The sequence below is a fragment of the Populus nigra genome, chromosome 1 (assembly GCF_951802175.1).
Source record: "Populus nigra chromosome 1, ddPopNigr1.1, whole genome shotgun sequence".
NCBI lineage: Eukaryota > Viridiplantae > Streptophyta > Magnoliopsida > Malpighiales > Salicaceae > Populus > Populus nigra.
In genome coordinates, this window is record NC_084852.1 from 16,482,613 (window position 1) to 16,551,175 (window position 68,563).

The following is a 68,563-nucleotide window of genomic DNA, read 5'->3' on the forward strand; positions in this document are numbered from 1 at the left end:
TCGTTCCTCTTGTTTGATTTTTTCCTAGTTATAAATGGGAATCTTATATTTGATTGGTACAGTTATGAGCATCAGATTCTTTTTAGCTCCAAGACAAACTCCTCTTTATTAGTGAGCTCCATATGTAGCTCGTAAAAACGATTTGTCTGTCCAGTATAAATGCTTGATGCATGGATATAAATGCTCAGTAATTTTACATCTGTGACACACAGTTTTAGGTGAAAACGTCTTTTGTCTGGGCTAGTAATTCTTTATTTCGTCCTCGTGGTTTTTAGTTTTTATATTTGGATTCTAAAACTTCATTTTTCTTACATTTCAGTCCCTAAATATCAAGAGAAAAGTGAGAGAGTTGTCAAAAAAAAGAGGAGAAAAATAGCTCGACTAACCATAAAAAAACATACTTTGGTGCTAATTGATTTGTTTTATAGAATAGAGTTGGATGAGGGTTGTTTAAATATTTAACATGCCGGGAAAGTAGATAAAGCCTACAAAATTTATTTACATTTGATTTAATTTTGAAATTCTAGATTAATTAGATGGTGTTTTGACATTAGAAATAGGGTTATGGAGAAATAGTTTATTTACAATTTTTTGAAGGAAAAAGAATTTCATGTTAGATACTTTTTTATGAAAATAATTTATTCTCATAATATTTCTATATAAATTAAATAAATTGACTGATGTGCCTTAATTTGCTACAAGGTCTAGGAGTTCCTGAGCTTCTTCTAACGTGCCTTTACTATATTCTTTTATTTTATTACACATTCACATCAAAATTATAAATGCAAGTTTTTTAAAATGAAACTTGCTTTTTAAATTATAATAATCTTTTATTTAAAAACTAGATTTCTAAAATAAAGACACATTTAATTCATCAAAACAAAAAAGAAATACATGAATAAGAATAGAGAGTTTAATTTGGTTAAAGAATTATATTTTTTCTTCCTAATTTAAACCATTCAAATTCTTATGAATATTTATTTTAATTGTCTTAAATTATAATTCAAAAGACCATATTGCTAATAAAATAAAAAAAAAACATTTTCTCTAAAAAGAAAAGGAAATATATGAATAAGAAAGAGGAAGATTTGATAAAAAAAAATACATTTTTTCCCTTAAAAGTTTATATCGTTGAATTCATTTTATTTTAATTGTTAAATAATTCAATATTAAAAAATAAAAATAAAAACAACATCACATAACGATAACACGATAACGCGCAGGCAAACCGGCTAGTATCATCTAAATAACTTTTGTTACAGGGGGGAAGATGGACAAATGGCAGTAATATTAACATAAATTTTTTTCTATAAAAGCCCTCGAGCAGAACTACACCACATTCACTTAGCAAAAGGTTCTGGTAATCCCCCCCTCGCCCTGAAAAAAGGAAAAGAAAGAGAGAGTGTTCTAGTGCAGTATTTGGATGGGTGATAAGAACATTGAAAATATTCAAAATGAGGGTGGGAGGAAAAATCTCTCTCCTGCTCAGAATAAAAGTCAGAGGTCGAATAAGCGAAGAAGGTTAGTACGTACATGCTTTGTTTTTTGTTTCAAGCTTCAATCTATTTGCTTGAAATGTAGCGTGCATGTTTTCACTGTGATTTGAAGATTTGGAGAATAGTTTTTTTTTTATGGTTTAAAATTCTAGATGATTTTGGTGATTTAATTAGTTTTTTATGAATAAATTAATTCTAGATGATTATTGTTTAATATTATTACATTTCCTTTTAGTTTTGGTAATATTAAAGGAGCATAAAATTTATTCTATTTTTTTATAGATCTACTAGTAATATTGCTACTATTATTTATAACTTTACGTTTTTTATTTGTATGACTTCTTGTTTTGCCTGAAACCACCATCATTATCCATTGTTAACTGCGAGTTATTACCAGTCACATAATTCATTCATGAAAAAACATGTTGATGCATGAACAAATATTAATTATATGTATCTATTAAACCTTAATCCTTTTTTAATTTATAAAAATCTAGAATTATTTTTATTTTTATTTTTGTAGACTTCTTGTTTTGCCTGAAACCACCATCATCTATTATTATCAGCAAGCGATAAATAGTTACAAGCTATATTCACAAGCAAATATTAATTAATTGTATCTAATAAATCTTGACCTCTTTATTTCAAGAATCTAAAATTATTATTATTTTTTTATTTGTGTATACTTCTTGTTTTGCCTGAAACCATCATCATCCATTGTTAATGGCGAGTTATTACCGGTCACATAATTGATTCATGAAAAAACATGATGCATGAACAAATATTAATTATATATCTACTAAACCTTAATCATTTTTTAATTTATAAAAATCTAGAATTATTTTTATTTTTATTTTTGTAGACTTCTTGTTTTGCCTGAAACCATCATCGTTCATTATTATCGGTGAGCGATAAACGGTTACAGAATGTATCCACGAGGAAATATTAATTAATTGTATCTAATAAACCTTGATCTATTTTTTTCAAGAATCTAAAATTATTATTATTATTATTATTATTTTTATAAATTTATTGTTTTGCTTGAAACTATCATCATCCATTGTTATGAGCAAATGATAATGGGTCACATAATTGATTCACAAAAAAAGATGTTGATCCATAAACAAATATTAATTATATGTATCTACTAAACCTTAATCTTTTTTATAAAAATCTAGAATTTTTATTTTTATTTTTGTGGACTTCTTGTTTTGCCCGAAACTATCATCATCCATTGTTATCGGCGAGTGATAAATAGTCACAAAATCTATCCACAAGCAAATATTAATTATTTGTATCTAATAAGCCTTTATTTTTTTTATAAAAATCTAAAATAATAATAATAATAATAATAATAATAATAATTATTATTATTATTATTATTATTATTATTATTATAAACTTCTTGTACTGTCATCGTCTATTATTATCAACGAGTGATAACCGGTCACAGAACATGTTCATCCACAGATAAATATTAATTATCTATATCTACTAAACCTTAACTAAAAAAAAAATTATAATTATTATTATAATTATCGATAACTTCTTATTATGTCTTTCACCAATATCATCGCACATTATTACTGGTGAACTACAATTTTGGTCATTTACCGGTTAACGTAGTAATTCCTATTAACTTCCTTTAGGAATCAAAGATTCTTACAGCTAATGGAGATTGGCAATTGATTATTTACTACAAATAGCGGCGACAGAAGAATTATCAAATTGTTTTTCGTTTATTTTTTGCCTCAAATTGAACATTTTTGAAACTTCAGGATGTTAATTGACAAAAACCAAAGCTTAGGGGGGTAGTTGGAATGACCCGAAACCTCAAGGCTCAGACAGGATAAATACTTTTTTCCTCGAATCTTTATTGATTCTTAAGAAGTCAAACATTCACCCTTTTTTGCATTATGTTGCATGATTATCATATCCGGTGCGGTCCGCCCAATTATCTTGATGACTTTTAGACTTGTGCCTGACCTGATTAAAGTTTGACTTTAAATAATTTGAAGAATTGACTAAGTTCAACCTAAGTCAACTGATATATCGTTCATTCCATTTGCATGGTGATCCAACAAGTTTACCCGCTATCATGATGATTCCGTCAAAATCTGAATGAGACCCGATAAATGTTTTTAATTTTACAATAATGTTGTTTAAGTTTTTTTAAAAAAGAATTTTCCAATTACTTTTCATTCAAAAGTTAATAAATTTAAGGTAATCCGAGTTAATCCATTTAAATCATTACCATGCCTCGAACTACTCTTATAACTATGTTATGTTGTCGTCGTCATGTCACAATGGTGGTTTTTGGTTTCTAATCTGTCTTCAGGCAAGAGTCTAATCAGCAGGCACTGGAAGCTATACAGAATGAAGCAAGCAGTCTTATGGACGCTTATCAAAATTTTTGCAAGCAGCTTCTTTCAATAATCAGCTGCTTGCACGAACAGAATGCACATCTACAGAAGCAGCAGAATACAGGACGGATTCCTCTTCTTCCGAGCATTCCTCTATTTCCGGGTGTTCCTCCTCATCATCATCAGCTGCAGCAGCCTTCAGGAAGTAGTTTCCCTCGACAACCACAAGTACCTGGAAGTTCTGGATCTCGACAACCACAAGTACCTGGAAGTTCTAGATCTCAACAACATTGCCAGAAACAAAGCATTACACACCTGCCGCGACCAGGAAGCAGTTTCTCGTCCAAAGAGGTCGCGAACGCGCTCGCATTGCCAGAAACAAATGGATGGCTGTTTCCTAACCACAAAGAGCCGCAGGGTACTCAATTGAACAATAGGTGGCAAGAAACTCCCATGCATCCATCGGTAGCCCAGTTCTACAAGTATCTTGCACGACCGAACTTTCCTCCGAATCCATACATATTGTCGCCAGTAAATGGATCGGTATTCAAAATCTCACTCTTTGCTTTTTATGATCATTTGATAGCTTGATAATTTGTTGGTAGTTCTTTTTTTTTTTTCCAATTTGTTTTGAATATATCTTCTTATTGTTTAAAATAATGACCTCATTTTGGTTTTTTTTCCTTTTCTTTTCCATCCTTTATTTTGCGTTATCTACATCATTTAGCTTCCTTTTCTTTTTTGATAATTGATTCTCTACTGTCATAGGCCCTAAATGCTCAATTGCGACTCAAAGCACCGGCCGAATCTTCAGCTTCGGCCTCTCCTCTAGGTCAAAACAATCCCCTAAGTTTGCAGATACCTCATTTTACAGAAATGGGCAGTAGCTCAACAGATGGGACGAGAAAGAAAAGGTCAGTTTTCACTTAAGCTGTAGAGTCTGAATTAAATGTTGAGAAATATAATCAATGGCCAGTTTTAGTCCTTGAAGAAAGATTGTCACTTGGCCATCTAATTCAATCGTGTACTTTTCTGATTCTAGTTTGGAGATGTTGAGAGGTCCTGATGACCAGCTACCTGAAAAATTACGACATTTGGAACCTCATCTGCTTGAACGAATTATTTATGAGATCATGGATACGGATCTTAATGTTTGCTGGGATGATATTGGTAACATAATTAGATGTATAAAAAAACTCGTCTATTCTTCATTGGTAGACTTATTTAAGTCCTTCAGCATTTCTAATTAACCATTCTTTTTACCTTGACATTGTTGTAGCTGGTCTTGAGCATGCCAAAAAAAGTGTCACTCAGATGGTGGTATGGCCTTTAATGCGTCCTGACATATTTAAGGGTTGTCGTGATCTTGGGAGTGGCCTTCTTCTATTTGGTCCACCGGTGAGTACTGAGCTACGTAGTTTCTGATCATAGGCGTAGATGTTACTGATTTACATAGCATATTTAGTGTTTCTGGTGTTTTAGGGAACATGTAAAACTATGATGGCGAAAACTATAGCTGGAGAGATGAAAGCAGCCTTTTTTCATTTATCTGCCAGAACATTAGCTACCAAATGGGTAAGATTTTTTATATTTTCTCATTTACTTCATGGATTTCTAGAATGATTGGCAAATATTTCGTTACACGGCATCCGTTATTAACTTCAGGCAACTTCAAATGTACTTGAGTGCTGCTCTTTCAAATTATTTAGGAAACTGATGTTGGATTTGAGTTGTGCTTCTTTTCAAGCTATTCATTCTTCTGGTTTAATCGGTGGCTGTAGGTTGCCGATTCTGAAAAGGTTGTGAGGACACTTTTTGGAATAGCCCGTTGTATGCAGCCAGCAGTCATTTTCTGTGATGAAATTGATTTAATACTAAATAAGGTAACTCTACTCAAGAATCCATGCCTGGTGCCTGTTATCATCAAGTCCAATGGCATCTTACAACATCAAGTCCAATGGCATCTTACAAATCTGTATCTCTAAATAATACTGCGAAGAAGATGCTTTCTTTTGAATTTTTATATGGTTAATGCAGAGTACAACGTATGCACACCAATACAGCAGGCGTCTCAAGATGCAGTTCCTAACTGAGATGGAAAGCATGGACAACAAGACTGCTCGGATTTTGCTTATAGGTACTCGATAGTTTTCAATGTCCATGCATACAAGGAGGATATAGAACGAAAGTCTTTGACTAACAGTATTTTGTATCAAAAGCCTGGTTAATTCTTACTTTGCAGCAACTCACTCTTCGCATTCAAGATTATCTTGTTTCTATTCTCTTTCTGAACCATACATATGCTTTCATATATATTCCTACTATCAAACATAACTTGGGCTGCACCATCAGAATTGGATTTGATACATCAATACATCATGCAGGTGCAACAAGTAGACCTCATGATCTCGATGAGGTTGCCCTAAAACACCTAACCAGAAGACTGCATATGCCCTTGCCTTCACCAGGTGCAGCTTAAGCTGTCATATAATTTCTGAACCAGCAGTTTTAACGCTGGAAGTATGTGGACTAATTACCTTGTGGTGTTTACTCTATATGTAGAAGCAAGATCATATATCATTAGCAATCTATTGAAGAAGGATGGATTATTTTCCTTATCTGAAAAAGACTTGAACACTATTTGCTGCTTAACTGAAGGTATTTACTCTTCAAGACTATGATATATCCCCTGACATTTGTCTAAAACTATGAATTTATTTATTTTTTCAGGGTATTCAGGTTCTGATATGGCAATCTTAGTGAAAACCGCTGCCATGGGTCCCCTAAGAGATGCTATGAAAGAGGGTTTTAAGGATATAGAAAACTTGGAAGCAGAGAAGCTGAGAGCAGTGACCCTTGAGGTAAGAACCAATTGCGTTTTGTGTGTATGCTAATTACTCACTGGTTAATTTCCTTAAATTCATTTTAATCGCAAGAGGAACCTAAAGGCTGGTTTTGGTCATTTTATTCAGGACTTCTGGACTTCAATGCAAGCAGTAAGGCCTTCAGTTTCACCAAATGAAACTGGTGCACATGCTCATTGGAACCTGCAGTTTGGCAGCATGTCACTGTAGAAATGGGCGAAAAAACATGTATCTGTTTAAATTTTCTTCAACTAAACTGTTTAATTGGATGATAAATCTGTATCGATGACTGGAAACTTTGTCAGCATGGTAGTTAATGATTTGGTGAAGCTTATCTTGATACAAACATGTTTAAAAATCTTGTTTTGTTGATAATGTTCAGTTGAATTTTGAACCTCCTATTTAGAGAAATGTTATTTTGTGCAAAAAACATAGAGGAGAGCTGGTTTATAATGTGCAATCCTCTCATGTGCTACTGTCAAGTAGAATAGCTAAAATGCATGGGCATGCTAGGTCTAAACTATGTTCATGTGAAACTAAATACTTTGGCTTGCCATTGTCTATGAAGCAGCTCTCTAAGGTCATTTCTGATCCAAGTGGCTGTTTATGGAATCCGGTCAGGAAGGTTTTAAAAGTCAGAATGTTGGGTTGGGATGATATGGCGCACTTAATTAGTGATGGAGGCGGAAGTTATTAGGACAACAATAATATATAGAACATAGAAGATTTGATGAAAAAAAAAATTCAGTTATGAAACTTAAATTTATAATTTTATTCTATAAAAATAAGATTAAAAATGTCTACATCTTAATAAAATTTATAAATTTTTTAAATAGTTTAGAAAATCTTATTTTTACTGGGAAACAATTAAACATATGAAAGCATAAAGAAATTAACACAATCTAAAATAAAATAATAAATCTAGAAAAAATAATAAAATTAGCCTAAACATAAACTTCTAGGTCTGATTTTAGAAGATCCAACAGCCGAATAAATGATAAAACGATTCCTCGTAAGAAAAATTTCTGTGAAATTACCTAGAAAAATTTAAATTTGGTTCAAAAATCAAATATTTTCTTATCATCTTTTTAATTTATTATTCTAGTATGATGTAACTAAATATTTTCTCATGTATAGATATATCTCAATAGTTTATAAAACATTATAATCCATGTAATTTATTTATGGCATATTCTCATCTAACTATAACAAATTATCATGCATAATTTATAAAACATTATAATCCATTTAAACTCGGTTGCTTAACAAATTATTTATGAAGATTGCCTGCTGCTAGGTCAAAAAACCATATGGAGGCTATAATTATTATACCCTATATTAAAAATAGATCATTATTTTTTTATTGTGAATTTTTACTATGAAATGTTAATTTTATCTTTTGATGGGCAAATTAATAAAGCACGGTTAGACGGTGTTTAGAGATAGAAGAAAAGTCTTTTTTAAGGGACACATTGATCATTATTAGAATGGGAGGAGTTAGACGATATTTTTACATTTTCTTTGCATAATATGATTACCTAATTACCTTAGAAAGAAAAACAAATAACTTGGTCTACATACTTTTTAGTTTTTGACTTAATTTTTAAATAAGTAGGTTATTTCATTGCCCTCGGAAATTAAAAAAAAAATTCGATATAGGGTTTTTTTTGTCATTTAGATGTGGTGATTTGACAATTATTGAGTGTCATTGAAGGCAGTAAAGTAATTTGAAAAATAAAAAAATTATTAAAAATCAGAAACATGTGAACAATGTTCGTCGCTTTTGGACGACACATACAACGTCGTCCAGCACCCAATGCTGCTTGGTGTCCCCTTCATAACGGTGGTCGAGGTGGCGCATGTGACTTTTTTTTTTTTTTTCTTCTGTCTCCTGCTTGATTTTCAAATTGACCTTAAAAAAATCAAATCTAACCACAAGGTTTGTTGTACTTAAGATTTTTTTCCTATTCTTTTTATTAAGATTTTAAAAATTTATAATAATTTATGAAATTAAGGGTTTTTTTTAATTTCATCTTTGTTCTCTTAATTACAATTGTTTTATTTATAATAATTTATTAAATTAAGAATTTTTTTGAATTCCATCCCTAATGGATATTTTCATATATCAGATTTGGTTTATATTCTTTTGATTATATTTTTTTTATTTTAGATAGTTTTTGCAATTTTTTTTTGTTTTGCAATTTCATCCTTCTTTAATTTTTTTTCCTTTTAAATCTAATATTTTTTTATAATTGTATTTTGTTACCATGAAAGATTTTTTAGATTGATTTTTTTATTATTATATCCTCCAACATTTAATTAACTGAGTGTTTAGTTTTTTAGGTGTTAAGCCCGGGTTTACAAGGTTCACTCAAGTTTAATTAGTTTTTTTTCTTTTTTTAAGATCTATTTTTTTTCTTCAGATTTCATCCTCTAACATTTTTTTTATTCTCTTTCTATGAGATTTATCTTTGTTTTTTAAATAACAAGGGTTGCCTCAGTTTTGTTTTTCTAGCCTTTGTTAAATTTAGCTTCTATAAAAGAAATTTTGCTTTTTAATTAAATTAAATTTATTGATTTCATCCTCTAGCATTTAATTTGACATGTGTAAAGCTATTTAGTTTAGCCAAGATCTATAATTTAATGGGTTACGAGTTTGAGAGATTAACTTAGGTTTACAAAATTCACCCGGGCTTGCTTGGTTTTTTCTTATTTTTTAAGTTTTTTTTTCAATTTCATCCACCAACATTTTATTATTTCTTTATTCATTTTCTATGGGATTTTTTGGTGGTTTTGAAAGCAACATGGGTTAACTCATATTTTTATTTCTACCATTGTTGAATCTAGCTTTTTTAAAAGAAATTTTATTTTTGATTAAATTAATTAATTGAATGAAAGTAGCATGAGATGCTCGATTCATGATGTTTTGTTTTTTGTTTGCTTTTTGGATCATTACTTTGAAAAAACATGTGATCTTTTTTAATTGCTAAATTCTTAAATTTTTCTTATTGCTTCTAGAACATTGATATGATATAAATATTTATTTTTATATTCATAAAAAAATTAACTGACTCGCAGGGTAGCGCATGTAATTTACCAGTAAAAGTTCTATTTGTGGTCACACTCATCCGTATCCATTTTGGTGAAAGATAGTGGCTTGTATTGTGTTCAGGCCGAGACAAGGAATAGAGTCTTGATAGTGAGCTTTAAGTTTTTTTTCTGTGTGTTTGGTTTCATGTTATATTAGAAACATGACCATCATATTCGTTAATATATATCATTAAATTCAAGTTGAATAAACATAATTTAGTACATTACTAGTTTATTGACTCGTATTATATTGTGTGTCGGATTTTTTTTAATCTTAAAAAAGTATAAAAATGTTAGGAAATAAAAAATATAATATATATTGATCATAACATTTTTAAAATGCTTAAATGATGATATATTTTATTTTTAAAAAATATTAAGATGGTGACACATTGAATCGATTTAGTCTAATTATAGTTAACTTATGAAACTCATAATATAAGGTGTGAAATCATGATAAAACCACAAAACTCATACTGAAATAAATTAGAAAACTCAATTATAACAAACCAAATATTAAAAGTCAAAAGCAAAAAAATAAAAATAAATAAAAGACCCAAAAACAATTGCCAACATCGTTTTTATTTAATCATTATTGAAATTAATTAAAAAAACCAAATCATCCCTAAGACTAAGTGATTATAGCAATAAAAACCAATATGAGATTGTAAATAACCCCTAAAGTCAAGATTTATTTTTTTTATTTTACAAGCATAAAATAATTATGTCATGCTTTTAAAATAATTTTTTTAAAAAAAAAAAACTAGACTCAAGTTAAGTGTTTTTTTTTACTTATAAAGGCATTCTAGTAATTTAACCGTGTGAAAAAAATGTAAAAAGATAGTAGTAACCTTAATCAATTCAAAAACATCCAATTCATAATAATTGAAGGTAAGTAAGTGTGAAGTTTTTTAAAGGACAAAATGGTAAATTTACAGTTTCAATCCATAGCAATTGACCCAGGTGAATATTTTAAACATGGATTAATCTTTCAAACTCACAACCTGTGAAATCGTAGACATGGGTTCAACCGATAAGTTCAATTCTTAATCAATTTAATATTGAATGATGAAATCAGAAATAAATTCTTAATTTAAAAAATTTTGCCAAATTAAAAAAAATAGCAATAAAAAAATAAACATCAAATCTGATAGAAAAATAAATGAAGGAGAGTGAGACTGAAAAAATATCAAATTAAAAAACTATATTAAGTAAAAAAAACAACAATCAAAAGAATGGAGACCAAATCTGACAATCTAGAAGATTGAAGGAGGATCAATTGAAAACAAGTCCAATTTTAGAAATTAATTGAAATAAAACAAATAGGAATAACAAAAAGAGGGACTAAATTAAAAGAAAAAAACTTAAAAGGCTGATATGCAAATCTAGAGGGTTAGACATGAATTTATATGAGGAGATATAAAATAAATAATGAAAAGGTTGTTGGCACTGAGTGGAAGGTCTGTCAAGCCTCCCAAGAAGAAAGATGACATCAGGATGAATCGAATAATGCAACAAAACAGAGGTTTCGACCATTAAAGTCAGTCGTACGCACCGTTATAAAGTAGTAGAGCAACTGGGGCATGCAACGCCACACCAATAACTTTTTTGTTTTTATTATTTATCAAAATATCACATTACCCCCAAGACCAAGTAATTATTATAAGAAAACAATTATGAAATTATGAATAAGTCCATGTAGTCAAGTTTTGAAAATTTTGATTTTAAGGGCATTAGACTCATTACATTGTGTTTAAAAAAGTGAAAAAACCTTTAGAGCATTGTTAAGTGGTTTTTTAGGGCAATCAAGTGATTTTGATGTGTAAAAAAATTATGAAAAGACCAAGATACTCATAAATAATTATAGAATGACAAATGAACACCATAAAAAGACTATTTCACCATTGAAAGCTAGTCCTTTGTGAATTTTTTGAACAAAAAAACTGGAAACTCTTATAATTCACAATAATTGACGACTTGTGCACATGGTTGTCCCATAGGGTTTAGATTATGATATAAATGCTAACATCTTAACTCATTATTTTACTTCTTCTCTCACTGGATCTAGATAAATACTAGTATATTGGCCCGCGCTCCGCGGCAGGTCAATATCATTTTTTTAAAATATAAAAATACTAAAATACCCTCCATGATCCTTTTAATTACACACCGTATTCATTTTACTGTCGCAATCAACAATAATCTATATTTAGAGTTACAGTGAAAACTCCACATCATGTAACTTCTTTATAATATTCAAAATTAGTGGTTGGATTTAAAATATGATCCATGATATTCAAATCTTGTTTAGATTGAGATTCATTCCTATGAATTGATTGTTTTTTTTTTTTTTTTATAAAATGAACAATTATTTTTTTATTATTTTTTTTCTTGATAAAGGTCATTCACTTCTGGATTGATCATTATACAAGTAGAATTTGAGTCAAACAATCAACATGGTGTGCTGAACTAAGAAGAAATGCCTCATCATAACCAATTTCTTTTGGAAACCTCCATAAATACAACTTCCTTTTCTTTTTCTGAAATTGACATCACATTACGTAAATGTATTAATTAGCTTGTAACTCACTATACATCCAAGAAAAAGGAAAATTCCACCATCAATTCTAACATAATTTTGGATAAACTATTAATTTTGCTTTTATAGATTTATCAGTGTTCCATTTCTATCTCACAATTTAAAATTTTTCAATGTTATCCCTCTAATTTTTCTAAAACTTTCAATTTTTCTCTCTTTACTAAACAACAAGTGAAAAAATTACTTTTGTTCATCTTTTTATATTGTTTTTCTTATTTTTCTCTCAAATATTCATAAATGTTATATCTCATAAAATCACGTAAAAACCTTAGATAAACCTAAACAATGAGAAAACAAAATTTAAGCTATTTAATGTCTAGGGTATCATTGAAACGTTTTGAAATCTAGAAGTGTAAACCTTGGAAATCTTAAACTATAAGGGTATAGATGGAACATTAATGAATCTCTAGGGGCAAAAATGAAGTTTTCACCCCATAATTTTGACTTTGTGTGGGGAGGGGGTGGCCATTTCGTAGTTTACTCTAAAAAACAGTCCCATTTGGCACTCCTTACACTATAAACACCCTCACTCGAAATATTTCATTTTGCGAGCCACACAATCAACAGCATTTCTCAATTTAAACCCCCAACAAATGGCGGGAAAAGAAGAGCCAGTTCCATTTTCTTCTCCTCTTCTGAAACCGAAAATGGAAGATCCTCCAGACTCTCAGATTTGTTGGAGAAAACAAGTCGACGAGAACCTGAAGAGGCTCCACTCGCTCCAATTCGGCGCTGATTTAGCTCTCGAGAAGCGCGATTTCTCGGCGGCTCATTTGCTCTCTCTTCGCCTTCTCGGCTTCCTCGACTCGCATTCTCTTTCTGATGCCGATGAGGCTCTCACTCGGACTATACGCCGTGATGCCGTCTCCAAGCTCGACTCGGCTCGCCGATCCCTCGCTCTTGAATCTGATCGGTAGTGTATTTAGTTAAATTTAGTCTCCATGTTTTTGCTCTTGATTGATTGCTTGTATGTGATTGTTAGGGTTTCCTGGTTTTAAATTAGCTGTATTTAGATGTGGCATGGTTTATCTTTAAGCTTATTTTGGATATATTGAATACGGATTTAATCATGGTGATTAGTATAGGTAAACATGATTATTTTTTTCCGGAAAATAGAAATGAAGATGGTTATAAACCGAATTTTCTAGGTTTCTAGTTTTTTCTTCTTTTTTATTGTGTTTGAATTGTTCAATTTTCAATTAAGATGAATTGAATGCTGATTTGTACTTGAAAATTGGTAACTGGGAACCTAAAGTGAAGGTATGGATTTAATTGTTGAAGTTTTGATTTAAATTAATTGAAAGCTAATTTAATTATAAAACTAAAATTAGAAACCAAGAAGTGACAGGACTGACGGAGTGCGATAATGCAATTGAATTCTAAAAAAGATACTTTTGAAGAGGAATGTTCACTGTTTATCTCCGGACTCAAGTTTCGGCACAAAACGAGGCAATTGGATTTTAACTATACACATGAACTTCAGTATCTTTGCCAGGAGCTAAAATTCATGTCTTGGATGTTTTTTTTTTAAACATCATAAATATTTTGTGGTTCTATGATTGTAATGACTTGTGATCCTTGCATGGTCAGTCGAGCATTTGAGCAAGCAGGTAGAGGTCTTGGCCAGGTTTTTAGCAGAAAAGGAGATACTGACATTGAGAAGATCAAGCAGTCAAAGTACTTTCGTGCTCTTCTTCAGAAGTATAATATAAAGCTTTCAAATAAATTGGTATGTAATCTAAATCCATAAATTGGCTTTCATGACTTCAATTCCTATCTTTCCAACTGCCAAGAGGCAGTTATAACTTCAAAGAGCTGGACTTGTTATTTTTTTTTTAAAAAAATTTTCCTTCTAGTTTTCTCATTTTTATTCAAATGGTTAACTGGCTTTTTTTTAATCATAATGTCCAAGACTGTGATCCGCAGTCCTCTTCTAATTAAGCTCTTTATATTCTGTTCTAAAATTCAAATAAGGTGTGAAACGGTCAAATTATTGGGTCCTTGACCAAAATTACTATGTTCTTTTCAGGATGACAGAAAGGATAGGCAGGAAAAATTGAGCTGCAGTACATCAAAGGTTATGCCACAAGCAAATTTGGCATCCCTGTATGGAAACAACACCTCAAAAGCGAATAATGGCTTCCATAAGAGTATGTTGAACCCCAAAAGTAATATCTCTGAGGATCACATGATTATAGAAAAGCCCCACTCACATAACAACCATCCTAAAGGATACAGTCTTTCCAGTTTTATAAAACTTCAAGAGGAAGAAAGAGGTTATGGAAATGCTGTGGGGTCAAAACGTTCACATGTGGAAATCAGCAGCCCTAGAAATGACAGCGGAAATTCACCAACAAACAATGAAGAAAATAACACTGATGGTTCTGGCAATGGATTTGTTACTGCAAGAGCTAAACTGGTATCCATTCACTTCTAACTATCCGTCCTCACCTTTTCTTTCATTTCCATACTAATACTTGAACTAGAATTCTTGGATGCATTCATTTTATGCCTGCAACATACACATGATCTAACATCTATATACTGAAACCTATCCAGAACATACCAAGTCAGAATCACTGGCACAATTAGGTGGCTCATCCATTTACCATTACAAGTATTATGCTTTGAATCATAACCCTTATTGCAGTCTTATTACTTTCTGTCTTCTTTCCTGTGTAGCAGTATTTTCTGGTCCAGCATCGTGTATAAATCATTGACTTCAACGTACCACATCTTTAAGCAATCAACATGAGCATAATGGAATTTATATTATTTGTATGAAGAAAAAACGTAATTCTTATCATTTTGCCTTTAATATCTCTTTGTCTCAAACTCCTATATTAAACATGTAGAAAAATTTGTTTGACACCACACGATGGGTTATGAAATCTGAAAAAGAAAAATCAACCTAAAATATAGGTAAGCATCTTTTCTGCCTTAGATTCTGTAAATTAGAATTCTTAATTTAGAGAACTACTTGCTAAAGTAGAAACATCTCAATATGCCAACTAAATTTCATACCTGTCACAAGGTTTGTTTAAAGAGAACTCAAATGTCAGTTAGAGTTGGGAGTACTTGAAAAAAATGATCTTGTGCTGGAAATATATTCGGTCCAGTGCTTTAAAAGTTTAGCATCGTTTTCCTTTCTTATCATGAAGTGTGGGCCAATTGTAATCACCGTCTCTGCTCTTGTATAGGAAATGGATGCAAAGCAAAAACGTGGCCTGGCAGGATCACCAAGTACATCTGTCTCCCCACAAAGTGATAGCACAAACAGAGGATATGGTGCGAGATCATATGGGTTTTCCCGCCGTGGTGTTCGAGGTAATTTTATTCCACCCATAAAATCTAACGGGGGCAATACTGGAAATGTGACTACAAGAGTTGCTGGAAAGAGCGATGATGCATCGGATGACTCGGCAAAGAGATGGTGAGTTATGTGGTTATAATTTCATGGCATCAGAAGTGAGTTAAAATTACTCATCAGTTCTTAACGCTGTAAATTGACAATTGCTAATTTATTAAAGTCTTTATAAGATGGTTTAACCATCTGAATGTGTCCTCTGGAGTAGTTAAAACTTGGAGGTTTCTTTTGCAAAAAATACTCTTACTGAACCTCATTTGGAAGTCACAGGACAATCTAATAATGCCTTTTCAAACCAATTGTATGTGATATCCTTTCACCTGTCATAAACTTATAATGCACTCCCATTTTGATTTAACAGAACAATTTCGCTTTTCTCTGCTCAGTGGGCAGAAGTAATGTTTGATATTGTATGGTCTGGTTTATAATGCCAGCCCGTGTCTCTAGTCTGTCCCCCTTTTTTCAGTATAGATGTTGACTGGTAATCAGAGTGAGGCATACATGCACTAAGTTTAAAGTTGCTGTTTTGTTTTAGTTTGGAAATGCTATGCGGTCCAGATGGTGAACTTCCTGAAAAGTTGAGGAATTTGGAACCTCGTCTCATTGAGCATATTAGTAATGAGATTATGGATCGAGATCCTAATGTTCGGTGGGATGATATAGGTACAATATACTACCTCACACTTCTTACCTCAGTCAACAACCTGTTTTAGTTCCCATCTATTCCACTTTGATTTCAACTGCTTTCCTGGCAACGTTGTAGCTGGCCTGGATCATGCGAAAAAATGTGTGACTGAGATGGTTATATGGCCTTTGTTACGTCCTGATATATTTAAAGGGTGTCGTTCTCCTGGAAGAGGTCTTCTTCTCTTTGGTCCACCGGTAGGTACTGAATCCAAGTAATATCAAGGGAGATACTCTCTACTTTATAAATTTAATGCTTTTCATGTTTCAGGGAACAGGAAAAACAATGATTGGGAAAGCAATAGCTGGGGAGGCTAAAGCAACCTTTTTCTACATTTCTGCCAGTTCATTAACTAGCAAGTGGGTATGTGTTCATCTTACTTCTTCAGAGTTTCCCTAACTGAATTTTCTGTTCATTCAAGAAAATATCTGATGATTGGTCACATTTAAAACAATTGGGATAGGTTGCAAGGGCTATATTAGATTACACTCCTGAACATCTTGCTATTTTTTCTGAACAGTTCATTAATGTGCTAAAGAAAACAAAAGAGAGGAACCTTTTACTTTCTTACAATTGAATTGATGCCTAAACATTGTAGGACATACTGCTTAACTTTTGAAAATTGACTCGTGAATGTAGATTGGGGAGGGTGAAAAGTTAGTGAGGGCGTTATTTGGTGTTGCCAGTTGTCGTCAGCCTGCTGTAATTTTTGTTGATGAAATAGACTCCCTTCTGTCTCAGGTATAGTATTTTCTGACCCTCGCTGCTACACTAGGTTCCTGACTATTTATACCTATCAAGCAGGTAAATGACACTGATTGTTTGCATTTTTTTTACTATGAAATGCCTTTTTCTTGATCCTTCACAGAGTGCTTCCCATCTACATGCAGGGTTACTTCGTGCAAACATGCAATAACCCCCTTTAATATCTCTTTATATCAATTAGATGGTATTCATTTCAAATAAGATGTTGCACTTAAAACTTTCACATCGATTGCAGCGAAAGTCAGAAGGTGAACATGAATCAAGTAGACGACTGAAAACACAGTTCCTCATTGAAATGGAAGGCTTTGACAGTGGTAGTGAGCAAATTCTACTTATAGGTAAATTTTTAGAGCTGAATATCAGATTCTATTGCAATATATACCCAAAGTTTTGAGACTTTCAGGTCTGCCTGCATTCTCTTTCCCCTCCTCATGCCTTTCTCTCCCCTAAAGTTTTGAGCTCCTTAGGAAAGAAACTGATTGAGGAAACAAGATTCTCATGCTTTGACACTAGTTCTGCGTTAGGATTTTCCTAGTAGTGAATAGAGAATCTGTGCAGTGCAAATCCTTGTCATGTTCCATATAATGGAAAAGCAAGCCCCTTTTGCACCCACAACTTCCTATTCCACCACATCTTATTTTCAACCAAGCAATCCTTATGCCTGTCCATACCATGTGCCGGGTAAGTGTACTTCCTGGTCAGCATGCCACAGCAATAACATAACAATAGTCTTACTCTTACTCATTGAAACAAACATTTTTCCCTTTTACGAAGGAATTTGCTCCTCAAAATCCGACATTAGCCTTCTTTGCTAGTCAAACATCTTCACCAACACGATTAGTATTTGGTAAATATATGTGTTTTTCAGGAGCGACAAATCGACCCCAGGAACTGGATGAAGCAGCACGTAGACGCCTTACTAAAAGGCTTTACATCCCCTTACCCTCGTTAGGTGCAATCCAAATTCTTGTATGTCTTTCAAGTTTGTGAATGAATAAATAAATGAAGTGACTAACCTATTGCTTATTGGGAATCAAGAAGCAAGAGCCTGGATTGTACGTAATCTCTTAGAGAAGGATGGACTATTCAAACTTTCCAAGGATGAAATTGATACCATATGTAGTTTGACTGAAGGTACTTAGTTCAAGCATTTTGGATTCAGAACTCCTATACTTCCTCTGTTATGTTTTGATTGGTGATCTGAAGGGGGTTAGTGTCTGAAATTTTTCCTGCCTTGCGTGTTTTTTTTTCTTCTCCCAGGATATTCAGGATCAGACATGAAAAACTTAGTGAAGGATGCATCCATGGGTCCGCTAAGAGAAGCTCTCAAACAGGGCATAGAAATTACCAAGCTGAAAAAGGAGGATATGCGATCAGTTACTCTTCAGGTAAAAAAGCGTACATTCGTAAAATTACATGCTCTCCTAGTAAATTTGGTGGTTTTTATCCGTTGTTTACGTTGAATTGAATATATCTTTTTTGGCAAAAAGGATTTTGAAGATGCATTGCAAGAAGTGAGGCCCTCCGTTTCTTCGAATGAACTCGGTACGTATGATGAATGGAACAAACAATTTGGAAGTTTATCTCTCTAGGGATCAGTTTGATCAACGTAGGAAGAAAAAAAGGGAAAGTAAATCACTTGTAGCTGAAGACGGTGCGTTGTTTGCCGTGTGCAATCCTTCACATCCTAAATGTGAATGGAATTTTGATTTGATGGCGCTATGGATGATAGCACACAACTTTAACGACCAATATAATCAACACCTCCATCCGCTAACGTGTTCTTGAGTCATGTCACATAAAATTTCCAGCAAATAATTTCCCATTACAATAAGTAATTATCTGTTTTATCTTTCTTTTTGCACGACGACGGGTAAGCGGTGGTTGGTAGGTTGCTTGATGTTTCCCCTTTTCTTTTCTCTTCTTTTTGTAAATTTATAGTATGGTAGTTACTGGGAAAGGCCAAGGGCTCTAAGTTGACTAAAAGTACAATTAACTGACGAAAAGGATAGGGAGAGACACCGTAGAGGTGGCAGTTTCTTATTTGCCGAGAATTGTGTATTGGGGCCCGTTTGATGACGTGGAACCTGGTAAGTTGATCGACCCCTCCGCGGTCTCCGCAATAATGACACCTTTTCATTAACTAATCGTGCACCTATTTCTAATTAGAATATCTATTCCATGTGAAATAATCGTTCTAATCACGCATGTACTTTCTGACCACAACTTAAAGAGGAGGCGTGCTTGTGTCTTATTTGTCGGGCACATAGCTAAATTTATAACTTGATCTAACATCCATGATTGATGACGTTGATTCTTACAATTAGGGGTACAGATCAGTGTATGTGCACATGGTATCTGTACATATAATCATGTAGTATTTATATATACAGATTAACAATTGCGAGGGAAAAAAAGAAGCTCGAAATTATGACTCTAATTTAATTGCTTGTTTATGCTCGTCGTCTGAGTCCTCTTTTGGACCAAAACTTCTAGTCCGCCGGCCATGTGAGCGGTCAAGAGTGGGACAAAGACTGGGCTAGCTGAACTTAGGGGTTTAATCTTGAACCGGTCAAGAATTGAAGCCATCACGTACTTCATCTGAATGAAGGCCATTTCTTTTCCAAGACACACCCTGGGACCAGCTTGAAAGATTGGGAATTTGCAAGGACATACCTCCTGGAGTTCTCTCCTGTCATTTACCTCAACAAACCACCGGTCTGGTTTGAACTTGAAACAGTCCTCGCCCCATAGCGCTTCCATTCTTCCCATCCCGTAGGGGAAGTAGGTCACCCTGTCTCCTGCCCGGACGGGAGTGTTGTCTGGCAACAAGTCACTGACTACGGCATGCTTCGAGTCCCAGGCTATGGGTGGGTAGAGCCTCATTGACTCGCATAGGCATGCCTTCAACAGATTTAACTCCTTCAATGAGTCATAATCTAACATTCTTTCCATTAGAAGTCTTGTCTCTTTCACCACTTCCTTCTCTATATCTGGATGACAAGAGAGCAACCAGAATAGCCATGTCATTGCAGCTGAGGTTGTATCCCTGCCTGCCATGATGAAGCTTATCACCATGTCTCTTATGACCTCCTCTTCATGGCCGGCCAATATAAGCCGAGAGAGGAGGTCTTCACTGCGACTCTCTCCCTCTTCAATCATCCTTTTCTTGTGGATGATTATCTCAGAAACATATCGATGAACCTCTTCAACCGCGCTCTTGAGCTGTCGCTCAGATCCAATCCCGAGCCATTTCTTCATCTTCCAAACTATGAAGAGGGGAGCAGCTCCTCGTTTTGCGCATATCTCCGATGCCTCGTCGAAAGCTCTTGTAAGAGGTGGAACTGGTTGAGAAGGATCTAAACAGCATCGATCAATCCCTAGTGAAACCTTAAGGACCATGTTGAACGCAAACCGTCTTAGCAACTCCTGCAAATCCACCACCTCTGCTGTCACCGCCAATGATTCCAAAATTGGTAGCAGCCCCTTCTCTACTTCTTCCTCCAATGTGATCATGAAGAACTCTCGTAAGGATTTCGCGGAAAACTCATGGCTGGCGAACTTGCGTTGTGCGCGCCAAAGCTCCCCGTCCACGTTGAATATACCATAACCAAGAAAGTCCCCAAGAATTTCAGTGAAGGGCTGCCCTTTGGGAAAGTTGTTAAAGTTGGTTTTGAGCATATACTCGACATTTTTGGGGTTAGCTGTCACGATGGTTCTTCGTGCACCAAGGCGGTGCACTACAATTGTGTTGGTAGCCGATTCTGCAAGCAGTTCAGTATACCAATCCAACAAACGACCCCGGTTCTTGTAGAATGAGATCAAACATCCTATTATAGGATACGTCGGAGGCTTGTGGCCGGAGAACTCTTGAACACGCCGAAATCTGCTCAGAATTACGTTGAAAAGGTAGAGAAGCAATATATACAACAACAAGAATGATAGGACCTGCAGGACGAAGAGAGACATGGGGTTTGCCATCTGAGCATGCAGGGAAAATGAAAATGGTGGATGATGACTATATAACCTTGTTTGGAGATAATTTTTTGCAAACGTGTTATATAAGCCCACATGGCCATATATTTGCATCGATACGCTTCCCTACCATTATAATTAATATATTAATATTACTACTTTTTTGGTGAGGTTATGCAGCAGTAGATAGTAGTCGGTGTTATTCCTCAATCATGTAGGAACATGTTGCGGTACTATCTGTGCCTTGGTTCTTATTGAATTAATTAATTCTTTAATTAGTGAACTTGCAGTTGATTAAAAAAACGCACACGTTTCAAGAATCACGACTCCTCGTTGTTTAAAGCACTATACGACGGACAACTAGAAGGGCACATGATTCCTTGTTTGTCCCAAGGGCTTCCCTTCCAAAGTCTACGTTTACCCCATTAAGATACTTCTTTTGCCGAGAAAAAGTTGTATAAGCCTTTTTTTTTTTTTTTTGAAAATTACTTTTGAAAATTTTTTGTATGTTTGTTTAACATTAAAAAAATTAAAAAATTAGTTAATATGGACCAATGAAATGAAAGCATGAAAAAAAATCTAAAGACTAATTTCTAATAAATCAAAAGAGAATATAATAACTTCATAAAAAATAAAATGAAAAAAAAAGCTAAAACTTAATTTCTAGCAAATAAAATATTGAGGGATGAGAATTAAGAAAAAAATAATTAAAAAAGGTTAAAAAAATTCGATCTGAGACTACCTCAATAAAGATGTAAAATATCTTATCCAATCGTGATATCAGGGTAACCATGTTTGAAAGCAAACTGAATAAAATCATGAAACTCAATCATTGAACAACCTAATGTTGAAAGTTGCAAATGAAAAAAAAAAATAATTACAAAAAGCTACAAAAAAAATGTCAACCCGGTTTAAATCATTAACCTCATAATTATGAGCACAATATTGAGATAATCAAATAGAAAGGAAAGGAAAAAACAAGCACGAAGATCATTCTTCAATACATTAAATTTTGAATGATAAAATTGAAATAAATAAATTAATAAAAGAATCTAAAATAACAAAAACACCATTTGTGTTAACTTTGGAAACTCTAAAAAAAAGATGAAAAAAAGAAATTACCTTTAAGAAAGGAAAAAAAAACAACCAAATCCGGGCAAACCTTCTAAACATAATCTAATCTCTAAAACTCGCAACCTGTGAAATCTTGGACCTGAGTTCAATAAAAAAAACTTAATTCCCAACTAATTTAATTTTAAATGATGAAATTATGAAAAAATATCAATTTAAAAAACTTGCCAACTGAAAAAAATATGGCAATAAAAAAAATGATGATCAAATTTGATAAAAAAAACTCACGAAGGATGAAATTGTGAAAAAAAAACAATCTAAAAAATGATCCCAAACAAAATAAATGACAATCAAAAGAATATGGACTATATTTGAAAGATTAAAAAATGAAAGGGGATGAAATTGAAAAACATTTGTAATCTTATAGATTATTAAAAAAAATAGTAATAAAAATAACATGGATTAAATATGAAAGAAAAAGAAATTGAAGGGGTTGGTTTGAAATTTGAAAGGGATTGGTGCTGAATTTGAGGAGAAGAGAGAGAGAAGAAGGAAAAAAAAAGATCATCAGTGCCAAACCAATGATATGCTTGGAGCACGCATTACCCCATTGCGTAGGAGGTGTTGAGATCTTTCAAACACCAACCTAGAAAGTGGGGTTTGGTGATCAAATGACCTCTCAAGTGCCGCCTAAAAGACATGGAAGTTGTTCAATCGCTGACGTGTGGTACATACGTGCCAATATGTTTTTCTAATGATATTTTATATATGGTCAATTACAAAAATAGCTCTAAATAATCTTCAAATTAATAATAAAACTAATGTAAAAGGACAAAAAACCCCAGATAGAGTTATGTTGATTTTGTCTTTAAGGCTATCAAAGTAACTTAATTATCTCAAAAACAAAATGAAAAGACCATAACACCCTTAACTAAAAGACATCGTATTTTTTTTAATTATTATAATGGTATATCAATAGTTTTGATTTGTCTAAAAAATAAAATTACCAACTTAACCTTGCATAAATTGTTAAAGACAACTGTATCATGATGAAAATATTACTTTACCCCCAATACCTAGATCAAAGGTTTTATGGTTCAAGGAAAATATTGTCATTATACTATTACAATGAATGGTGCTTTGAGTTGTAGTGAACAATAATTTCCTTATGATATTCAATTTTTTTTTTTTTGTTAATACTCCTTTGTAATTGAAGCTTTGTCTTCCATGTCAATCAATTTATTAAACATTTAATAATTAACAAATGAGAGTCCAAATATGCAATTCTTTCCTACCCAATATTAAACACTACTTTCCCATCGTGACAAAAATTTCCTTAAATCCCCTCCTACTCAAATAATCAAAACAATATCATTTTTTTATTATAGTTATTATTAGGACTTGTGATCAATGCTTAGAATTAAAATCATACAATATAATTTAACATGACTTGAAAAATTACCTACATCAGTATTGATTTTGCTTATAAAAAAATACATAAAATTATACCTATAGAGCATAGATTCTAAACTTAATCCACAAATCTTATGTAACTTGCACCTCAATTCTTTCTATCACTCAATATATCTTATTGTGTGTCTAGTGCTCTTACAAACCATTCTATTAATACTTGAAATAAGGAAACACACTTTCCTTTTAATTTGGTGGACAAGCCCAAAATCTCTTGTTTAAAATTCATCAATTTTCTTTATTGAAAATCATCAATTCCTTTTCAGCTTGATTTGCAACTAGTATTAAGCTTGATTTGTCTTCGTTCATAAAAATGTCTCATTTAGAGAAAAATAACTCCAATTTTATCTTGTATCCTTGATGACCTATTAAAGTTTTGCACAACTTCAATTTGCAAAGTGTAACAATCTTAGTTGTTATTACTTTCACAAATCTTTTCTAGTATTAATCGATCAGCATCAAACATACATTGGATAAAGTGATATCCAATCTAAGTATGCTTAATCATGGAATGAAATGCTGGATTTTTAGCAAAAAAGATTACACTCTAACTATTACTATAAAAAGTACCATTTTTATTCTTCTTGCCTAGTTTTTCAAGAAACTCTATAACCATACCATCTTCTTTGTAGTTTTAGTTACAACTATGTATTCAACTTCTGTGATAGATTGAGCAATAATATTTTGTAGTTTTAAAGCCCTCCACACATTTGTATTGCCTAAAGGATATATAAACATAATAGTGTTTTTACTATTATCTACCTCACTAGCTAAATCAACATCTACATAACTTTGAATCTTTAAGTCCAAACTTCTAAAACAAAGTGACATATCTGAATAACCATTTAGACATCTCAAAATCCACTTGACCGCTTCCTAATTTTTTTTTTGTTAGATTACTTATGTATCTACTCACAACTCCATTGCATAAATAATGTATGATTTTGTACAAACCATAACATACATGAGACTTTCAATTGTTGATGCACTTACTATGAGTATCAATACCTTTTTTTTTTGTTGAAATCCTTTCATAACAAGTCTTGTATTAAATCTTTTATTGTTATCATGTTTAATCTTTACCCCATAGAACCATTTGTTATGCAAAGCCTTTTTTCTTGCATGTAATTTAGTTAGCTCTCATGTCTAATTTCTTATTAAGGAATCAATCTCATCTTTCATAACCAACTCCCACTTACCTGATTCTTTATCTTGCAAGGCTTTATCAAAACTTTTTGGCTCACTATTGAATATCAGCAAAACATAATTCGGTAATGGTGATAAATGCTATCGAGGTCTGATAATCTTGTAAGATCTTCTAATAGTTATTGCTGCTATATTTGGCTTTACTTATGGATACATATTTTCTTTTTATCATGATCATTTTTATGCATAATGCTCTTTGCAATACCATCCACATTAACTACGTTGACTGTCTTTGTTTTTTATACAAATATACCATAATCTACTGTATCAATGTCCTTGTATATTACTTTCTCATCGAATATGACATTTTTATTCATGATAAATTTTTTTTTATCTTTCTCATCCTAAAAGCAATATCTAAACTCATTGGTGTTATATCCAATATAGGTACATTTTATAGACTTCAGATCAAGCTTGCTTCTAGCTTTAGAGTCTAGATAAACATAAGCAACACAATCAAGTACTTTTAATTATAAAAGATTTACCTCTTTTCCTGTTTAGACCTTTTTCCAAATTCAAAGAATAAAAGGTCATTAGTTCATTAATACATTATGATGTTAACTACTTTAAACTAGAATGTTGGAGATAACCTAGAATGCAATCTCGTGCTTCTAGGTCATTCATTGATGGTTCTATTATGGTGTGTTTAAAATGTTCTTCTCCATTCAGATATCATTTATAGAATAGTTCTCCTTAAAGCCTTCACCAATATATTTACATTCATTGTCTGACCTCATACATTTTAGATTTAATCCTATTTCTTAAAAGTATTAAATACATTGGATTTATTTTTCAGAAAATAAACCCATGTCTTTTTTCTTGAATAATTAATGGTTATCAAGTTGTCCTATAGAGATCAAGTTATTTTTTAGTTTAGGAACATGCCTCACATGTTTCAAATTTCATATAAAATCAATTAATAATTTGATTTCACATCTATTATGTCCACAACATTTAATATTTCTCTATTAGCCAAGTACACCATACCATAATCATCGATAACATAATTCTATAAAATTTCTTGGTGTGAAATAGTATGAAATGAAGTGCCTAGGTTAAGTACCCAATTATCTAGTGGACTATGAGCAAAAAAAATCAAAGCTTTATATACCTTTTCAATAGTATATTTTACAGAATTAACCTTGGTTTTTCTTGGATTTGTCCAAATCCTCATTAGATGACCATATTTTCTATAATTCTAACAAACACCTTGCTTCCTAGGTTTTAACTTTCTTCTACTCCTAAATCTAGATTTTGACCTATCTCTATTTGAGTTTCTATAACATCTTTTATCTTTTATATCAAGGTTTATGGCAACACTAAAAGTTGAAGTTTTATTTGTATTTTTTATTTTCAAACCTTTTTTTTTCAAGAATTAAGGCGTAAATGTCATCATATTTCAACTTGGATTTCATAATAGAGTTGCTTATAACTGTTCTCATGGCCTTATAACTTTTTTAGAGTGAAACCAATAAGATCAATGCCTATGTCTCATCATAAAACTTAATTTTAATAGATGGTAATTGATTTATAATGATGCTGAAATTATTAAGGCGTTGGGTGATGAGCATTCCTTTTGTCATCTTCATATTGACCAATTTTTTAATTAAATACACCTTGTTGTTTGCTGAAGGCTTTTCATACATTATCTGGTTGTCATTAGATTCATAATATATAGTCTTTTCTTTGATGATATTATATTCTTCGTTTTCTATTAGGGTTAATCTGATCATACCTAAAATATATCTATAAAAAAGGGTTCATTCTTCCTCCTTCATCTTTTCTGGCCTTTTCCCCAGAAGAGAAGAGGGAGATGAAGTTTATTTTCATAAAGATAGTTTTCAATATGAATTCTTCAATAGACAAAATCTATACCATGAAATTTCTCAATTCCATCGAGCTTTATTTCTCTCTAAACATAGCTTCATTTCGCACTAATTTCGAGCATGAATCTAGATAATCGAACTGCGTGATTTGTATCCAAAGTGAAGAATTAGTTGAAAACAAGTCTGAAATCTTCCAGATGGACTTCAGATAGCTTAGATCTAGTCAAAAGAAATCTAACTCGATTAATGTTCGTATTAAGCAATAACATTATGAGTTACATGTACACCTGAGTGCACTGGAATATCACCCAAAGTAGAGATGATATGGCAGACATGTGAAAGCTGACTGGACCACTAAATGCTCTAATCTCATTTTTTTAATATGGTTTTCACTGTTTATACTTGTCGTCATGTCTTCTTCACAGTAGAATCTTAAAAACACATTGTTTTCCTCACATTTTGAATATGATCAATGCCCAAAACTAAGAGCACAGTTTAACATAGTTCAGAAGAAGATCGCCTATTATGCCCATAGAACTACTGATTTTTCCTATCACTCAGTGTTTTTTACTGTGTCTACTGCCCATAGAACTACCGGAGGATCGAACCGCGACACCTCCCTGCAATTTATAACGGCAAGAGGATGAAGAAATGCGGGGGCCAGTCTTTCTCCTCCGAACAGGCTTTTCGGGGCAATTTATAACGGCAAGAGGATGGAGAAATGGGGGGGCCAGTCTTTCTCCTCCGAACAGGCTTTTCGGGTATCTTCCAAAAATCATTAAGTTTCTGTATCTTCTGTGGCCATACATGCTTCTCCGTTCCCTTCCACGTCCATAAAAATATAAAATAAATGCATGCCAAAAAAGGGCTGCAAATCCATAATGGGAAAACAACGTGTCCCATCAGTGTTTGATCAACCAATCCAATGGCTGGGGTTACAGGAAAACCAGTGGGGCTGTGATTTTACGATATGAGCCAGCAAAAGAGACAAAGGTTACAGATGAAGAATAAAAAATTAATTAACTTATGTACCTTTATATATTCATATATTTATTTTATGTTTCTCAAGACTTCTTTCACTTCATATATTAATATTTTCTCTCATATATTGTTTTACCAATTTTTTAGTGAAAATAGCCTTCAGATACAATTCAAAGAAACTTGAAGACTCTAAAAAGTAATTTTCTCTTATAAAAAAGTAATTTTTAAAAATTCAAAGAAATTTGAGTACTTTAGAGAATTAAAAAACACTAGAAAACCTAATATGATATGATTCGAATTTCAAGCGGAAATTGTAATACAATTTTTTTATTATTTTCTTTTTCAAATCAATTTTAATTCAAATAAAATTGTTGCTTTTTTATATCGTTGTCGAGTAAATAAGTGGTTTGTCAAAAATTTAAAATTGTTTTTGTTTGAGATTATTTTTTTATATTTTAAAATTATTTTAATACATTGATATAAAAGATAAATTTTTAAAAAATAAAAAAATAATATTTTTATATATTTGTAAATAAAAAATATTATTTTTTTCAGTACAAAACAAAAACAAGCTGAGAGGAGTCACCGACAGAAAATGGGCTCTGCACGTATACAAACGTGCCTAAAATTACATCCAGTGCCATAGAATCCAACGAACTCGTCCCTCTGCGTGTATTAAATGTATGGGTCGCTAGACTATAATTCAATTAAAAATATGTTTTTGTCTTCAAGCATGAATTATTGAGTACTGCTAGTAGTTGAATGAATTTTGGTTCATTAATAAATAATTAAATAAATAATCACCTCCAAGACAAAAAAAAAAAAAAAACACAGAGAGAGAGAGAGTAATAAATAAATAAATAAATAGAACAGAACAGAACAGAACAGAACATTTGAGGCAGACAAACCCCTCTTGAAGATTTTTCTTTTTCCCTCTTGCGGTTGTTGGAGATAACAAGATAAATATTAAATTAAAATCCATAACCTTTTAATATCTTCTTCGTTTTTTAAGCATGGCTTGAATTGTTTGCATTACGTTCGACTATGTCTTAGAATAGAAAAAAAGAAATATATAAATTTAATTATAAAATACAGAGACAAATAAAAATATAAAATTGAAATAAATCTTTATAATTTTACAATAGAAACATCAAAATGGATTTTTTTTTAAACCTGTTCTATTTTATTTGAAGACACTAACTCAACTAAAATCAAGATGTTACTTTTTATTTTTATGTTTTAAAAGTATTTTTTTTAAAAAATTAAATTATATATATTTTTCTTTACTTCAAATTAATTTATTTTTAATATTTTTTAAATTATTTTAATATACTGATATTAAAAATAATTTAAAAAAATAAAAAATATATTATTTTAATATATTTTTAAATAAAATTATTTTAAAAATAACTATTACCATTATACTCCAATGAAATGACTAATGCCAAGGCAAAAGCAGACAAACATTAATGGCGACAAGAGTTGTTTGATCAATACAAGTTTCGTTAAGGATTTTGGATATAGATAATTAATAAAACATACAATCTTTCAACCACCTCACACTCACCAGAAACTTCCTTCTAACCCTAAAGGCAGAGGATCAGCTTAATTTATATAAACTCTTCTCGGTTTGCAACGTCACTGTTTTTGTTTTTTGAAAGCCTAAATGATATAATTTCCTCCTTGTTTTTTTTTTTCCCTTTTTTGGTAAAGCATAATTCCATTTCTTCTTCTGTTTTTTTTTTTTTTTTAAAATGTGAGTAAGATACCCTTTCTAATATAAAAGTAGACTCGGCCCATTAATTTGTTTTTTGATAATAATGAATTATGTAATGAGAAAGAGTAAACAAATTCTTGATTTAAAAAAATATATTAAATGAAGTGAAATCCAAAAAAGGGTTTCTCACTGATGAAATTTACAACAGAAGAGAAGACTTTGATGATGAGTTGGTGAGAAGACGAGGTGAAAGTGATGGGTTTAGCCATTAAAGAAAGACCTTCAAGAACTATTAACAGAAGATATGGCTATGAAAACATCAATCAATCCCTCTGCAGATGACACAAAAATGCTTTCATCCCATGTCACTTTTATCTTGAAAGAAAGAAACCGATTGATGTTTACGTACAGCCATAAACAGCCACTCGCAAGCTTGGTTTTTTTATGTGATAGACGTGCTTCGATGCGGGCAGGCATCATTCGTACATCTGCTTTTTCTGTTCTTTCTCTTTCCATCTTTCTTGACATGAATAAACAAAGACTACATGTTTAGGGTTGCGTTCGTAGCAATACAGCGTTGCTTTCGCGCCTGGAGTTTGCAGACAATATTGCAGTTGCTTGGCAATGGAGAGGCCCTGCAGATTGGGTTCGCAACTCTCCTCTAGATTACTGGAAACCTAATCAGATTTTACTATATTAATGTTTTCTGCAGTTTAACTCTGTACAAATCACGTTTTGGATCCCGGAGTTTTCAAGTCAATCCCTGCTGTTCCAGCTAGACTACGAAAAAACTTCCAAAAACCACCGCCCCCTCCCCAGCTATATGTCTCACAATATATGGACATAGCTCGCAATTTCCGCTAAATACCGTGCATCCAGTGAAGTGATTGCATGCTTATTAAATCAGTTTCTGAGTTAACTAAGATTAATTTAATTTTTTTTAAAAAAATATATTTAAAATTTCAATATTATACATAAAAAAATTAATAAATATTTAATATGAATATAAATTATATATATAGCTATTTAATGTGTAAAAATTAAAAAAACATTTCACGTGTATGTAATGTATATATATATATAATTATCTCATAAAAAAATAAAAAAATAATTCATGTGGATGAAGACTATATATATATATATTTCATATAAAAAAATTAAGAAATATTTCATGTGAATTGAGACTATATATATAGCTATCTCACATGAAAATGTTAAGAAACATTTTATATAGATATATATTATAAATATAGCTATCACACATGAAAAGGTTAAGATACATCTCATAAGAATGTAGGTTATAAACATAGAGGAAAAGTTTAAAAAAACATTTCATGAAAATGTAGACTATATAAAATATATGTGAAGTCAAGTATTTATAAATTAATTTTATATTTTTTTGGTTCACTAAAAAAATATATAAAAAAAGGTTGGGTCTCACTCGGGTTATGTCGAATCACCCGGGTTTTGAGTTGACCCGGCTGGTCAACTGAGTTTTACTAGGTTAATTGCAAGCCCGAGTTTAGATTATTTAAAATCCAGCCAAAACCCCGGATCCTAGGTCAACCTGCTAGACCAAGTCAGGCCGAGTTTTATATCTAAGAGCGATAGCATGTAAACTTGAAAGGTTATAAATAAATCTCACCTAACTTCAAATCAAAATAATCAATACCATATCAAGACTTTCCACTTTCAAAAAAGGATTTTGACACATGCTTTTTCAACATGAAATTTATCAAAAATAAAAATGATTTATTTGATATTATGGATGACTGGTTACTGAAGGACTATTTCGTTTTTGTGGGTTGATCCGGTCTATTGCTCTTTCTATTTTGCCTTAGGGGGCTGGTTCACAGGTATAACCCTTTTGGTATATCCATGGATTGGCTAGTTCCTATTTGGAAGGTTGCAACTTATTAACCACCGCAATTTCTACTCTTGCTAATAGTTTAGCCCATTTTTTGTTTTTGTAGTTAAAAAATTCAAAGTGAAAGTAAAAATTTTCATCCATGCATGTAATAAAATAAATTGATAACTATGTGTGTTAATAAATAAAAAAAGTCGTAAACGATAACTAAAAATAAAATTGCAAAAATCAAGAGACAAGTGTAGATTAAGATATTTAAGGAGGTGTTTGGGAGTATAGTAGCGGTTGCTTTTTAAAATGTTTTTCGCTCGAAAATACATCAAAATAATATTTTTTTTTAAAAAAATATGTTTGATACCAATACATCAAAATGATTCAAAAACATAAAAAAAATTAATTTTAAGCAAAACAAATTCAAAATTTGCCCAACCTCCATGATGAACGCAATACCAAACGAGGGCTCAAATCCGCAGGAAGGGATATTTACCCGCTTTTGTTTGCTAAATTTATTTATTAAAATATTTTCTATTCAATCAAATAATAATAAAAATAGATAAACACATTAAATTGATTAAAAAAATTAAAAAAAAAACTATGCAAGACCACATATATTGGAAATATTATGTGAAAATAAATGTCTTATTTTAAAAATAAAGTTTACCTATAAAAAAAAGATTAAAAAAAAGTTATAATTGAATAAGAAAAACCTCTTAAAAAATTAAATGCATGCAAAATAAAAAAAATAATCATAATTTAAAAGAGGCTCTCTAAACAAAATAAAAACAAGAAGGGGGTATTAATCTAAATAGAAATTAAAAAGTAATTCTAAAAAAATATAAAAAGCATTATTTTTTTAAAAAAGAGAAAAGTAAAGGCTAGGTGCTGCTGAGTCTAATCTATTTTGGTAAGGCTAGCGCGACTAAGTTCTTTTTTTGTTTTTGCAATTGGGGTCAAACATTCTCCTCGATATTTCTTAAAAAAAAAGATTCAGATGACACGTCATATGTATTGCTCAATTTCCAGCCACTATGATGGCTGAAAATACATGGTTAATGGTTTTTTCAATTCAAAAACCAAAATTTTAACCTATTTTGTTTTTCAAAAACACCCACAAACACATTATAAACAACTTTATAAACTCATTCATGATTTCAAAAAACCATTCTAAAACCCAAAACCAAAAATCTTACAAAGATTAGATATGTTTTTTCTTGGCAATTTCAAGGAAAAAAAACCACCTATGTGAGCTCCCCTCATCAAAATAAATAATTTGAAACCAATCTCAACTTTTTTTATGGCTGAAATCGATATCAGCAGAGATTTTTTCTTTTTAATGCAGCAATTTTCTCTTACATCTCATACTAGGAGTAAAAAAAAAAGTTGGGAATAAAATTGTTTTTTCTCTTTAATTTTAAAAATTAAAGGGACCCAATATCTATCATTTATATAATTTATAAAGTATAGGGAATACACTAAACATTTTGTCTATAATTTTTAAAGCCACTCCCTCCCTGCATGTTTTTTACTTTCCCTGCATGTTTTTTACTTTGCCCGTCTTTTAGTCTCATCCTCTCCCAATAAATTGACTTATAATTTGGTCAAATAACAGCCAAATTAAAAAAAAAGATGTCAAAAAACACTGAGCAATCTCTTCACAATGCCATTTGAGGGGATCCACAGTGCATTGTACACAATGAATCCCCCACAAGTTTTAGTTAATTATATAAAAAATAAGCAAAGCATATGTTGCTAAATTGCTTTTTACACACACACACACACACACACACACACACACACGAGATTTCAAACAAAAAAAAAGTTATAAAACCTAACCTAGATTGACTTCGAGACCCGCCGAGTTGAAGAAAAATTTCAAGAAAGAAAAAGTTCAATTAACTTGATCAAAAACTCAGATTGAACTACTAACTTCATTGATCCAAACTTAACCCAGTCAAAACCCAACTATCAACCTCATCCCAAGTTCTCACCCAAGTCAACTGGATTGAGTTTTACAACTATGTAAAAACAATTATAGATAATCAAGTAGGATCAAATGTAATCAAGCTATTATTTTAAATGACATCGAAGGTATGGATATTTGTTCCATCTTTCAGCAGGTACGAAAAATTTTGGACAAGCCTCAATCCGATTCCAAACCAGCAAAACTAGCCAGCTCACTAGAGAAACACATGAAGCGGAGGAGGGAGGGGTGCAAAAATCTTATTTAGTTTGACATTTTAAAATCTAATGAAACCCGTCTCAGAAATCAGTTTCATTGCCCATACAAAGCCAAACGGAGCTTAACTACAAGGAACTTAGGAAATAACATACATGTACAGCACTTGCTTGATGGAAAGTTTTAACACAGTAAATAGTGCCATTAAGCTTGGGGGCATTATTCTTTCACGTACCATCCAGGAAACAAAACCAATTCATTTTGGTTTTTACATATTTGAGTGACCAACTCGGACCTGAACCCGGTGCCATGAAGTGTTGAGTATCCCTCTCAAATTCCAAATCTCCTGCACATTTTCAGGCTGGACATTTGCTGCCGAGTCCACCTGTCCATGATGAACATAAGAAGAATAAAAAGATTGTAAAATAATTAAGACAATGGACATGTGACTGTAGTTCATTTAGAATACCATTTTTCTTCTTTAAATTATGATGTGACATGAATGGAAGTTGACAGAAAGCGGGGACATATTTTTATGTCCAAGCATGAGTTCGAAGCCCTCAGCTTCAATGAATTCGGATAAGATTTTGCAGACTCAAGGCCATGGTCAATTATGACAAAGCGTCATGAGCCTACTAGAAATATTTTTATATACAGAACTCATCTATGAATGTTCAGTGTATTTCACAGAATATGTAATTGATGGATAAGCATGCAGATTTATGAGAATGAGTCCAAACATTTGGCATATTTAAGTGTACAAGTTAAAAAAAACACTGAATCACAATATACTTTGCTATAAGAGAGGAAAACATACTGCTTTAACAACTATCTCTGTGCTCTGTGGAGCATCAACTGTCACATCAAAAAGAACCCAGGCCCATTTGTCACTGTTCATATCATCTGAGATGTATTGGACGCCAGGCTTCTGGTACCTGGAGGCTTCCACCCAGGTTTTGCCACCATCAACAGACACATCTACTCTATCAATTCCACGGCCACCTCCAGATGCTGCATATCCACTGACTTTAACCTGTAAGATATAATGGTACACAAAGATCAAGATCACCTGAATATGACTTAACTTGTCGAGGAGCCTAGGAGCAGCTCCTGCTTCAATAGGCAACCCATGTGAAAAGAAATCTAGAAAGTCAGAACTATTTCTTGACACAAAAAAGCAATGAATTAATGAAGCTGTGAAAAATATTATGACCAGAAAACTTCAAAGTTTTAATTTAAATACAAATTCTTGAAGTAACATACTAAAATTCAAAGGGAACGATTTTAAAAGCATAATAATTTCAAAACTGTGGAGCCACAATTTCTCAGTAACACTGCTAGATGGAAAACTCAGAAAGAATTCTAATCTATGCATGGCACATCGAAGAGATTAAGAAACAGGAGAAAATTCTGTTATAGGCAATGTGCTTTGGCACGATTGACAGGTAAAGAAAAAACATATTCATATGTACACACTTGAGCACAATGAAATGTAATACCATCAAGAAACTAACCTTCCCAGGCTTTATTGCAGTGACATCCTCTAATGAACAAATTGCACTCTGTCAATCAGAAAATTTGCAAGTTTTAGTCAAACAATTATTCTGCTAAAAGGATAAGTTGGGTTTCAATTGTATGTTTCCTATAGAAGGAAAATTAGATGCAAATGACAATCATAAACCTTTCCCAATTCATTTCCACACCACAGTCCAATCAATAAGACAACTCAAATGATGATTCAAATTGCTTAAGCCATTAAAAAAGCTTCTATATTGTGGAAACAATAGTCAGGCATAAACATCATCAAATATCTGCCCAAAAAACAGAAAAACAGATTTCAAGTAAAAACCTGAACAGGAAAATCCATTTGTGGCCTCCTTGTAGACCAATTGATGTTGTCCCAATTCACTGAAGGAGGAAACATTTTATAGTCCTTTTGCATAAAGAATCCCTGTAAGGTGGCAATGTATGTTCAGTCATATGACAACTGGAATAAAAGAGGAACTAAGTTTGTTAAAACATACAAAACACTTTTGTGACCTGGGATTCTTCTGCAATGATGTTGATACAATCCAACCATTTGACAGATCGGGCACCTATAACACCTGGTACAACCACTCGCAATGGATAACCATGATCCCTGTTTAGAGGCTTTAGAATGACAATAATATTGTATATTAATATCAAAAACAGTATAATTGAGAAGTTATGATGGCAGGAGAAAAGTAAATGATAGAAAGCAAGGCAAAATTGCTGAAGGAATAGTGAAGAGTCCACAACTAAGTGCATATCTATACAGTAACACAAGATCAAGTTCATTGAAATCATGTAATGATGCATACAGCCAGCATGCAACTCATTGCTCTATCAAATTACATGGATCAGTTTAAAAACAGAAAGCTATCCTCAAAGCAAGTATCTTTTGCCTAAATGGACCTTTTCATCACCGTTGTAGCACATTGGTGTTCAAATGACACTTGTTTGTGCACTTATTAAGTGCACAATTATCAAGCCTTTCAATGGAAAAACAAAATGTGACCAAATTGGACCTAAAGATGAAAATTCACCCTCAAAATCTGTATTGATACACAGAACAAGTGGAATGACACAATTTTCTGACCTGTGAGCTTTAGACAGTAATTATTCACATAACAAGTAATAAGCTGATTACTATAGATTGGTTAGCTGATGAGTTTATACTAAACAACCACTAAGGCACTAAATGCAGATGTAGGATCCTGGGATCACCTTAGAATTGACATGCATAACTGAAATGAAATATTAGTTTCATCAATAAAACGATGTCAGAAAGCAAACTGGAAAGCAGTCACTTCATGTAGCATAAGAAACAACATTATCACCATCATCAAGAGTCTGATTTTGACAAGGTGTGGTGGAAACACACTTTTTGATGACAATAAAGTAAATTAAACAGGTCAAAGCCTTTTATCAAGTCCACTAACCTCTCCATTCATCTCATAAGCAACCAAAACATCAGCTTCAGGGTTTGTAGCCTGACTGAGCGGAATTGATGCCTTGTATGGGCCTCCATTCTCCTCCTGCACTTTTTTAATATTGTTATAATCAGGATTATATCAAGGGGTTCCGCAGAGTCACAAATGTGCACTAAACAATTGGAAAATTGCACAACTGCTATTCAGAATGGCAGGTTACCTTACACTTATCAATGCTTACAAATTCAACATGTTTTCCACCTGATTTAGTGGTACTTGTCAACTTAGATATCCCAACAAGTTCAAGAACATCAGCCAATTTGGCACCACCCCAGACACCTGAAAGGAAATCCATAGAATTTAGAGAAACAATAGCAGTATAAACTAATTTGCACAAAATGATGGCCCTCCCCGAGATCCCTCTGATGAGCAAAAATATCTTGTTTCATTTAATACAACTCATCTATCTGCACATTGATAATACACAGATTGAACCATCACTAAAGGATCTCAAACAATTCTGAATAAACTTCTATTCATCGCATAGTGTGCCAGCATATCTACTTGAAAGATGCTAAATCTTTCAGATTCTATAATTGCATGTTCAAAGCACCATCTAACAATCTGGCAAACTTACCCCAACCCCCCAACATGCACTATATATCCAATGACATTCCAAAGCTAATAGGGTTAAAAATGAGAACAAACCATTTCCAATAGCAGAAACATCCCAGCCCACCCCTTTCACTGTTTTGACTTTGCTCATGGCAGTCCTTCTGTTTCCAGCACACTGTTCAGCTCACACAAACAACAGAGCCAATGATGACTTCTATGACAACAAACAGATTTGGGCAACAAATCACATCAGATTGGAACAACAAACAAGCTAACTGAAAACACATTACCAAACATACCTGTAAGGTGGCAGTGACATTATATTTTGGAAGCATCCTGTTATGTAATAATGACATTAACTCCTGGTCCAAGAACATCTAAAGGATGTATAGCATAAATAGCTCGTAAACGAGTGTACCCAGAACTCACTTGATATCTCTCATGAACAGTTCTCTAGGGTTGTCGATCAAACCACGAATCAAAACAGAGTATCTGCTCAGCCACGTACGTGGAAGAATCAGATAAATTATTCCGACAGTGAACTATATCAAAGTGTTAACACGGAAGTAAGACTAAAATGAGCGAGTACAACCTTTCTATGTCATCAACAACTGGAATGGGACCATGATTTCTCTTGTAGAACAAATCCACAGGCGTCACATAAGAAGAAACCAAGGCCGAACGAGGTGGTTCGGCATTGAAAGGATACTGCAACAGTGTAAAATATAAAAATACCATCACTGGATGCAATAGAAACTCGGCGATACAGTAACAGCATGCCCACAACATAATAACAAACGTAATGCAATGAGATTGTAAAGAAAATTCCCAAGAAAGCATTCAAATTTTGCTTAATTTTACAATTAAGATCAAAAGAAATAAAAAGAAAATTTCTTCTAATAAGCCGTCCTGAAGCAAAATAGCTAATCCCCAGAAATCTTGAAGGTAAACCCAATTGAAAGAAGCAAACTTTCAATCACTTAAGATTTCAAAAGCTCTATATTACTGTACCACCCATATCATCACACATAAACACAAAATTTTCCTCCAAGTTACTACAAGTTTAAGCTTAAATGCTCCATAGAATGTCTCAAATGTGAAAATTTAAAAAACCCACATCAGGAAATGGAGTAGAAGCACAAAGCAGACAAATAGAATCCAAAATTATTGAATTAAAAAGAACAAGAGATAGAAATAAGCAAAGAAAAACAATAAGCTATGCATGATTGTTTGGCAGTGAAAAAGAGAGAAATAGCAGGCCTTGGAATTGATTTGGAGGGAAGGGTGACGAGGTGGTTCTTGCAAGTAATCTGAAGGTCCTTTCACTCCTGGCATTCTTCTCTTCGATTCACAATCACAATCTTACAGAGACAGACACACACCCTCCTGTAGTCCTGTTCCACCAATATATATTTGTATGGTAATGGTAAATAAAAAGACACCATAGAATAGAATAATAGAACTAAAGTGAGTTAAGTTATCTGACGGTGATCATACCTTCTCACTGATGGTGATGGTGATGGTGATGCTATGAAGGGAGGGTCTTGACACTTTCCATTGAGTTATTAAACCTTGGTGGCTAAATGGTTACTACTCAATCCCACCTGCTTATACCATTTATATTCCAAATCGATCTCTTCTACTTTAATATTCCACATCAATTTCCATTTTTTTTAATAAAATTTATTGTTAATATTTTTTTAAAAATAAAAATATTATCATACATTTATATTAAATATTCAATTTTATAATTAATATTATTAACTTTCATTTAAATATTTTCTATTCTTGTTTTAAAATTTATTATGAACAGAAAAAATATTACTATATAAAATAATATTTATTTAAAATATATAATTAATATAATTATTTTCTATTTAAATTTTAAACTTTTATTTTTTAATATATAATATTTAATGTCGTTTAGCAATAATGTTTTTTGGTGAAGCAAATTTAAATCTTATCAATTTCAATTTATTTTGATTATTATATATAATGAGATATGATTACCAATACAATAAATCTTTTAATTAGGTGTAAAACTTAATTAATAAGTTAATATAGGCTGATCTGAAAATTTTAAGATATACAAAAAATTCATTTAGATACTAAGAAGTTAATATACACATTCAAGCAAATTCAATACTTCAAGTGCGAGGAAATTGCATTTTTTTTTTAGTCATAGATTGTGGTTCTGTGTTTAATTTGTATTTTGAATATTTGAATTATTTTTGTTAATTCAAACTTATAAGTCTTTAAATTGTTATTTAATTTTTGAATTAATTAAAAATTATGTTGAAATTAAAGTTAAAATTATATTAAAATCAAAACTTTTTAAATCATGGACATAACTTGGTTGGCATAGTGACCCGCATATTAATTTAATAACGTAATAACTTTTTTTTAATTCAAATTGAATCTGAAAACTATGCTTTAAATGAGCTAGAAAAATGTTTACCAAACAATAAAATTTCAATGACACGCTTAGAACAGAAAACATTAATCTCAGCACTTGAAATCTAGTTTTAGCGAGTAAGTAAATAAATAAAATATTTTCAGTTTTGTTGGTGATTAATAATTGTTTGTTTTTGTATTGTAAAAATATTTTTGAAAAAATTTAAATAATTTTTTATTTTAAATTAATATTGTTTTAGTATTTTTAAATTATTTTGATATATTAATATTAAAAATAATTTTTTAAAATAAAAAATATTATTTTAATATATTTTTAAATAAAAAAATAATTTAAAAAACAGGAAGTGATTTGTTTTTGTTTTTTCCTTTATGTCTTTTAGCATCGGTGGTTTGTGAGGTTCTTGTTGGAAAATGGTGGGTCTCGCCAGAAACTGTGGATTCCGCCACTAGATTACGAGAGAGACAAGTGGAGCACGGCGGGGCCCCCAATTTAAAAGATAACGAAAAATTGTATTGTGTTTGGCAAAACTATATAATGACAAGAAGGTTTGCATCAATAATACATGGATTCCATCATCACGCAAACAAATTACCTTTGCCTAGTTGATATTCTTTAGTCCTCTCTGATAAGAAATTTATAGAATATATAACAAAGTTTGTGAAGCCTTTCCTGCTTGATATTGTTCTACTTAATATTTTTCTTTTTTCTAAGATTATTGTCCTTTACATTTTGTTATATTCATTTCAATATCCTTATTTATTTAACATTAAAATCATCTTCTATCCATCAACTAGCTCTCTCCATCTTTCTAATCTTCTAAAATTATCAGTAATACTTATATTATTAATCTTTTTTCTTAATTGTAATTCATAATCATCTAATTCTATTAAAATTATTCATAAATGTTTTTTCATGTACATTAAACTCTAATAGCCTTATGATAATGTTCCAAAGTTTAATATATTCAGGAATGATGTTTTTTAATGTTTGGACATCGAGTAATCACATGTTTATGCATGAATTCTCTTCTCTAGAGCACACAAAGTAAATGGTTGGTAGCGGAAGACTTAACACCTACAAAGCAATTCTTTTTTATAGAGTTTAAGGACTCTCTGATGATAAAGTCAGTGATTTTTAATAAAAGATTGTATTAAATAAGAGAGTGAGCTTTAAATTATAAGAATAAGAGTGTTTGTTTTTGTTTTTATATAATAAATGCTATGAGAATTAAAATACAAATATTTAGAGAATAGAAATTATAAACCCTTTATTTGAGTGGTTTGGTGAGTATATATAGCTTCTGAACCCTGTCATGTTGCTTGAATGGAGGAGTTAAAGTGTCATTTTATTATGATAGCATTAACGAGAGATAAATATCTCTTACATAATATTAATAAGAGATAAATATCCCTTATACAATATTAATATTGATAAAAATATAATATGCTCTTAGAAAACTTTTATACACTTAAGGATATAGATAAATAATTATTCTTGACTTTTAATATTTTATGTTAAAAGTTATAAGAATAAACAAACAAAGTCTTGTGGCTTAATATGAGCTCTATAATGATTGTCAAGCCTATACTTACTTGACCTAGAATAATGTCAAATTCAATGGTAATAAGTCTGATAGCTTGTCAGATCAATGTTTGTTTGGACTTAACGCGTGACTGAACCCAAAGATGTTGGGTATAGCAATTCACAAAACTCATATATACTTGGAATTAACGTGTAGCTAAACCTAAGATTGTTGGGTCTTGAAGCAAGCCAAACTCATGTTATCCGAGCTTGGCATTCTATCAAGTCTAAATATATTGAGTTATCATCCTGTATTTGACCATTTTAAAAAATAAAATTTAAAAAATTCACTAACCCATCACATTAGATAAAACTAGAAAAGAGCTTGTTGATGTGGAACATATTACAAATATTTTTATAGACCAAATAGACAAAATAAAGCTTTCAAAAAAATATAGATGCGTCAAATATATAGTCCGACAAAAACAGTTATAGCTTTATATTTTATCGTTAAATTAGACTTGAATTTTGCTAGATTGTTCTACAAAACTAATTCATTTTAAATTTGAATTATGTTTTCTACATAGTTACATATTCTTTTGGGCAGGTTAGTTTTTATCTCTATATAAATAGTTAGTGAGTATTTCTTTCATCAAATTTTTGAACTACAATTTTTTCAGAAAATTTCAAATTTTTTTTTCTTTTTCATTCAAGCAATATATTGCATCTCCTACTCTGTTGTAGTTTCATTTTAAAAACTTATTTTGATTTAATTTGATAGTAATTAAGATAGATATAAATTAAAAAAAAAAATTAATAGTTTGATTTGAGGTGTGAAATCTTAATTGGACTATTGAAAGTTTTTGAAGAGAAAATTTTTATAGTAGAAAAACCTTTTATATCATAAATTATTAAATCAAAACTTTTCGTATTTTGGAATTGATTGTCCGCCCAGCCTACTGTGCTTAATATTTTCCTCCTGGAAAACATTCCATGTAGGAAGACACAAGGAACTTGAGAAACGAGTCATGCGCTCTTTTCTTTTAACGTTCCAGGTAGCCAGCTACAAAGGTCCTGCTCACAGTAATAGAGATATTTGAAGCTTTAAATCCTAATTGTAGAAAACTTGCATACTCCGGCCAGCATCCTCCATTTGATTCTTCGAAAAAGCCTTTTCATAGAACCCTATCATGCAGCTGCTATCTGATATATATTCCGGCTACCACAAATTCGATGAAGGATATGTGGTGAACATTTATGTGGTCTTGTGGTTGACAATGTGATTTTATGATCTACATATGGGATGAAATTAGAAATGAAGTGGATGTTTTGATTTTCATGTGTTCCTTTCAGCCATTCCAGGATTACTTAATGATGATCAAGCAATTTTCTAATTTAGAAGTTGACAGGCTTTTGTGACTGGGATCATTTCTTTTGAACCCTTCAAAAATTCAAATCAAAGCTATGTGTTTGATGCTTTTCTCACTCCTAAACTAGAAAGGATAGGTTGATTAGTTTTCTCAAAAGAACAGCTGCCTAACATGGATTAAGGGCTGATTTCCATACCATTTACAGTGAGTTCTTGTACAATGCAACAGAAGCCAAGCTATGCACAGGCTCTCATACCATGAAACATGAGCAAAGCAATGCATTATATTTATTGATACAAGCGTTGTGTATGCTATCTGAGTACTTCACATGTTGATAATATCCGTAATACAAGACCGTATTACTTAGTGTGTTCTATGAGAAAACAAACTAGGATAAATCTCAAAGCCCTTTTATATACATGGACAAGATTGGCAGACAACGAAGGCCATATATATAAATATATGATTCTAGTTACTGTCGATTTATAGTGCCACGAAAAATCAAGGTTCTTAGGAAGATTGCAAATGCTCATCAGATCCTCCATCTCCTGCACCCTTGTGCTTAGCCGTCGTTTTTTTCCAAAGATTACGAGTTAGCTATGAGAGAGAGGAAACCTGAACAAGCACCCAAAACAAAGCAAGTCAACCTGAAGGCAGCATGAATACTGTGCATGGAGTGTAGTGTGTCAGGCAAGATAAAACAGAAACGACCTAATTACAGCAACAGCATTAACATCCCACCCTGAAGTGCCATTTATCAGAAATGACTTAATTGTCTAGGTACTCCATTAACTTCTCCCATCATACAGCATCGCAATAAGTAATTTTAAGTTCATGACCAATTAAAAAGGATTCAATTTGAATCCCATGTGAAATCCAAGTTCCTACAAGTAAGAGGTTCAGGTGACTAAAGCAAAAATACATTGCACAGCGGTCATATAATCCTACCTCATCAATTTGTTCACATTTTGACCATCTTCTAAACATTCTGTGGAGTGGTTATCTGTATTGCACGTTTCAGAAGCTGCTGGTAGTCAAGACTTCTCGACCATTCATCAATTTCACGAGCTCGCAGAACAGGCAGAGGATGTGAGAGTTGTTTTGTTTGAGCATTTCTGTGGCACTAGCAAATCAGACAACTGCCAGGAAACTGGTAGGCGTAATTTTTGGTACTCAGTTCATATATGATACTGCTCACCTTATGTACAATCCCACTGAGCTTGAAGAAGCTCTATCATAAGAGCGCGCTTGTTCCAAGAATGCATCAACGTTTAGCTGATCAGCAATTGATGGGCTTCCCCCAGCTAATTTCATCAAAACAGAGATGACCACCTCTTGTAGGATAACAAGAAAAGGATAAGATAATCAAATCTATAAAAATACACCACAGTAATCAATTTATACAATTAAAAGGTTCCAGTTTTATATACCTTAGGGTCTTGGGCAACAAGAAGGGCTGCACGGTCACAAGTTAGCTCTGCTGCTCGGAGCCAACGGAATAATTGTTCTTCTAAATTCCGAGCTATCAACCAACCAATTCCTGTGAACAAAATAGGCGTTTCAGAACTCTATGAAGCATATTGTTAAGGAAGTAGACAATCTGAGAACTATCATGAATGAAACAACTTGATTACTAATATGTGCAGTCACAGACAAGATTTACCCCAATAAACCGAAGGTTCCAAACAAAGTTGTTGCTTTCAGACAGTAAAATTAACAAGGAAACTGGTATACGGGTATAACCCATCATTACCAATATACAAGGATTTTAAATATTAATTTTCGATATATGGATCTTTTAACTTTCAGTAAATAAAACTCCAAAAATAAATGGAAGAAATGTTTCAGTCAAAACCCTGTAGTTGTTGCACTTTTATATAACAAAAATTAGATGAAGCCATCATAAAGACCAACCCCATACTCCATTGAAATTATCTCAACTTGCTCAAATAACTCATCAAATATATGCCATTTTTTAAAAGGTCGATAAACAGTATACTAATTTGTTGTACAACTCGGAGTCTTGTAATTCATAATCAGTTAACCTGAATTTCTGCAAGATCTGTTTTTAAAAAAGACTGGTTAAGTTGTGAGTTCAGAGGCCGCAAATATTTTTCTCAGTATCCATGAAATGATTCTAATCAAAGAGGATATATATTGAAATTATAGATGTTACCTCAACAAACATCACAGAAAGAAAACACCTACCAGGGACAGTATAGGCTCCAAGTGTAAGAAAATTTGCAAACGTGAGCCATACTCCGTGATCGCATTTCAGATGACCCAACTCGTGAGCCAAGACAGCCTACTTTAAGTTAAATAGTCTAAAGTTAATAGCATCTCATCATTTGAAAGATAGTTCCATTATACAAGAAAAAATTTATATCTAGATATACCTGTGCATACAGATGTAAATGAAAAGAAAAAGGTTATAAGATAAATGACAGGGAGAAAAAAAAAGAAGCTAAAACTAAAGCCACAAACCATGCCATTCATGGATGCTGGTGAACCTTGCAGAGCCAATCAAGAAAACCATTCGTTCACAGGGAAGGACTCAAAATATGTCAACTGATAATCACAACATGCTTTTAAAGGTAAATGTACAAATCCAGACCTGCAACTCCTTTCTTGTTAGAAGCTCCACGAGGCTGGTATGCACAACAACAAATGGCTTTTGCCCACTTATGGCTAAAGTATATGCATTTGGTACAGGACTTTGCCGAACATATAGATCAGGGGCCTCCATGTTCAATATTTGCGCAGCCTCAGTCATCAATTGATGAAGTTCAGAAAGCTGATACAAAAGAAATTAGCATATGTAAGGCTATAAATTGCTACATATATCCTACATCCTTTTACAATATGCAGATAACGGGAAAATGCTGCGTATAGAGAGTCTATTTCAAATAGTGATATTTTATGCCAATTCAGCAATGACAACATGTTAAAATTGTTATGAAGTGAATTACAATGCATATCTTAGATGCATTGATGTATTAATCACCTATGATTCTCTTTCTGTAAATAAGAAAACAGCAGTCAACGCCCAAATGATGTGAATTACGATACAAAAAACACACACACACAAGGGAAAAGATGTTATAAGAGCTCCAAATGAACAAAACTTGGACAAAAGAGTAAGTCCACTAGATGCCAAATGTATCAGATACCAGCAGACTGCTTTATACGTATGTTCAATGTGAATATTTCTAACAATTATAGATATGTCCCTTTAGATGAATCTTTAACACTGTAAATGTTATTTTATTGACTTAGATTATTGAAGATCTTTTTACGATTGGTAAAATTTTTTTTGGCTAAGATAAAAGTTTATCAAAATTAGTTAGCGTTATCTTCTCTCTAATTATTTGATTAGTTTAGATTATTTAAAAGATAAGTTCAGATAAAATAGAAAAAGTTATCCGAAAATAACTTTATTAGTGTTCTTGTAAAACACGTTAGCAGTTTGTTACCAATTTTAACAGACTAGGAAACTTGGAAGACTATCTTTATCCTTATCACATAAGACATGTATATAAGGAAGGTTAAATCTGAATAAAAGAGAGCGATGTGTGCTTTAGAGGAGAGTTTCAAAACGTAAAAGTATCAATTACACTGAAGCAAGTGTGCCAACCAGCTAAGGAGTTTATATAGAGTTTCACAACACGTACTTTTGACACACGAGGAATGTATAGGAAATTCTAGAGGAGAATTAGTCCCTAAAGAGTTGGAAAGCCTGCAGATTTTTAAGGAGAGTTCCTGTGTGAACTATTAGCAACTGGAGGTTCCAGTTAGGATGACAACAATATAAAGATCATCAGATGTACTATCAAGCTATTGCGGTAAGAGACATAACATGGATCACTGTCTCGTCAAGTAAGGTAGTATAGATACAAAGGGTTGTGTTTAGAGATACTCATCTTGTAATCGTTTAAACTAGTGAAAAAATTGTCTATTCTAGGTTTGACTGACTTAGAAGGTTTATATATATATATATATTCTGAAAAGTTCTTCAAAAGGTTTTCACTTTGTAACCAAATACCTTGTACATTTAAGTTTTCTATATTCTTTACTTATTTGGTTACTAATCAGTGTTTGCAAAGTATTATAAGATCATATGTGGTAAATAGAAAAAAGGACTTTCAACAACTATTTTGAAAATAATCAACCTGCAGCAAATGACACTTTTAACGGAGTACCATGAGAAACTACAGCCACAAAAGATAGCCTACATAAATTCTAATGTTTGCTAGAGTCATACAATTACCTGATTTTTAGAAACAAGAACTGAAGTCCCAATATTTTCTAGAAGCATGATTTGCTCTGTCACAGACCCTGCAATTATGCATTCCAAGAAACAACTTAGAATATAACTCAAAGAAAACATTAGCCAAATCTTTCCACGCACGAGAAACCATGGTTATATCTAAAGAAGAGAAAAAAAAGAGAGGCTAGGTTTACATCATGGAATCGATGACAAATAACTTGTGCATAGCATATAACACAATCCCCTTTACTTCTGCTGAGCCATTAAATGAACATTTCAGAGAAATAGAGCTTGTATTTACCACAACTTTCCACTATACAAAAACCAAATACAAGCCCCAAATTTACAGAAATGCGAGTGTTAAATGCAAAATCAAAGTCAAATGAACAGTAGATAGTAAATTAAAGGGGGAAAAACAAAAGCACAAGTCAATAAATACACTAATCATACAAAAAGAAATTCTAATAGTACCTAATAGAACCTTCCCCAGTTCATTTAATCCTGGAATTGCCCTCAAAATCAGTGTATTCTGAAAGGGAAAAAAACCAAGAATTAGACGATTGCAAATAGAAAAAAGAGAAGGGGATTTCCAATATAAATAATCCAGTAAAAAGAAACCTGTTTATCAAGAGGGTGTCTAAAATCATCAGCATCAAGATTGCGAATAAAAAGAGAAGAAGCTCTACAAACAGAGACCCTGACTCTTTGATTCTTCTTTGCCAAACCAAATCCAACAGAACCTGAACGAAACCTCAAATCACTTGAACTGAAAGTAAGAGCAGCAGCATCTGGTCTCCTTCTATGAGCCAAAGATAGAGAAGACAGAGACACAGAAGCCATAGAAAGAGAAAGAGAGAAACAACACAAAATTCCAAGGGCTTGCTTTCTTTCTTGTTGGGTTGGAGTTGTAATTTTTTATGTTGTTAACTACAAAGAAAGATATTTGAGTTGTTTGATGCGTCTGTAATTTGGTGTCCACAGCCGTTTTTATGGTTAACAATGGCGCCACTCTGCTTTCTATTGACTCTCTGTGTGGGTCCTCGCAGTGGAAGTTTGAAAATGACATGAGGCTACTGATTTGCGGTTGAGGCTGGGATTCTGTTATTGGTTGGATCCAGTTTTTTTTTTTTTTTGTATTTAAATGATTTGTTTTTTTTTTTGTATTTAAATGATTTGTCCCTGTATATTATCATTCTATTTTTTTTTCTTTTTTAGTTTTTTAAATTTAAGAATTACTCCTATAAAAAATATGGACAAATGTCATGTAAATTAAAAAAAGTTATAAATCAATTAATATTAATTAAATATATTTATTAAAAAAATTAATATACCATAGTTCCATTAGTAATTTTATATCTCAAAAACATATTAATAAAACTTAAAGCATGTTTGGGAACGCGGTTCAACCCGTGTTCCTAAAAAAATTGAATTTTTTTGTTTTGTTAAAATTTAATATAATTTATATGTTTTGAATTGTTTTGATATGTTGATATCAAAAATAATTTTTAAAAAATAAAAAAATATCATTAGCATGCATTTTGACACGAAAAGTTATTTGAAAAACACCCGCAACCATACTACCAAACAAGCTATTAATCAAACACTACTTAGTACTTAGATTAGCCCCAAGCTTTATCATGGAAAAATGAAAAAAGTTTCTTTTTAATTTGTAAAAATAATGCATTTGATTACAAATTTTAATTTTCATGTTCTATCTATTTTTTTTTAAATATATATTTCATGTTCTTATTTTAAAGTCCCAAATGGCAGCTTTGCGTTTTCGTTGTTCCAAATTTATGTCTTCTTGATCCGAAGCCTCTTCTATTCATAAACTAAATCAATAATGCAACCATTAAATTCAGTAATACGATTTTATTAATGTTGAAGTTTTTCAATATTGCAGAGGTTTCTTATTTTAAAAACTAAATGCTACCAACAGTTTTAATATTATCCGGAAAAAAAATGAATATATTCGGTTGGGAAAATAGGTGAACGGATATCAATTTTAGTGTCATCTGGGATCAGATCCTAAATTATTTTCCGGATTCCTTTTAAGGTTATGAAAAATGAAATTTTTTTTTATAGAGATTAAAGATTAGGTTCGGCACACATATAAAGGCATAGGTCAAAAACAATTCTAATTGGTCAGTTAGCTGATTGTTTGGTGTTTTTTTAAAAAAAAATGATTTTTTTATGTTTTTTAATTGTTTTCTTGTGTTAATATCATAAATAAATTTTAAAAAATATTTTTTTTAATATATGTTTTTTAAAAAATAATTACTACTACAATACCAAACATAACCTTAATAATAATAATACTAATAATAAATTCACAGCTATAACTTCCCATAATAGTTGACACTTTTCATTGAGGTGGAGGATCACTTGAAATTAGTTTATCATTTAAGATAATATACTTAAACACATAATTAGGTTTCTTCACATCGATGTGTTGTTAATTATTTCACTTTATAATTATGTTTATTATATTAAAAAAATCACATTTTAAATATGATTTAATGATTTGAAAAAATTTAATTATTCATAATAATTCTATTAATTTGATTTATAATCTTAATGGATAGGTCCATATAATAATTTCTAGAGAAGCACTCTATTTTTTCATCCTATAATAATCAAAATAAAATGTAAAAAAGATGCTATACATATATTAGAGAGTAATATACACTTGACGTGCGTTATTCTATAAGTTAAATTATTATTTTTAATTTTAAAAAAATTAAAAAACATTAGGAAGTAAGAAATTTCAGGCGTACTGAGTGAAACTCTTTTAAAATATTGAGATAACAACATATTGAATAACAATTTTTTTCAAAACAGATATTGAGACAACGACACATTAGCTCAACTTAGACTAACCATAGTTAACCTACGAAATCTGTGATCCAGAACATGAGACCATAATGACCCCATGGAACCCAAAACGAAACACAATAGGGAGCTCAATTCTAATAAACCAAATATTAAAGGCTGAAAATGAAAAAAAAAACATTCAATTAATAAAAGGAAAAAAAAGCTATATTTAAGCCAAAAAAAATTCATAAAGTAAGCATAACATGCTTATATTTAAGCAATTGATTTAATTTGATTTAAAACCAAAATTTCTTTTAAAAAGAAGATAAATTTAACAAAGAGCAACAAAAACAAAACTTGAGATAACCCAAGTCATTTTAAAATTAGTGAAAAATCCTATAGAAAACTAATAAAAAAATAATAGAGTCTAATCTCTATCAAATGCTGAATGATGAAATTAAAAAAAAAGATATTATCTTAAAAAAAGAAAAAAGAATAAATGAACCTGGGTGAGACTCTAAAAACTAGTTAAGATTCACGGTGATCAAAATACTGCTAGTGACTCCAAACCTTTTTAACTGATAAAGGACAAGTATTTCTTATTTTTTCCACTCCACACCAAAAATCTTAATCTAGGAAGATGATTATTGTGATGTCACACACTTGTGATAAAATGATGACTCCACTAAGCTTTATTTTTTGTTTGATTGTTGTGTTTTATTTTAGTTGGTCTGTACATTTGTCATCAATATGCATTTTTATACGTATTGTTCAGGCATTTGTATATTGAAAATGGAATTATGCCTCACACATCACATGCTTTAATTTTTTAAAGCACACAAAAGCTTTTAGGTTAGATAAGGGATTAACAGTTTGCCCTATAACTATCAGTAAGGGTTCAAGCTCATGAAACAATCAAATCGAATTTGAGTGCCTGCTTGGTGATGGTAAATATACATGTCTTAACCATTTATTGCAACGCTCCCATTTTGTTCCTTATAATGACCATCATTGGATAGATCTGAGACTTTTTTTAGACTAAATAGAAAACTTACCCAAGTTTCACTTCATGACTAAAACCTATCTATACGTAAAAGTTCCCAAATACTTATATTACATTGAAAGACAACCCTGGCCATATAAAATCATGTATTGCAGGAATTTGGACTAAAATTATAACTTCCATAAAATACCAATCTTTTCAAGAATTTGGGCAATAATCTGAACTGGAATAATTAATTGATGGAAATTATCCAATAATCGATGTTAGAGGAATAACACAAATTACCATGATAAACCATATTGTGAATGACATAGAGAAACTGTTATTCATCATGGGATATGTGGATGGGACCCTATTTGAAAGACAATATGAGAGGATTGTATAAAGACTTTTAAATAGAGGTTCAAAGATACCGTTTCTAAGATAACTAGATTATTGTACTTGGAAAAGGTAGGACAATGTAACATAATTGATAGGGGATTCAAATGGAAAAGCATTGAAGCTAGAATAAAGAAAAACATAAAGAATGAAAAACTAGGAAATAAATGGTATAAAATAGTGGCCTTTGCTATATTTAGGCTAGAGTTGTTCCCATTCGAAACTAGAGTCACTAGTCTAAAAGCTGCAAATGCATTTTATAGAGTACGAGCATCATAAAATTAACTTTTCTGCTACAATTTTGGATGAAATCATGTTATCACTCAACCATTGTAGGACGTATAAGAGAGAAGCCATAAGATGATGTGTTTCAATGTTGCATTTATAAGTTATTAGTCACATCGAAACACTGAGAGATATTTTCAATAATAACTTTTGGTTGTTCGATCTTTGACCATTAAAGATTATTATAGATGAAGCTTGGAATAATTTATATAAGAAATCATGGGTGGAGAAATATACTACATTACCATAAAGCAACATCAAATGAAAAGCACTATAGATTAACGACATATCTTGCATAATGATTTATGGTAATAAAGAATAGGCCCCCTTGGAATAACTAGATACATTGATTATGCATTAGTATTAATAACAAGATAGCTTGGTGGAAACAATATGTGCTAAAAACTATGGATTTAACATATTTAACTGGATTATTTAGAAATCAGTCATCTCTAAAAGAGCTAGCCTTATTAGACAAGATTTGGGAAGGTGTTTTATGGTAAAATATAATATTAAAAAGAAAGCAGGGATGGATCTTCATTCAATAACAATTACACTATTTAGAGAAACAAGAGACTTTTTAGGGTGATTGAATCCGAGAATCCTAGAAACTCAAAATAAAAAAATATAGCATTCGCAATCAATTAAAGAATGACTGAAAAGAAAAAAAAGATTGTAAGAAAACAATTAGAGAAGTGAAAAATTGACCTTTGCAATAACAAATAGTAGCAACAGAACTTGGAAAAGCAATTAGAAGAAAAGGATAAAATGAGAAATTACCTGAATCATTAGTTAAAAGAAAAGGATGAATGACTAATAACCTTGATGAAAGATCCGAGGACAATAAATGAATGGTAGAAAAAGGTTAAGGTAGTCTAAAAAATAAGCAAAGGTATCCAAGATGAGTTGGGATTTTGAATAGCCAAGCATGATGAACTGGTCAACAAATATGTGCGAATAGAAAAAGAATTGGCCAAACTCAAGAGGTTAGCTAAAGATAAAATGGGTAATGACAAGGAAATAATAGATTCCTCAAAGAAAAAAAAAAGGGGACAACTTTAGAAAATAATTAGATACCAAGAAAGAAAAAATGATCAAAGTTCAAGGTATGCCATGCAAAATATAAAGAGGCAATCCCTATCCTTTTAAAACCTATTGACCCTTATAATTGGTCTCTTGACTCTATTCAAAACATTATGACTGATTCAATTTTATAAATAACCTTTTTTCCAAAATAATCCTTAAAAATTGAATTGACTTTTTTATTTTGGAAAAAATACAATGTTTGTTCAAAATAGTGTTTCAGATATTTTGTTCACAAGATAATAGATGGATTAATCTAGCAACTTACTCTCTGAGTTGACCAAACAAACTTGAACCCAAGGCATGAAAAATAAAAACATGTAGTTGTATGCATAATCATATATCTCTTGGGCCATATTTTAGTTGTGTATATAATCGTATATAGTTGGATCTGCTAGTCATCGATTCATAAAAACATAATCTTATATAAAAGTCTCAAACCATTACACTAGACAAGGATAAAATTTATCGGTTCTAATCAATTGCATTTGAAATGATTGAAAGGTCATCTTTATTGTCTTTTCAAGTTCTAAAAATATATCTCCTTGTGGTTTCTATTTGAGAATGAATAATCTTTCAAAAAAAAAAAAAACTCTAGCTAGGATCACACCCCACACTAGGAATAATTGAAAATTTCAAAATCAAGGGTCAATTATGACTAGGATTACACCCTATACTGGAGGGCAAAAAAAATTCAAGAATAAAAGGCTAGAAAACCTAAAAAACTTAAACACTGGGGGGGCATGCTTAAAGGAAAACAAAAACCAAATCAAGGTCAAAGAAAATAAGTATGCCCTGTCAAAGCAATCAAAAAGGGAAAATCAAAGAAATACTATGAAAAAAGATTGAAACACATAATGACAGTAATCTTAAGTCTTTAAAACCTTAAAACACCTTTTGAGCTTATGCATCTTTTTTTTCATAACCAAGAGCCATATAATGCTTTGCATGCCTTTAAAAGTTCTTTATGATCAAGCAAGCAAGCAAACAACCTAAACCGATAAATAATGCTCTCAAAATAAAAAGAACTTTTTCACAAGAATCATAACATCGCAAACAAGCTACTCGTTATTATATATTCTGATAAAATGCGTGCTAAAAAAGAAGATAAATTTTTCCCAAACAAAACCTTGAGTTTTTATTTGAGCCTCTTGCTTTGGAATCCATAAAAATAGAAAGTTACCTTACCATTTACGTTCACTAATTCCAATCTTGCCTACATAAAAAAATCAAATTATCTTTTTCTTAAAAATAAACCCTAGGGAGTTGCCAAAAAACAAAATAGCTAACATCAGATAAATTTCTGCTTTCAAAATAAAAGAGTCAAAATTTTAAGATATTTATTTAAACCATGGATAACCTGATTTTGAGCTGATATTTCCTTCTTATCTTGTCAATTTCAACCAAATACGCATGAAAGTTTCTTTTTAGTGTTAATGACATGTCTTGGGGTCACGATCGAATAAACACTTTCAAAATTAAATCGTCATGATTTCTTTGCAACAATTAAACTTGAATGGATATGATCCTTAAAATTTGTGATTTGATTGCAAAACAAGGAAGTGATTTTCAAATGAAAATGGCATTTATCGAGTTTGCAAAACCCTTAATGAAAATGATTATTAACACTTTTTATGAGATGTCATTGGAGAAATTAAACAGCGAAGGGGCAATGCTATAGACCTTATAAGGGGTAATGTATAATATCCATATTAGATGAAGGTAATGTTTCTCAAATACAATCTATGATAATGGATTACTTGATAAACTCCATCAGCAGTTAGAGTAACACTATATTTGGAGGGCATTTTCATGGCTAAAGTTCCAATTTATTTTGAAGGATGGTTATGATACCTTAAAAATGTTATAACATGAGCGAATTTTGATAAATGTTAAAAAGATGCACACATCTTGATGAATTGGGGACAACTTGCAACAATCATTAATAATAAATGATTTGATAAACTCCTTTAAAAAGTAAGAATGGTTAGATGAGCAGAGTTTTATTTATTATCTAAAGGTCTAGGCTACGTGTTAAAGAGACAATCAAACATATAAATCACATAAGCAAAACTCAAGTAGGTTGAAGAGTCAAAAGACCAAGAGAACTTATCTAAAAAATTACAAACTTCATCTATCAAGCAACAAAGAGATCATAAAGAAATGAGGGTTATATTTCAAAATGAGTAAAATGAATGCATAAATATCATAAAGATATTTTTTTGAATTTTTTAAGGAAGATTACTCAAAAGCAGCCAAAAAGGTTCAATAAACATGAACCATCAGAAATCCAGTTTAGAGATGACTAAAAGTCGATGGACAATCTAAAGAAAATCAGAAGATGAATCATCTCAGAAAATAAAGGCAAAATATCTATTAGGAAAAATTCGAAACACAATAAATCATCATCAATCATTCATGAAAAATCCTAAATATTTCTCACATCACGGGCAAGTCACTAGAACACAAACTATTCATAAACAAATCCTAGATATTTTTCAAACTATAAGCAGGTTACCCGATCACAAACCACAAGCAAGTTACCCGATAAAAAACCATGGGTAAATCACCTTATCAAGGACCATAGGCAAGTCACCCGATCATAAACCATAGGCAGGTCACCCGATTAGGAACCATATGCATGTTACCCGATCATCAATCATTAACATGTCACTCGATCATGGACCGCCGAAAAGTTATCCAATTACAAATAACAAGTAGGTCAACAAATCATGTACCACATGTAGGTCACCCGAACATAGACGAAACCTAAAAAATCCTAGATGCCTATGGGTATAGCAAGTTGTCAGACCCGTCATTCCCGGGCTCAGCTAGATGCTGAGCCTAGATGCCTGTGAGTCTGGTGAGTTGTCAAACCTATTGTTCTTAGGCACAACCCCAAACGTCCCTTGATGGATCATAGATATTTTATCCTAATGTGATAATAAATCAAAGATATTTTATCTTAATAGGACAAGCCAACATTTCCCTTGCAAGGAAGAGAAGGACCTGATGGGCTATAAATTGAGGAAATAAAGATGATCCCCTCAAGTTCAGTTTTTTCTCTTTGGTTACAAGGATTGATCAATCTTTGAAGTCTTTTTTCTTAAAAGTATAATCGATATCTCCTTGAACCAACACTAATTTAATAATCGAAGAGTCCCTAAATAAATAAAAAGGGATTTTTGCAGGTAACAACGATGATGTACCAATGTTTTCACCATGAAAGGGTAAGTTAGATTGCGAGAACCAAGATATTAATGACTTTATCCAAGGAATAGGCTTGACCTTTAAGCCCATGAGATAAAATTGGACTTCATCACTAGCTAAATAGCTTTCAATGTAGGGACAAAACCTCTTGTTTTTCAGTTTTTTTAAAGTGATTTCTTCTTTTAACATTCTTAATTAGCAAGCCTTTATAATGTATGCTTATTCCTAGATGTGTTGGGAAACTAAAAGGATCTACGTGAAGAGGGTTACAACTGTAAATAGGGAAAACCAAGCAGCCTTTAACCATCTTCAGGAGGAAAAAAACACTATAAAGGCTGAACTATGGAGCTTTAAGGTGGTTTATTCCAAAATGAAGGATCAAACATAAGTTTTGCTCTTAAATTGAGCTCTTGGGAGAAAGCACTTAAGGCCTCTTATAACCAAGTGGTTCCCTTGAGGGAGGAACTCCTTTAAATTACGGGCTCCCAAGTTAACTTATAGACTAAGTTTGTTGCCCCTCAAACTAGGCTCGCTACTTCCAAGAAAGAGAACTAGTGTCTCTAGGAAAAACTAGAGTTTTTAAGGGACTTCCCCTAGAAAAAGCTAGAGTCTTTTAAAAGATTCTCCTTAGAAACTTTAGGAGTTATTTAGGGGCTTGGTAGCTTTAACCAAGACTGTGAGAGATAGGATATTCTTGGCCATATCCAATTTGTAGTTCTTCAACCTTTCTAGTGGGATGTATATGGATTTTAGTGCAACCTTCCATCTAGCCCCAGTTTCGGACTTTATAAATGTCATCTTAATGAGGGTTGTTGTGGCTTAATGAGGGGAATATCCTGGTGAAGAGCATGAGCTAGATCCTTTTTATATACATTGCATTTTTATAACATAACTCTTTGTTCTTTTATTGATTTTTATGAATTTTAATCCCTATACAAAGTTCCTATTTGGGTCCAATGCCCACACTTAACAAAGCATTTATGGGTTCATCGCCCATACTTAATGAAGTATTTATAGGTTCAATATCCATACTTAATGAAGCATTTCTAGATCTAATTTCCATACTTAATAAAGCATTTATAGGTTCAAGCGGTGAAAGTTCTAACTTTTATCTAGATTTATAAGAGCTCTGTCTTTTTGGAAAAGAAAAGATGTCATTTATAAATGTCCACCTATTAGTTTGGGTGTATTCATCAAGGACCATTAAGAAGCCTCCTGGTAGGAATTGGTGTCGAATGATTTTAATCTTAGTCTGTATAAGGCCTCATATGCATTGTTCTAGAGAGAGTATGTCAATCCTTTTCAAGGTAAACTATGTCATACCATTAAGGAGACGTTCATTACTTCTAAAGTAAATATGTTATCGCACTAGGGAAAGTAAATTCATCCTATCTTTGAAAGATTTGGTGGGGAAAACATATTCATCCCTATTGTTGATACAACATACATCTCATCCTTGGATAAGATTGTGATCACACCAGAGAGAATATGTCAATCTCTTTCAAGGTAAACTATGTCATAATACTAGAGAGATGTTCATTACTTTCAAAGTAAATGTGTTATCGTATTAGAGAGAGTAAATTCATCCCATCTTTGAAAGATTTGGTAGGGAGAGTATATCCATCCCCATTGCTAATATAATGTTCATCTCATCATTGGATAAGGATATGATCATATTATGAAGAGTATGTGAATCCTTTTTCAAGGCAAACTGTGTCGTAGCACTAGGGATACTTTTGTTACTTCCAAAGTAAATATGTTATTGCACTAGAAAGAGTAAATTCATCCTATATTTAGAAGATTTTATAAGAAGAGTGCATTCATCCCCATTGCTGATGCATCATCCATCCCATCATTGAAAAATAGTGTGTTGCACTAGGGAGAGTATGTCAATCTTTTCCATGGTAAATTATATCGTAGCATTGGAGAGATCTTCGTTACTTTCAAAGTATGCGTGATCACACTAAAGAGAGTAAATTCATACCATCTTTAGAAGATTTTGAGACATAAAGAGTAGAAAGCATTTGTTATTTTGAACAATATAATTCATATACAAGAAACTTACATTTATATTCATTAGCCATAATACATTTCTATCCTTTTTTGGGGCCCTAAAAAAAGGGAATTATATTTTTTTCGATGAAAGTTTGTAAGGTAGTCATAAAAAGGAATCTTCCCAGATAAACATAGTTCCTTCAATTATTATGGAAATATGATTGGTGAAAGAGAAGGTAACCTCCCTACCTAGGGATCATCTACCCTGACAAGTCCACAAGCTTAGTAGGAATCCTTGGTTATCAATAGCTTTTGAAGTTGCATAGATTGAACTTATATTCTGTTTGTAGTCATTAAAGGCTTTCTGAAACCTTGAAGTTTCAGCTATGATAGTAATTAAGGATGATAAATATAATAAAGCCATCAGTTTACAATAACTCCTAACGTTACACGGTTTGAATCAATATCCAATTGGTATCTATTGAGAATCTTTCAAAACTTCAAGGCTCTAAATCTAATAGTAATTATCAATGATAACGACCTGGCTCTTGAAGGAGCTATTGATGTCTTTTTTATCATTTCCCATAGACAACACCAATGATGAAGTCTGGTTTTATCTTATGGGCTTAAAAGTTAGGCCTAGGCCCAAGATAAATTCATCAATCTTGTAATTCTAGAAATCTGACCCACCCTTCCATGGTGAAAACATAAGTAGATCATCGTCGTTAGCTACAAAAGGTTCCTTTTATCTATTTTGGGACTCTTCGATGATTAAATTAATGTTGGTTTATTCAAAGAGAGATCAAATCTACTTTTTTAGAAAATACTTTTAAGATTAAGATTGATCAATCCTTGTAACTAAAGAGAAAAACTAAACTTGGCAAGATCATCTTTGTTTCCTCTTTTTATAGCCCTTTAGGTACTTCTCTTCCTTATAGGGGAGATGTTGGTGTGTCCTATCATGATAAAATATCTCTGATTTATGGTCTCATTAGGATAAAATATATCTGATTTACAATCTCATCAGGATAAAATATTTGTGATCCATCATGGGACGTCTAGGCTTAGTGCTTAGTTGTGCCTAGAAACAACATCCAGGCTTAGCGTCTGGCTGAGCCTAGGAACGATAAGTCTGGCAACTCACTAGACCCATAGGCATTAGGCTCAGTGCTTTATTGAGCCCAGGAATGAGGGGTCTAAAAACCCATCAGACCCATAACAGGAACGAGCCTGGGATATGTCCACATGCCTAGGCCATGTTTTTTTTCTTTTCTAAAGGATGGACAACATGTCATTTGTCCTTATTTTGTTATTTGAAAAAAAAACAGACAACATATCATTTGTTATTGCATAGAATCCAACCACCACCGTGGTGGCAAAACAAATCAAAGATAGAGGATTTTTGGCCTAAAAATGAACAAATTGAACTTTTGGAGCAAAATAAAAATTGTCAAGAATTTGGGATTGTGCATAATTTTCTTTGTATTTTATATTTCAATCATATTTCTTTTAATTTGCTAGGTATACTATAATTTCAAAACTAATATAATCTAATTACGTTATAAAAAGATTCAACTACAAAGAAAAAAAGTTTGAAAATGAAAAAAAAGGCAAGGTGCTTTAGTGTTCATAGTGAAGCACCATAAAAAAAACACTTCTTTTAGTATATTAGACTAGATAGGTGGCCTGCACTTCGACGTGGGCTAAATAAATTTTTTAAAAACTAAAAAAAATGATGTTGAAGTGTTGTACGTGTCTTCTTAAGTAAAAACAAATCTAATGACTTAAGTTATAGATCTAATTGGATCCAATAAGATGATTTACATTAATCATATGATGAAAAAAAGTTATGACAATAAATGCACTGAATCCATAGAGAAAAAGTGATAATAATGATCTGTAAAAAAAAAAAACTCTTGCAAAAAAGAAGAAGAAAATCATGAAGACAAATCCCAAGATAACCCAATGATAAAGAGCAAAATAAAAAAGCCCCAGAACAATCAGAGTTAGCATGGAAAATCCTCGTCTCGAGTCGTGTGGTCAGGCTATACTCATAGAAAGCAACTAAAAAAAAAAACTCCATCTCCAATAAACCAAATGTTGAAGGATAAAGTCGAAAAAATTGGTGTAAAAAAATATTAAAAAAAGACCAATGGCGATTGAAGTTAACATTCCTTACTCGTGATCTAGGTTATGAGATTAAGATCATTGCAAAAAAAAAAATTACAAAATTCAATTCTCATCAATCCAATGGCGAATGATGAAATCAAAAAAAGAAAATCAATTTTAAAAAATAATCCAAATAAAAAAAACAAGGCAATTAAAAGAATGAGAAAAAAAAATTGACATGAAAAGTAAATGAAATAAAACAATGTAAAAGCCCCTTGACAATCGAAGTTAGCATAGTGAACTCATGACCTAGATCGTGAGGTTGAGTTATCATCATAGAAAAAAACAAAATAAATAAAAAAGCTTAATCATCAATAAATTTAATGTTGAGAGATAAAATTAAAAATAAAGATGGAGTGAAAGAGGGGGGGAAATATCGATGTCAATTTGGGTTAATATTTTATACTCGTGACTCGGATTATAAGATTAGAATCACCACACACACAAAAAAAACCATAACGAAGCCCAAGTCATAACCATTCCAGCGTTGAAGGATGAACTTGAAAAACGAAAACCAATTTATACAAAGGAACCAAAGCAAAAAAGAAAGAGCAACTAAAAGAATAAGGATTAAATCTAACATAAAAATAAAATGATGAGGGATGAAATTAGAAAACAAATTTGATTAAGAAAAGATAAAAAAAAATAGCAATCAAAAGAATAAAGATCAAATTTGATACAAAAATCAAATAGGACCAAATATTAAGGGATGAAATTAAAAATAAAAGTGAATCAACAAAAGGACCCAAGATAAATAAAGGGCAATCAAAAGAATATGGGCTATAATTGAAAAACAAAATAGGGAGGACAAATTTAAAATTTGGCTAGGTCATGAGAGAGAAGAGAGAGGGGGAAAATAAATCAATCATTACCAAACTACCATGAATCCTGTTACATGTGCCACCTCATAGGATGCATTAATACCATATACTTCAGAAGACATAGTGGTTGACTATTTTTGTTTGTTGCGTACCGCTTGAGTATAGCAGGTGCCTCCCATATGTTGATGCATGCCAAAGCTCCAGCAACTTTTTCTTTTTAATAATATTTAAAATCTTTAAAAATACCTAATTGCCGCTGAGACTCCTAGTTAATTATAAAAAAAAAAAAACCTAAATTAAATGACAAAAAACCATGAGGCAAGCCTAAAAAAATTGAATTTAAGGTTAATTTAGTCTTTTCATGTTTTAAATTAAACTGATTTTCCAAAAAAGCCTTTTAAGGCAAGTTAAATAAATTTTTCTTTTATGGGCTTTAGTAATTTTATTGTCCAAATAAAATGTGAAATGACTTTATGCCTTCAATGAATTTGGTAATGATAATTTGATCTAGTTGAAAATAATGTATTAGCCCTCAAACTAAGTTAAATAATTATATATGAGAAGGGCATAAAAGTAATTTTACTATAAAAATCCACAATAAATTATAAGTATGTGCATAATGAATTTCTAATCTCTTTTCGCTTTTGTTTTAAAAATAAAGGCATCATATAACAGAGTCAAAATCTAATATGAATACACTGCTAGAAAGACACAGTAGACAATAACAGTCTGTGGGATAGTGTCAAATTCAACAACATTGGTGAAATCAATAGTGTTTTGGACTTGGACGATGGAAAATCCAAGGTAGGCAGTAGATACAACAGATTCGGTGGACAAAATTCTATTTGAATATGGGTAGATTTGTGACAGATGTGATGTAGGGGTATCCTAAGTCTATCCGACGAGGGTATAACATAGTCAAAATTCAGCATAAATACACTAACAAAAACACTACCGAAAATCAACAATGTTTTGGACTGTTTTTATATAGGGGAGAGCCTAAACATATTGCTGATGATGAAAGGTCAAATGGGAAGGCAACTGGTAGGGGTTAAAAACCAAATTTTCACTACTTCATATGCGATAGAAATCACTTTGCAAGGGAATGCTAAAAAAAGGATATCTCAATGTTATCATTGTGGAAGATGATGTTGAAGATGCAGCATACGCAAATCCCATGCATATGCTTAACAACGATTGAATTCAATCATGATTAGGCCAGCTTGGAGGAAAATGACATGGCTTGGCTTAATTGCCTTGGGTGGGGTAGAATTTAGGGTTGTTCTGTGCACTTTGACGATGAAACAGATTGGGGTGATAGAAGTTGAACATGTATGCTATTCATTTTGAAAAACATATGAGCTGGGATGAAGGAAACGAATTCGACGTGTCTTGATGATGGATTGTGCAGGATGAATAATTCAGCAATCGAGTCGCTGAAGATTTGGTTGGGGAACCAAACTGAAACAAGGGGAATTGTTTTAGTATGCTACCTTGGTGGGGAGGTACAATGAAAGTGAGGATATTGAGTGTCTACACTTTGACGATGGACAATTTAGGTGACAGATTCAATAGCCGAGTTAGTGGGTTCAATTGAGGAGCCAAAATCATTAACGAGGATGATTTAGTATGCTGCCTTAGTGGAGAGGTAGTAGGGTCTGTCTTGAACATCTTGATGTTGAGCGTTATTCAGGGTGACGAAGATAAAATACTTGGCCTTTGTTGGAATATCATGTTACAAGTTTTTTTTATGGACAAAATATGCAACAAGGGTTGGAATAGTATGGGTACTATTGGAAAGCCTTATAAGGGGTAATCAACTCCTTCACAAGCTAGATGAAAGTTATCCCGGGTTTGAACTAAGACTGACATCAATGAAGTCTTGTAGGTGTGTATGTTTGGGCAAGGCTGGAACTTGTCGAAAGAACTTTGACATAAAATTATGTTTATCACCGAAAAGGGTTGTCTCATTTTGCTTACAGGTTGTATATGGAACAATTGGGGAGTTTGGTGGATTTTATAGGGATTCATGTGATTCTTCAAAGTGGTTTTGTTAGTGTTGTTCATAAGGAAAGGGATGAAAGCCTTGGATGCTTAAGAAGTGTCTAAACATTATGAAAATAGGCTTGTAGGTCAACGAATTGGCATGTGGGATTGCTAATGAATGAGGATAGATTGTGTGTGGCTTAGGGAAGTCACATAAGAATTATGGAAGTCATGGTAGTTATATGACAGTGGAGTGTTGCAACTTTGTCTTTGGCCAGACGAGATCGATGGGATCGATCTCAACGCTTTGGGTTGGGACTCAAAATGTGTTTTGACTTTGTGGAAAACAAGCAGGATCCTATAGAAGACTTTAGTCACAACTTGGTTCGGAAACTAGTTTATAATGGGACTGTCAAGGTTTCCTAGGCATCATAGATTCGGTGGAAACAATTCTATTTGAATGTGGGCAAAACTGAGAGGCTTTGTGTGTGAGACACAGATTCGTGAAATTGGGTAAATGTAATGCAAAGGTATCCTAAGTCTATCTGAAGAGGGTGTTGGTTTTTTTTAATTGAGGATGTTTGTAACAGAGTCAAAATTTAGCATGAATATGATGACGAAAACACTACTAAAAAGACAGTGGCAGTTTGTAGGACAATTTCAAATTCAGCAGCAGTGGTGAAATCGATAGTGTTTTGGAATTGGATGATAGATAGTCCAAGACAAACAGCAAATAAAGTAGATTCAGCAGCATGGACTAACAATTACGTGGTTGTGTAGTGGGTTGTTATTTAACAATTATGATCATGTGTTCATGGAGGAAATAGATGTCCAGATTATGAAGGTATGACTACTGAACATGAGAGCATGAATGAAATTACTCCTCAAGACATTAAGATCATAGGATCATGGGTCAAAACCACCCATTAAATTCATAGAAATATGGGGGAGAAAGTGCCCCACTAGTTCCTAAAATGTAGGGATGGTAGTTTTATGATTTGTAACTTTTCATATGCTTGTCTATAAATAGACTAGAGAGCCTTGACCGTGTAGGATGCTAGTTTTATGTATAGGATGCTAGTTTTGTGCATAACACACATATGAATTTGTATATTTTCTTTTTTGTTGAGATTAATAAAGGTTGTGAATTTTTCTTGTATATGTTGTGTACTAATTTACTACCTCTTTACTTGTATGATTCTGCATACTTATAACTTATAAGAATGGGGAAAACCTCTTGAGTATGAGAGATAGTCGTAGGCAAACATGAGTGGAAGGGGTAAGGAAAGACTAAGTCTAGTAGGACTAGATTGCCGCATAGAGACTGAAAAATCTCAACAAAATACTAACCATGTGACACACATGTTGGCCTTATCCCCTTTTATTTTTAGATGTGTCCTCACTAATTGCGTTAGAAGTTACATTCCTTTCCATGATTTAGGTTTTTTTTATAATGATATTAAAGTCACAAAAAAAAGTGGAAAATGTTCTAGGATATATCTTTTTATTTTAAACAATTAAGATATTGTCATCATGAATGGAAACAATTTTTGTTGTTCATAAGATCGATTTAGTATAATCTTTTAGTAAAAGAAACACATTGATTTTTTTACAGATAAATTGTTTTTAAATTATTCTAAAATATTAAAAAAACATAATTTAAATATTATATAGTTGGTGTATGTCATAAAATAAGGATCTCTAAAAACTTTTATATGACATGGAGAAAATCACACAGAAAAATTTGATAAGATATAATGATTAAGTGTTAATAATATAGTAATATTGGAGTTTTATCCCTATTTAAGGTGGTTAATGGGTTGGATTTTCACCTAAATCTACAAGTTGATGTAATTAAATGAAATTTGTTATATAAATTTAATGGCCTAAGTCCAATTGTGATTTGAACATATTAACTTATTTATTTATTAAATGTAACAAATATGAATCGAGCTTCAATAATATGAAATTGATATTAATATTAATATTGTTTTAAATAATATTCTTAAAACATAAACAAATTATAATATGAAAAACAAAAAATAAATGACACTAGACACTAGGCTTTGGTTTAGGATTTACCTAACCATGGTTTTGCAATTTTATTCCTTTTATTCTCTATATTGATTACTAATTTTACAAACAATCACATAATAAGCTTTTATTTATCCTTTTCATATCTCAAATTAATTATGTAAGAAAAATACAATAAACATATGAAAAAAAATTAACAAGTTGTTGCTAGTATTATACTTGTATTTAAAATTTGTTACGCATTAATATATTTTTGCCCATTTCAAGTTTTTTCCATATAACATTAAAATTTTATTGTATTTTCACTTGGGAAAGAAAACTCAGCCTTGCACATATGACCCATTGAAGACGTGCAAGTCTGTTCTTGCCACTGCTGGCTTCAGCACCATATCCTTCGTGCTTGGTGCTGTCACTTCAATGGTTTATGGCTTTCTTTGGATGAAAATTGCAACCTATGTTAATGCCAGAACCACCCTAGAGGCAAGAACAGGAGGTGGGAAGGCTTTTATCATTGCATTTAGATATGGGGCAGTCATGGGTTTTCTCCTTGCTGCAAATGGACTCTTGGTGCTTTACATTAACATCAACGTCTTCAAGCAGTACTATGGTGATAACTGGGAAGGGCTTTTTGAGTTTGTAATTAGTTATGGTCTTTGAGGATCTTCCATGACTCTTTTTGGTAGAGTAAGTGGAGGTATAACACCAATGCTGCTGATGTTGGTACTAATCTTGTTGGCAAGGTTGAAAGGAACATTTTTTAGGATGACCCAAGAAATCCTGTTGTGATCGCTGACAATGTAGGTAATATAGCTGGCATGGGATTTGATATTTTTAGCTCATACGCTGAGTCTTATTGTGCTGCCCTAGTTGTTGCTTCCATCTCCTCTTTTGGAATCAACCATGAATCGACTCCAATGCTATATCCACGCATTGTCAGTTCTGTGGGTATCATTGTTTGTCTGATAACCATCTTATTTGCAACTGATTTCCTTGAAATCAAGGCTGTGAAGGAAATTAAGTCAATACTAAAGAATCAACTCATCACTTTCATTGTTTAATGATCGTTAGAGTTGCCATTGTTAGTTGGATAGCTCTCCCATCTTCCTTTACCATCTTCAATTTCAAATTCCAGAAAGTTGTCAAGAATTGGCAACTCTTCTTGTGTGTTGTTGTTGGTCTCTGGGCCGATCTTATTACTGGATTTGTAACTGAGTACTTTACTAACAATGCACACAGCCTTGTTCAAGATGTTGCTGATTCCTGCCAAACTGGAGCTGCCATTAATGTTATTTTTGGGCTTGCATTGAGATACAAATCTGTCATTATTCCTATCTTTGCTATCATAGTCAACATTTTTGTTAGTTTCTCTTTCGCTACGATGTATGGTATTGCTGTAACTCCCCTTGGAATATCAAGCACCATTGCCACTAGGTTGGTAGTTGATGCATATGGTCCCATTAGTGACAATGCCGGACGTATTGCTGAGATGGCAGACATGATCCACAGAATCCGAGACAGAACTGATGCCCTTGATACTGCCGGAAACACCAATGCTGCTATTGATAAGGGATTACTCTCTGGCCCTCCTTGGTGCATAATTTGAACAATCGATGTATTGACTCCTGAAGTTTTCATTGGTTTGATTGTGGGTGCAATGCTTCTTTACTGGTTCTCTGTCATGATAATGAAGAGTGGGAAGTGCAACACTTAAGATGGTTGAGGAAGTTTGCAGGTAATTCAATACCATCCCTGGCTTGATGAAAGGCACTGTCAAGCTTGACTATGCCATCTGTGTTAAGATCTCTACTAATACTTCTATCATAGAGATGATCCTACCTGGTGCATTAGAATTTTCCCTTGAGGACAAGGGCACTTTAAACGGGGAAAATTGTTACAAGTTCAATCTGGGTAGAGGATTTTGGCATATGGAAATGAATTTTTGGGAAGATTATTGGTGATCATTACGCTTCACTTGATTAGGTGTTAGGATTGTAATACATAACGTTTCATTTAGTTGTCATTTTCTCTACTTAGTATACTGTGTGTAGGCCATATGTGGCTTAAGAGGAAAGCATGACTTACAGCTCTTCTAAAAGGAATTTGGGATTATATGTCACAGAATGACAGGAACCGTGGGCATAGGTAAAATAATGAATGAATTCTAAGAATCTCTCCCCTTTTCTTCCTTTTTATTGATGTTAACCACTACAAGCCATTGCTGGCCTTGACAGTGAGCTCCCAAAGTTCACCAAAATACTTGGAAGAAATCCCAGTAGGAACAATTCCAATTAAGCTTGTTCCACCGCCACGCCCACCCACTACCCATCCAACTTATCATCAACCAAGACCAATTACTAGAACCATCCTCCCTCACAGCTAGCAATACCTATCATAAACCTGACAACCTCCATAAAAGAAATCAGGCAAAACCATTGTCAAGAGAGCGTTATCAAGCATAGATCAATAAAGCAAATTGGCAGAGAGGATTAACATATCAATAAACCTGATTCACCATAACCACACCATCAACCATGGCAGTCAGATCAATAACATTAGACCCCACAAATCTACATAGATAGCACCATTTCAGGATCACCAATACAGAACCACATTAGTGGTACTATTTACATCAACAATAGCTAGTGATTCAAGTGGCCTGTTAAATAATATACTTGGTAAATCATTTTATTTTTTGATTTTTTTTAGTTTTTAATATTTTAGTTTTGCACTTGTCATTTAAAGTTGTTATTAATATTATTTTTATACTTAAAAAAAATATCTAAGAAAATATTATACCTTGTATTTCTATTTTATTTTATTTATCAACCTCTTTGGTCAATAATATCTAGAATTTAGTTCTATTTTTAATTGTTAGTCTTTGCTAGATTTGTAGGAAATTGTGACTTTGTGTTTGATTAATCATTTACATTTATAAGTTTAGCATTGCATGTTTGTGATTTCCCTAGTGTAATTTGATCTTAATTAATCTTCACGTTAAAAAGAAAAAAAACAAAATTAGTTTTATTTTTATATTATGATTTCACTTGCAAGAATTGCTTATGATCTTAATTTCATCTCCAAGTTAGTGTTGAATACATTTACATCATGGTGATCTAGTGTCTAACATCAAGTCTAAAATTACCATGAACCTGACCCTTAGTGATACTCATAGATCCATTCAAGAGGAATCAAATCTTATGTGAAACAAAATAATCAAGTTGTTTAAGAGAGTTGAACCCTTAGAGATTTTCCAAACATGGTACCCAAAAACCATTAAAAATTACAGCAATAACCATCATAGACAAGTTCATCAAGGGCACCACCAATATAACTATCTTTTAGGTTACTCTAGTCATGATAATCATGATAAGTGAGTCATAAGACCTAATAAAATAGAGGACCTTATTTTTTACAATTGTTATGACCCTTGAATTTTTACTAGGTGAATTCATAACATGAATTATTATTTTTATTCAACTAACTTTTTTGCTAATATAAGAGTTAGATTTGCTAAGATAAAATTTATTTATATTGCCTAACTTTGTTGAAAAAGTATTCAGGATTATCTAGAGTGGAGAGGTAAATCTCAAATCAGTGAATGGAATGAGCTTATGAATATGAATAACAATTTATTTCTTAAATTGTAAGTCTAGGAGCAAATATATAAAAAGGCCACAGAGATTGTTTCACATGTTCTCAATCAAGGGAAACATTCCATATGGGTCACAAAAATAGGTAGATAGTAGAGTAACTAACAAGGTCACTTTTGTAATCAAGGAAAACAATACAATGACATATCAAGATTAAAGCAACCAATATATAAGCAAATTGTAAGATTTTTATGGAGGAGATGGATGATAAGTTAATAAACCAACGAGAAGTTTTTTTTTATTAGAGGAGAAAAATCAAACACAAAAAATAAACAGCAAAAATAATCAATCAAATTAAAAATTACAAAACATAATAATTTACAAACTGTTGACAAGCATTAATGACTAAACCAATTTATGTCCTAACTTTAAATCTTTTCTTCCTAACAACCAAATAAATAGTACACAATCACAACAATCAAAAGGGTAAAAAAAAATTAATACTTTCAGTCAGCAAAATAAACCCTAAACTGA

At 32.1% G+C, this 68,563-nt stretch overlaps 5 protein-coding genes and 1 pseudogene across 8 annotated transcripts; 3 read left to right on the forward strand and 3 right to left on the reverse strand.

Moving 5' to 3' along the window:
- The first annotated feature begins 3,821 nt into the window (after nucleotides 1–3,821).
- LOC133670926 (ATPase family AAA domain-containing protein FIGL1-like) lies at nucleotides 3,822–6,933 on the forward strand. The gene is made up of 11 exons (XM_062091559.1): nucleotides 3,822–4,402; nucleotides 4,628–4,773; nucleotides 4,902–5,029; nucleotides 5,139–5,257; nucleotides 5,342–5,434; nucleotides 5,641–5,742; nucleotides 5,897–5,996; nucleotides 6,244–6,327; nucleotides 6,422–6,517; nucleotides 6,590–6,720; nucleotides 6,832–6,933. Exons 1-11 carry the CDS (start codon nucleotides 3,890–3,892, stop codon nucleotides 6,931–6,933), a joined length of 1,614 nt encoding a protein of 537 aa, XP_061947543.1. The 5' UTR covers nucleotides 3,822–3,889.
- Nucleotides 6,934–12,972: 6,039 nt separating this feature from the next.
- Nucleotides 12,973–19,081, forward strand: LOC133695083 (ATPase family AAA domain-containing protein FIGL1-like). 2 transcript variants are annotated; one of them, XM_062116886.1, is made up of 13 exons: nucleotides 12,973–13,325; nucleotides 14,003–14,141; nucleotides 14,442–14,831; nucleotides 15,613–15,845; nucleotides 16,315–16,442; nucleotides 16,543–16,661; nucleotides 16,735–16,827; nucleotides 17,104–17,205; nucleotides 17,465–17,567; nucleotides 18,098–18,181; nucleotides 18,268–18,363; nucleotides 18,490–18,617; nucleotides 18,720–19,081. In XM_062116886.1, exons 1-13 carry the CDS (start codon nucleotides 13,006–13,008, stop codon nucleotides 18,819–18,821), a joined length of 2,037 nt encoding a protein of 678 aa, XP_061972870.1. In that variant the 5' UTR covers nucleotides 12,973–13,005; the 3' UTR covers nucleotides 18,822–19,081. The 2 variants fall into 2 exon arrangements, with proteins under 2 accessions (XP_061972870.1, XP_061972879.1); XM_062116895.1 differs by having other exon boundaries at nucleotides 18,271–18,363.
- A 419-nt stretch (nucleotides 19,082–19,500) lies between these two features.
- Nucleotides 19,501–21,277, reverse strand: LOC133695096 (cytochrome P450 94B3). The gene has a single exon (XM_062116906.1). It carries the CDS (start codon nucleotides 21,208–21,210, stop codon nucleotides 19,666–19,668), a length of 1,545 nt encoding a protein of 514 aa, XP_061972890.1. The 5' UTR covers nucleotides 21,211–21,277; the 3' UTR covers nucleotides 19,501–19,665.
- A 12,275-nt stretch (nucleotides 21,278–33,552) lies between these two features.
- Nucleotides 33,553–38,695, reverse strand: LOC133680513 (sulfite oxidase). 2 transcript variants are annotated; one of them, XM_062103519.1, is made up of 13 exons: nucleotides 38,585–38,695; nucleotides 38,348–38,481; nucleotides 37,680–37,795; nucleotides 37,517–37,579; nucleotides 37,387–37,423; nucleotides 37,181–37,262; nucleotides 36,693–36,811; nucleotides 36,482–36,577; nucleotides 35,559–35,669; nucleotides 35,368–35,469; nucleotides 35,033–35,080; nucleotides 34,336–34,551; nucleotides 33,553–33,903 (listed from the first exon to the last, which is right to left on the reverse strand). In XM_062103519.1, exons 2-13 carry the CDS (start codon nucleotides 38,420–38,422, stop codon nucleotides 33,787–33,789), a joined length of 1,182 nt encoding a protein of 393 aa, XP_061959503.1. In that variant the 5' UTR covers nucleotides 38,423–38,481; nucleotides 38,585–38,695; the 3' UTR covers nucleotides 33,553–33,786. The 2 variants fall into 2 exon arrangements, with proteins under 2 accessions (XP_061959503.1, XP_061959493.1); XM_062103509.1 differs by lacking the exons at nucleotides 38,348–38,481; nucleotides 38,585–38,695 and having other exon boundaries at nucleotides 37,680–37,891.
- A 3,964-nt stretch (nucleotides 38,696–42,659) lies between these two features.
- Nucleotides 42,660–47,662, reverse strand: LOC133688577 (plastoglobule-localized metallopeptidase 48, chloroplastic). 2 transcript variants are annotated; one of them, XM_062108101.1, is made up of 9 exons: nucleotides 47,280–47,660; nucleotides 47,133–47,190; nucleotides 46,662–46,729; nucleotides 45,009–45,188; nucleotides 44,603–44,699; nucleotides 43,825–43,934; nucleotides 43,593–43,726; nucleotides 43,343–43,509; nucleotides 42,660–43,009 (listed from the first exon to the last, which is right to left on the reverse strand). In XM_062108101.1, the coding sequence occupies exons 1-8, from the start codon at nucleotides 47,499–47,501 to the stop codon at nucleotides 43,374–43,376; spliced, it is 1,005 nt and encodes a 334-aa protein (XP_061964085.1). In that variant the 5' UTR covers nucleotides 47,502–47,660; the 3' UTR covers nucleotides 42,660–43,009; nucleotides 43,343–43,373. The 2 variants fall into 2 exon arrangements, 1 of the variants encoding a protein (XP_061964085.1); XR_009841176.1 differs by lacking the exon at nucleotides 42,660–43,009 and having other exon boundaries at nucleotides 43,351–43,509; nucleotides 43,593–43,728; nucleotides 47,280–47,662.
- A 15,067-nt stretch (nucleotides 47,663–62,729) lies between these two features.
- LOC133671015 (pyrophosphate-energized vacuolar membrane proton pump 1-like) lies at nucleotides 62,730–66,397 on the forward strand (annotated as a pseudogene).
- Nucleotides 66,398–68,563: the final 2,166 nt, after the last annotated feature.

Bases quoted from the DNA above. Each gene is read 5' to 3' on its own strand.
- LOC133695096 (XM_062116906.1), bottom strand. From the start codon at position 21,210: ATGGCAAACCCCATGTCTCTCTTCGTCCTGCAGGTCCTATCATTCTTG.
- LOC133670926 (XM_062091559.1), top strand. From the start codon at position 3,890: ATGGACGCTTATCAAAATTTTTGCAAGCAGCTTCTTTCAATAATCAGC. The intron at 5,258-5,341 runs GTGAGTACTGAG...CTGGTGTTTTAG, and splicing joins TTCTTCTATTTGGTCCACCG to GGAACATGTAAAACTATGAT. The intron at 6,721-6,831 runs GTAAGAACCAAT...CATTTTATTCAG, and splicing joins TGAGAGCAGTGACCCTTGAG to GACTTCTGGACTTCAATGCA.
- LOC133688577 (XM_062108101.1), bottom strand. From the start codon at position 47,501: ATGGCTTCTGTGTCTCTGTCTTCTCTATCTTTGGCTCATAGAAGGAGA. The intron at 47,191-47,279 runs GTTTCTTTTTAC...TTTCCCTTTCAG, and splicing joins GACACCCTCTTGATAAACAG to AATACACTGATTTTGAGGGC. The intron at 45,189-46,661 runs GTAATTGTATGA...CTTTTGTATCAG, and splicing joins TTCTTGTTTCTAAAAATCAG to CTTTCTGAACTTCATCAATT.
- LOC133695083 (XM_062116886.1), top strand. From the start codon at position 13,006: ATGGCGGGAAAAGAAGAGCCAGTTCCATTTTCTTCTCCTCTTCTGAAA. The intron at 14,832-15,612 runs GTATCCATTCAC...GCTCTTGTATAG, and splicing joins TTACTGCAAGAGCTAAACTG to GAAATGGATGCAAAGCAAAA. The intron at 16,443-16,542 runs GTACAATATACT...GCAACGTTGTAG, and splicing joins TGTTCGGTGGGATGATATAG to CTGGCCTGGATCATGCGAAA.
- LOC133680513 (XM_062103509.1), bottom strand. From the start codon at position 37,876: ATGTTGTGGGCATGCTGTTACTGTATCGCCGAGTTTCTATTGCATCCA. The intron at 37,580-37,679 runs GTTGTACTCGCT...GTGGCTGAGCAG, and splicing joins GTTGTTGATGACATAGAAAG to ATACTCTGTTTTGATTCGTG. The intron at 34,552-35,032 runs GTTAGTTTCTTG...TATATCTTACAG, and splicing joins CTGCAATAAAGCCTGGGAAG to GTTAAAGTCAGTGGATATGC.